The 71,592-nt window shown below is 42.2% G+C and overlaps 4 protein-coding genes across 5 annotated transcripts; 1 reads left to right on the top strand and 3 right to left on the bottom strand.

The window, feature by feature from the left end:
- The first annotated feature begins 20,873 nt into the window (after positions 1 to 20,873).
- Positions 20,874 to 24,651, top strand: ptger4b (prostaglandin E receptor 4 (subtype EP4) b). The gene is made up of 2 exons (XM_070989676.1): positions 20,874 to 21,925; positions 23,186 to 24,651. The coding sequence occupies exons 1-2, from the start codon at positions 21,146 to 21,148 to the stop codon at positions 23,747 to 23,749; spliced, it is 1,344 nt and encodes a 447-aa protein (XP_070845777.1). The 5' UTR covers positions 20,874 to 21,145; the 3' UTR covers positions 23,750 to 24,651.
- A 4,272-nt stretch (positions 24,652 to 28,923) lies between these two features.
- ttc33 (tetratricopeptide repeat domain 33) lies at positions 28,924 to 40,697 on the bottom strand. 2 transcript variants are annotated; one of them, XM_070989793.1, is made up of 5 exons: positions 40,601 to 40,697; positions 39,896 to 40,123; positions 36,244 to 36,325; positions 33,054 to 33,185; positions 28,924 to 30,065 (listed from the first exon to the last, which is right to left on the bottom strand). In XM_070989793.1, exons 2-5 carry the CDS (start codon positions 40,120 to 40,122, stop codon positions 29,691 to 29,693), a joined length of 816 nt encoding a protein of 271 aa, XP_070845894.1. In that variant the 5' UTR covers position 40,123; positions 40,601 to 40,697; the 3' UTR covers positions 28,924 to 29,690. The 2 variants fall into 2 exon arrangements, with proteins under 2 accessions (XP_070845894.1, XP_070845893.1); XM_070989792.1 differs by having other exon boundaries at positions 39,896 to 40,683.
- Positions 40,698 to 41,285: 588 nt separating this feature from the next.
- prkaa1 (protein kinase, AMP-activated, alpha 1 catalytic subunit) lies at positions 41,286 to 53,413 on the bottom strand. The gene is made up of 9 exons (XM_070988528.1): positions 53,226 to 53,413; positions 50,839 to 50,980; positions 48,679 to 48,772; positions 48,231 to 48,375; positions 46,951 to 47,038; positions 46,582 to 46,806; positions 45,950 to 46,469; positions 45,663 to 45,789; positions 41,286 to 44,230 (listed from the first exon to the last, which is right to left on the bottom strand). Exons 1-9 carry the CDS (start codon positions 53,320 to 53,322, stop codon positions 43,947 to 43,949), a joined length of 1,722 nt encoding a protein of 573 aa, XP_070844629.1. The 5' UTR covers positions 53,323 to 53,413; the 3' UTR covers positions 41,286 to 43,946.
- A 3,491-nt stretch (positions 53,414 to 56,904) lies between these two features.
- aif1l (allograft inflammatory factor 1-like) lies at positions 56,905 to 68,467 on the bottom strand. Its single transcript, XM_070988532.1, has 6 exons — positions 68,296 to 68,467; positions 68,049 to 68,110; positions 65,929 to 65,995; positions 62,543 to 62,584; positions 61,622 to 61,784; positions 56,905 to 58,923 (listed from the first exon to the last, which is right to left on the bottom strand). The coding sequence occupies exons 1-6, from the start codon at positions 68,318 to 68,320 to the stop codon at positions 58,836 to 58,838; spliced, it is 447 nt and encodes a 148-aa protein (XP_070844633.1). The 5' UTR covers positions 68,321 to 68,467; the 3' UTR covers positions 56,905 to 58,835.
- Positions 68,468 to 71,592: the final 3,125 nt, after the last annotated feature.

The raw sequence follows: 71,592 nt of genomic DNA, 5'->3' as shown, positions 1-71,592 counted from the left end.
TTATTGTCATCTGCCAACAGGGATGCCAGCTTGTTGCTCCACTGATCTTCCCTCCAAGCCCACAGCGTTTTTGGCAGTGTTTACGAAACCAAGTAAGGCCAGCTTTGAAAAGGCCAAGGGACAGGCATCCTTGGGAATGTTTTAGAAATGTTTTCTCTTTTTCGTCAGGGCGAAATCGAACACGCACATTATGGTCACATGGGAGCGAGTGGCAGCTAAGTACAATTTGTCAAGTTGATCCTCAAAGAGAGCCACCAAATCACCTAATCTTACATCTCATCTAGTTTCCCTGTGTCTCTAAGCGGAGCCACAAAGAGAATTACTGGTAATCTCTTCAGGTCTTATAATAAACAAAGGTTTATCTGTGGTAACATGAAGAAAATGCTCGACACAGCCATTATTCCTTGGGTGAAAACTTTTCCAAAACCCAGATGCACATTTGGATGGAGACCAACTATGAAAGTATGTCCTAACCTCCACATCGCTGCACCACATGTTTTTTGTACATTCATCCAAGCGACATGAGCTGTTTAGCATCAAGAGATGAGGCCATTGATGATGGTGCGCCAATGCAGATCTCTGGAGGTTTTAAAACACCACGGTCTGCACTTCCCAAACGTATTAAACAAAACAGTCAGAGGCTGTTAAGAAAATAATGGTTTAGTGTTTTCGTTGTGTAGAGACAGCATATGGTGCACAGTATGAAAGTGCTGGTGCGACGGTACAGCTGTCTCCTGATCCTTCATTCCTACAGCATGACACATACATTTCCACACTTTCACAGCTCTTGACAACTGCAGAGATGGAATAAAATGCTCACTTAACAATCTCAAGAAGTGATCCCACACTGATTTTCACTCCTCGGACACAAAATAGGACATCGGCGCAAATGAAGCAGTGAAAACCCAAATTTGGACATCGAGAAGTCACACGTGTCTACAAAACATGTTCACCCCAGTGGACTTAAGAAGCATCAAATGGCCTCACAGAATCTGGGAAAACATTTATCTTTCACAGATCACACGGTTAATTGTTTGGCCTGGAGTCCAAGATCAGGAGGGGACAGCAGAGTCCGCATCCTGATCACGGACATCGTCCAGCCGGGGTCATTCAAAGTGCCGTGTGGCTCCTTTCCCACGGAAACGAGGACCAGCAGCTCAGGAGATGGCAGACGCAAACTACTGTGAGATTTTGCTTTGCTTTAATGTATGGCTGGTCTGCCTTCTTTAGAGTTTACAAAACATGTATATAATGTCACCAAAATATCTAGTCCTGCTGAGGTCCTGTCAGTCAATTAGCTGAGCTTAGCATAAAGACTGAAAACAGGTAGAAACAGCAAACCTGTCTCTGGGCAAAAGTATGAAAATGCACCTTTCAGCACCTCTAAAGCTCACTAATTAGCATGTTACACATTTGTTTCATCTGAACATAAAATAAAGCCTGAAAACAACACTTTTACAGGGAGTTATGTGGCACAGCAAATTCATTTGAAGAGCAGATTTTATATCCAAAGTGCTGAGCAGAGTGCACAGGCAAAAGAACAAGAAACACATGAGAAAACACAAAAAGCAAGCAAGAGAATAAAACCAACAAGCGAACATATTTGATTTAAAAGAAAGTGCATTCAAAGTAATAGTAAACAGGTAAGTCTTCAGATTGGATTTGAAAGGAGTTGTGCAGCAAAAACTCCACGAAGTCACTGCTTCCAGTCCAAGAAATGATGCTGCACATAACCTCCCAGATGCCGTTACCCAACAATAAAAAAGGCTTCCTTCAGCAGGGCTGTCACCCGTGTCCTAACCTGCTGTTAATGTCGTGATTCTACTTTGGCTTCTTTTCCTCCACCTGTAAATGCTTTGAGCAGGGCCTCTGCTGCCTCCACACTCCAGAGAAATTATACTAAAAGAGTTATCGACATGGTAATGCTGTAACAAGCAGCCTTAAATTGTGTACCAGACATTTTTTTCCTCAGATTTTTTGGACAAGAACAAATCTGCTGCATGTTTCGGCTACTTTTCAACCATTTTTCAACCTTAATTTTCCAATGCATCTTAAAGCTATTACGCAAACTTTCGAAGAGGGAGCATGGGAACACGGGTCAAGTTAAAATCTGAGAGTGCTAAAATGAACCATGTGAAAGATGAAACCTGAGCTCAAAAGCACAAAAATATCTCCCTCGAAATTTCCGTGACAGCCATCACAAATAGATGGCTCGATTTTCTGCCCGGTTAATGATTAAATGTGTCAGCCTGTGAGTCATTCCACACAGGATCTGCACCTTAAATCATCATGTGTAGCACACAGGAAGAGATAACGTTGCAGGGATGTGGCTCGTATAAACATAAACTCCAAAAAAAGGGAAGGAGTGCTTCAACAAGCAGAAATGACTTTTTCTCCTTTTTTTCGCGAGAAGTGGTTTTATCTGTTTTATCTGAAGTGTCTGCAGTACATTCCACTCTGTCCATCATCTCCGCAGCATGGCTTCCTCCTCCTACACGCCGTCACTATGTCACATAAATCCAGGGCATACATTCCCTTTCTTGTCTCGACTGGTTGTTGTGGCAAATGGCGTTTGTGGGTTTGTGTCCTGTTCTATCAGCGGGGATCCGTATTGGTAAAGACTGGAGTGCATTAAAAATAATGGTCAAACAACATGGAGGCAGTCATGCAGAAGATATGAAGCCAACCATTTCTTGTTTCCCGTGAAGGTAAACAAGAACGTTTCCAGATGAATGTGATGTGATGTGGGTGATTTCCTGAGGTTCCTGAATTAAAAGTGCTATTTTCTGCTAAATAAACTGGCTCAGGCTCTCTGCTGAGTTTATCCAATACGCTATGACTTTCCCTCAGGCTAATGATCCATGTGTTCATTTCTGCTCCTTCTCCGGTATTTGTACATATCTTCATATCTCTTCCTGAACTTCCTGTCATTTCATCCTGCTTGTTAATACAAGTTGCAGCCGTTGAAGTGTTTTTTCAAATCAGCGGCTGGAACTTGTCAGTGCTTTAGTGATTCTAAGGGATATGGCTCAAATTTAAAAGCGCTCTTGGTGATAAGGTCAATCCGAGTAATTACCACTTGTGTTGGAGAGCGTCTAAAGTGATATTCAGCAGATGCAGCCACCATGAAATTAAGTTTACCATGAAATGAAAAGAAATGAAAGACATTTATGACCCAAAGAGGATGAATCTGGCTGACTGGTGACCCCGACTTTTCCTCATGGACCACCATGTTGACATGTAAATTACTCTTTAATTTCACTAATGCTTTTGTTTATGACCAAATACCTGCAAAACTAATGACATATTATCCTCAGCTGTAGTTCATGTTTAGTGATAATTAGCGATTATAGCATGCGAACATACTCTATTAAGATGGTAGACATGGTAGATATTACACCTGCTGATGTTAGCATTTAGCTAAAAATGACTGTTAGCCTTTTTTTCATCTCCTTTAACTTGTCAGATTTGCATTTAAAGCGATATTTCAGCGATATTTCATACTCATTTGAGCATGAAATATATTTTCTTCTTTATTCATGTTAGTTGTGATACAGTCAACCTTCAGTACGTCAGTGAATACAACACACAGCGGCTTCAAAGTGTGGAAATACCCAACAGAGATCAAAAATATTCAGGCCTGCATCCATCACTGCCCAAGGCATGAGTCTCACAAATAATATGCAAACAAACCATTATCATATTATCATGTTTGTAGCATTTCTAAAGCCCGTTTTATCAATTAATCTGCTTAAAGCCCTATTGGGGAGCAATTCTTTCCGTTCGACTCTTGCTAATAAACATGCACATTCCTTAAAATAATTCACTCCAAGGGACAGCAGTGGGTGGTCGTATGGCAGTATGAGCCGGATCGCCAGGGAAATTCTCGGTGGCTTGGCAGCTGATTGGCCCTGAGTGTGGCTGTCCAGTCTGGCCCTGATTAGCAGTGCAGATCAGGAGCATAGAAGCTGCAATGTAGGTTCAGATTTTGGTTCAAGTGGTCTACGGAGCAGCAGTAGGAATCATGGGTCATGGGCTCTGGGATTTAATCAATACTGAGATAACACAAAGGTTGAGAATCTTAAGAATCTGGAGAGGAATGCTGTTACGTATCGTATCTCCGAAAAGCGGGATATCAGCTCTGGCTTGGCACAAACTCAGTGACGTGCATGAAGGTCTAGACGGAGACGCTGGGCTCAGTTGCACAGACCCCTGTGTACAAAAAAATGCCATTATGCTATTAATCAGTTTAAGAAATCTGGTCAAAGGCATTTCCCAAGCCAAACAAGAATTTCCCAGGAATATACCTCATCTCCACGCTGCCAGGAAAGGACAATCGTGCCAGGGTCGGCAGTCTCTCTCGTAGGATTTACTGGTGATGAAGAAAGTCGGGCATGGGAACGTTTGCAAGGTTGCAATAATTCAGAAAAGGGAAAACGAGCTGAGCTGTCATTTTTGTGTAATCTTTGACAGTATAGAGGAAACAATGAAGACATCTTGTGTTGTTGATCAGGTGTCTGAGGGGTTCAAGTGAGTTTGAAACAAATCTCTCGCAACAAGCAGTCATTCCTGTTCTCAAAGGTTTACGTCTGCAACTGTAGACGAATTACAAAATGACATTACATAAAGTATCCAATGATGTTTCAGTTTCCTTCCACATGCTTATTCTAGACCAGTCAGGTTAAATGACGTAAATTGACCCATTTAGATTAATCCACACTGTTGATTTAGCCTTTAACGTGTCACTGTGACGGTCTCACACAGGGAGAATAAAGACAAAACAGTATTCATAAGAAGCGATGTGGACAGCAGAAGGTAGATAATGACTTCTTGTTTAATTTAATCACAAGCTGATCTCACAGCAAACAAACCTTTGTGGAATAAGACAACACAGAGGATTAAGATGAGAGCAGAGCAAATAACATCGAGAATAATCAGGAAAGCAAACTTCAAAGACGGGCAGGAAGTAGCTGGAAAAAATGCATTTTTCACTGACATCTTCTCTTCGAAATCTCAAGAAGGGGTCTGATATTTATATTGAACTTCTATTTCCTCACTCCTTACACAGTCAGAACAGCTGTAAATCAATTCAAGTCTAATTACTTTCATAGTTTTGGTGTCGATTACAGCAACTTTAAGTGCCGTTTCTGAGATAAAATGTCTTAATTTCCTCATTTTGTGATGGACAGTCTAACCAGTTTGGAGCTTGTTAAACACGAGCTGGGCAGACATCAGATGTCAGAACAAACTGGAACCAAACATCCCATTCAAACCCTTTTCCTCTATTTTCTTTCACTTGCGGTATCGAGCTAATTTGTTCCCAGCTTTCTAATCAGGTGTTAATGTTCAGTTTGATGTCAAAACACAGAATAAAGTGGAAGATAACTGACAAGCGCCTGACACAACAGCAGCAGCAACAGCAGTGAACAAAGGACGGCGTTTAAAGGTTTGCTGCCAGTGGCTCTGATCAACCACATGATTAGATTCACCTGTGCTGATTGAGGAGCTGTGGGTGAAAGGACGAGATTATAATATTAAAACATGGAGGAAAAAAAAGAGGTTGTTTATCTCAATTCATTCCTAATTGTTGGTGATGCTGTTAGGCGTCTGTCTTTAACTGCAGTTTCCTTTGTTGTGGTTGTATCCGACTGACATTTGCCACAGACACAAAGGGAATTTCCAAAATTATAAGAAATATTTTCCTGCATTCGTTACTCCAGAGTAAGTTCAGCACATATTTTTTATGCTGGTGAGTGTGTTTAAAGGGCTCGTTTGGGGTTAAACATTTGAAAAAGTGATAGACGTGATGTCATGTCTCACTGCTGAATTCCACCCACATGGGAACCTTTAATCCCACAAGTTTTTAACGGCCGTTGCCTCAAGATTCACACAGGTTGAAACATTTTTACCTACACCTGCCGTTTGTTCCAAGAGTTCGTGCAACAGGAGTAAAGGATGAGCTTTAGGCCTTGATCACGTGTACATTTAGACATATTGCCCTCGTTCACGAGCAAACTCCATCTTAAGTTATCTTTTTTAAAGCGCCTTCTGAAGTGGAGATTTTTTAAATACTTTTTTGGGAAACATCACCTCAGCTCACTCATGCCAGTTGTTGCATGGTGTCATGCATCGGAAACAACAACAATGGCGGACTGCTGGTTTGATTACGCTTGGTAAACATAAGCAAGAAAATAAAGAAATGGCTTCTATTGTTTGTGTTTTTAAGTTACCACTGCCAGAGGAAATTAAGCTCATCTCACCTACTCTTCAGTGTTGTTCTCTGGTTTTTAACATATTGTTGATGTAGACTTCATCGCCACCTACTGGCCTGGCATGCTTGTTCGAGCATTTGGAATCATTTTTGTGTTCAATGTGTGCAGAGATATTTTATAAAATGAAGGTCGTTTTTTCTAACAGAGGGAGGAAAATAGCTGTTTTAAAAACTGAAAAGCCGTCTCTGATCAGTCTGCTGATTAGTATCACATATGCTTATTAACAAATGTACAGGACAATTAGAAACTGACACATTTTGCCAGGGTTTTTTCTTCAGAATAAAATCATGCACATTGCTTTGTGTTTCTATGAGCCTGTGTTACTAAAAGGCCCTTTTCGCTTTAAGTAAGTCCATACTCAAGCTGCAAACCAGGACGTTGATCCACCACTGAATTCCACCCACGCAGGACCTTTTTTTTAATCTCACGTAAACATATTTGCCCACAGCCTTAAAATTACACTTGTGTGAACATGACCTAAATTACTTTTGACCTTTCCTTAACTTTTGTTCTGAGCTTTTGTGCATTTCCTGTGGTGTTTGGGGTTTGGTGATGCTACTCGTGATGTAACTGAGCAGATACAGTACAGACCTTTGATGCTGCGGCTTGTAGCAGGAAAAGCAGTTATTAGTTACACCTGTGTTTGAAAATGACAAATCTCAAAGTACTTTCATGTAGTAGTAAGTAGAGCTATCATAAATCTACTTTTATTGCAATACTGTATTATTCCCTTCAGTAAATACTGCCAGCACATGGTGAGTGTGGTAACTTTAAACACGTCTGTCTTACAGTCTCAGGCTGTTTGATTTAACTGCAACAGACCGAGCGTGAGAACGAGCAGGTGGGCTCTGTAGACATTCAGTCCAACATGTGACGGCTGGAAGTCAGCCAAGTCAGCCGTTTCTTTGTCTGTGAGGTCAGACGTCATTGGCCACATGAGCTGCAGGTACAGCTGTGACAGTGCAATTTGCATAAACCATAATGTTGTAATCATATCCAAGAAAGGGAGAGCCGTGTTTTAAACTCAGGGGCTCTTGATGGGCCGTGAAGGCTCAGCCGCCAGCCCCGAACACACATGAATGCTCGTCTAACCGCCTGCTTCGCTGAGGCAGAACCGGACTGTATTTGTGTTTTCGCGAACCCACGGCTTGTTTTTGTTAACAGTGTGTCTCAGCTCCGTGATGAAGATGGATGACGCCCTGTGCGGCCTTTCCCTTCGTCTTGCGTTCTTGTCAGGTTTCGAGCACAACCTGGCCTGACGCTCAGGAAGCCGCCTGTGCAAACTGCCTGCTTTGAACAGGAAGTGCTTTGTTTTTCTCTGCAAATATTTCATCACTCTGTCTGCAGGCCCCAACGGCCCCCTGCTCTTCTGAAAGGGACACATGAAAATAGACACACACATCTGCCTTATATAATGTAAGGTGTATCGTTCACACTCTGTGGGTGTTCTGCACCACTCCTCTTCATTCACTCTGGTTTGCTGCAGCAGTTTTGTTCTGATAATCTGAAAGATTCAGTAAGTTGCAGCTAACTGCAGCTCAACTCTTTAACACCATCAAAAATAATTTCCTTTCAATGACGAACATGGCTGTCCTGTACTGAGCGGCAGCTTATCTACATAGCTGATATAAGGAAAGTTGCAGTATTCATGAAAAAAGACGTATTTGAATCCTCTCCTGTCAGTTTCATCTTTCATTAAACCTTAAAGACTCACTTTAAGGAGATTCACTTCACTGTGTTAAGACATGAGCAGTGAGAGTTGTGGGTAAAGATGATTAAGAAGCTGACAACTAACATGACTCGTGATTCTTAGGAAACGCTGAAGATCTGCTGATGTGGTGTTCGTGACTTCTTGACACCTTTTCTCCCTCTTTCAAGCTAAAGAAAAAAGATGATTAAGTCAAGCGTTCAGTGCTCATTGTTAGGGCATCGAGAATATCTTCATTTTAACTTATCAGGCTTATAGATTTTAAAACATGATAGATGTCGACTGAGTTGTGAAGGAAGAGGTTTTTATTTATTTTTGTGTTAATGTGTTCAAACAATGGCCACCTTTCAATTCAGACTTTCACAAATAAGAGTTTCTTAGTATTATTATTATTATTATTAATATGAAGTACCACAGCAGGAATGAGACAACAGGCCTTTTCCTGACTTCACTCCTTCCTGTGTGGGGGACATCAACGCTTCTTGAGCAATGCTTAAGTAAATCATTTTGCTGTCTTTTCCTGCAAAGCTCAGTTAAATTCAGACAAATGTAAGCAGAGTGTGATTCATCTTTTGCTTTCCCGCATTTTCACCCCGACTTCTCCATCCATCTCCTCCTCCCGCGCTCTCTTCCCTCTGACTTTTCACTGATAATGGCCACAGGTTTGATGGACTGCACAATAAAGCTGAAGAATGAAACATGGATCCCTGTTTAGCTGCATACGCTCATCGTATTTCATGTGCAAAAAGCTGTTATTTTTAACGCAATATTTTCATGTGACTGAACTTTTAAGCAAGTGAATCACTGACTGTTGGTGAGCTTCAGTTCTGTGTGTTTCATACCCTGCCTTTGAAATGTGTTGTCAGGTGCATTCAAGCTGAAATACAATACATACAGTGTAAATATAATTGGTACGGTCCCCAGAAACAGCCCACATAACGTACTGCCCCCCACCTTTTACCTGTATCCTTTTCCCTTATTTTAATGTGGTGTCAGAGATGAATGTCTGTTATGAGCAGATGGGCAGGAATCATACCTGCACGTCAGGATGTGAGGTCGGATGGTCGCAATGAGCACAAATTTCTACAACCAGGCAGGGCAAAACTCACTTTACAGACATATCCTGTCTTTAGACACACACACACACACGCACGCACGCACGCACGCACGCACGCACGCACGCACACACACACACACACACACACACACACACACACACACACACACACACACACACACACAACAATGAGTGGAATGAGATTTGAAGGGATTTCATGTGATTCCAACAACTTAAATGACTTGAAATGCACCCATCTGTCAAATGAACCATAAGAACAGATTGTAATCTTTGTACTGAGTCTAATTTGGGATTTAAACCACCTTTAAGGTTGCAGGTTGTTAGAGGAAATCTTTATTGTTTTTAAATTATCGCTAAAATTTGTCCTGTGTGACAGAAAATCCACGTTTAATAACTTGAACCAACTATGATTACAGCTATGTTTCCTACAGTGCAAAGCGTCAAATCTTTCTCTTCATCAGCAGTTTGGTTTCTAACGAGGTATTAGAAAACTAATCTCCATGAAATTAAATGAAATCTGAGCAACTAGAAATGCAAACATTGGAAACATAAACAACATAAAGTCCAATCTTTGACCCTGGCTCAAAGTGCCAAAAAAAAAAAAAAACTATAGCAAATATTTGTTTGCTTTCATTGTAAGTTAAGTATTTTAACAGTGACTTGGTAATCAAAAGGTATCTACGAGAGTTTAAACGTGTTCCCCCTGTCGGCATCAAGGAAGAAAATCTAGTTTGTGGACTCAAGCACTCAAGCGGAACGATGACTCTGTTTTCAAGAAGTTCTGGTTCATCATTAATCTGCAGATTTACTCGAGTACATTTTCTTACTGGAGAGAAACAGACGAATAAAGTGGCTGGATTGATGTTCATGCAGCTCGTTTGCCGATAAAAGACTCTTATTTTTATTTGCTAGTTAATGAATGTGTGAAAAGAAAAGTGCCTGAGGAAACTCAGGGCAAGAATCTGAAATTAAAGTGATTATTTTGCAAGCTATAGCTGGCATGCAGATAAGTCTGAGCGCCAGTTTATTTAGACAAAGGTTCCTTGTAGGTAGCAGCGGCTGTTATATTTTGTTTTGAAACCTGCAGGATGCCTGAGGGATGAAATGGTGGAACGCACTAATAAGAAAACATTACAACAGTAGTCTGACTCAGAGCAAGAGAGAGACACATGAAGTGTGCAAACACACTAACCCACATGCATGCATGCATGCATGTTTCTAAACCGTCTAACTGACATGTAAAGCAGAGTTTTGTAGAACAACCGTCCTCATCAGGGCACATTTTTTGTGAGAGAGTGCTGAAGAGGACAGGTGTGGCACTGTGGTATCGTAACAGATGCCAGGCCTGCTGCTGAAAACTGAAAATTGTCCCATTAAACTCTGACATGACACACAAATCTTTAAGATTCAGACACAACATCTGTTGCTGAGTTTAGAGGTGAATACAGCCAGAAATACGGTTTGCTGTTCAAATAATTTTGCCCAACAAAGTCAATATCAAACCTACAGTAAGCTGACTTGAAGTGACGTCGACAGGTGATACTTTTTGATATTTTAATTTGGATGTCGGACTTCCAGAAAATAATCTGAGAAAAGCCAAGATGGTGCTGTCATCATGTCTTGCCATCCAGCTGTTTGTGCCACCATCACTAAGTGGAGCGTATAAGCTCTTTTCTATGGGCAGGGCACAAATGAAACCACGCCTTCGATCGTTTGGGGCGGTATGAAGGTGCCTGTGAAGATTCTTGGTCATCCAGGTCGTGGTTATCTAAGGAGGTTTGGATCTGGAGCAGCTGGACTTTAAACTTTAAAAGGTTTCCCCGCTCTAACAGACTGGTGGGAAGTCCCTGGTGTTAGTGCTCCTGGCTACGCAACAGCAGCCATTTGAGTTGTTGAAGTCACCTGAGGCCGAGTGCAGATGTCAGTCATTGGAGTTGTCATGAAGCCAGAGGTGAATGGTTGTTAAATCTCCTGGGAGGGGATGAAAAGACAGCATTGTATGTGGAGGATAAATGGTATCTTAGACCTGCTCTTCTGTCACATACAGACCCCTTGCTGTCTTTTTTTAGGGCACTGGGTCCCGTTTAGCATCATCACGGGCAGTCTGACTGTTGATATGGCATTAAATACAGAAGTACACAGGAAATAGTAATAAGTTACGTATGTAGTTACTTCTGCTGTTGAGTAAAGTAACGTAGGCTACTTGCTAATTACTTTCCATAACCTTTCCAGTTTTGAAACTGAGGGATGGTATTCACACTATCACTGTCACTTGCAATAAAAGAAGTAAAAATGCCACATTTAAGTATCTTTTAAAGTTTCAGTCACAGTCATGGATCCTTGGTTTGGTCCTTTGTCCTTTGGGGAAAAACCCTTCCCCAGATGTGCCTTTAACTTGCCCATCATTCTTTCATAACCTGGGTGGGGTCATGTTTGGGGTGGCACTTGGAGCAGCCAATCCCCACCACCAGCGTGATCATCACCGGTTTCTCTGCTGCTCAGCTTAAGGAAGCGACAACAAATATAACATTTAAATTCTATCTGAGGGTTTAAATGCTCAAAGCAACGTTTCATCGCTCACGCAGCACGCCATGAACAATGATGCCCACGCCTCAGCAGTGTAAACAGCCAGGATCAGACAAGGTCAGCTGCTGGTGTCTGCCAAGGCCTGCTGGAATCTGGGTGACTCTAGGTGAAGTACAGGCGTATAACTCGTAGCTGTATAGGATGAAAGCTTTTAGCAAGGGTCTTAATTTGGTAATTATACAACGCATCTCCCCGTCTCTGCCTCTCACTCAGCCTCACACATACACAAGTGCTGTGAAAGCTGTGTAGACGTGAACTACTTGATGTTTGCTCTTCAAGCTGCCAGAGGGAAATAGTTTGCAACTGTCGAGACATGTTCCTCTAAAGCTTATGTTAAAACCGCACCTGAGTGTCGAGCTGATGAGCATAATTATAGCCATAAGTGTCTGAGGTTCTTTATGAATGCACTGATTGAGAGGAAAGACTTAAAAACAACGTCTAAAAGCAAGCAGGGGTCGAAAAACATGCACACAGATGGAGACGCAAGGGAAAGCTCAGCGCTGGTCACATTACTTCATCCAGGAAGTCAGGAAGGAGGCAAGTGACGGGTCAGACGGGCGACCGTCTGGCCTGCCTCCTGCAGGACTGCTGGGTTTTATCTTCAAACACACCCTCACACACACTCTCCATACAGCAGCAGGCAAAGATAAAACTCTTTAAGCATGTGTTGTCAAGATAGTGCAGGACAGGCGGTATATTCCATCTATGGAGACAGTTGAGCGATGAGTCACGACTCAACAACGTTACTGTTCGAGGGAGGGAGTAACTAATTACATTTCTTCCTGTTTGTGTAGTGTACATTGAGGACAGCAAGCTGGTCGTCTTACTTGTAGGTTTTTAGAGTTGTCAGCTCTGTAACGCAGCAAAATGCATTTGTGATCATGGCTGCTTGATCAAAGTTGTTTTTTTTTTTTTTAACATGAGTCCAGCTTTGGGAGGACGCTCTGCTGTTTCATGGTTAAACATTGATATCACAGTTTGTGCAGGTTGTTCCGGTAATTTGACGCACGACCAGCATTAGTTGCACAATAAAAACCTGGATGTGGGTTTTCATTTGTTATCAGACTTCTACGGTCAACCATTAACCTTTAAAAAACCCACATATGTGCTTCTGGAAAGGCAGCACAGCAATCATGAGAAGTCACCTCACAAGACCACGCTCCAAAAAAGTGTCGTGACCAGATGCAGCTGAGACGGATTTAAAAGCGTTTTGCGCTGGCGTGTCGTCCATAGACGCTGAATTTATGATTTCCTGGATGGTGACAGAGACATATAAATCTATATATAAAGCCTGCAAACTGAGCGAGGACTGCCACGTCGCCATATGGCATCCGATCAATCAGTTTATCAGTCAAAATAACGAATAGCTAAACCATCACCAAAGAAGTAAAGCTGATAGCAAAGACAGTGGACTGGGTTTCACCACACGATCACTACATTGTCATGATTGTTTGGACTATTTAAAATGCATCCATGTCCACGTGTTCTACTGCTTAAATCCCTTTGCAACAGCCTCAGATTGAAAGTTACTGTGTGCATATTTAATGTATATTCAATACTTTGTTTCACTGCATGAAACTACAGAGCAGTCAAAACCTGAAGGGGACTGTCGGAAGACACCAAGGAAGTTAAATATAGGAAAAGATGAGCTCATGGTTAAAACCCCCTTGGCACTGTGTATTTATTTATCGTTCGACATGTCCCTGTGGGCCCTCATAGTTGCCCTTGGATGCCATCTGCGTCTCCAGTGACCTTGGAATCAGACTGAATATGCAAAAGATTCTGTTGGCTGAACAGAAACTGGGCAGCTCGTCTTGTTAATGCCGCATCTGTGGTGGTCTTCAATGCTTCGTCATCACTGTGTCTCACTTTGATGACATCGCTGACATGTGACATGTGAAGCGCGCATCAGCTGTCTACGCAGTCTCGGATGCATTGAAGACACTTTTGATTTCACACCGCTTGTGTTTTGAAGTGGTCACATGTTGCCCTGATCACTTCAAAACAGAATGTAATCAGTCTGATCTGATTGTGTCTTCTCTACGCTTTGTGTGCAGCCAGCAAACAGGTTTCAGCAACCAGGCTTCACTCAGCCTCCACCCACGCTCCACCTCTTTGTCCACTTCTGTGGCGTTTGGTGGAGTCAGGCACTGCCAAGACGCCGACGGCTGGAGCCACTGAGCTTCACAGTGGATCTTCAGAGACCTATGGGTGCTTTTATAGAGTCTATGTTGTGAATGAATACATTAATAATCACTGATATCTGCATACAACTACATTACAGTGTGTTCTAAATGTTAATTTAAGGTTTAAACACTAATAATTAACTACTAATAGGAGGCACGGTTTCCATGTGTAGACATTTTTGTACTCAGCTGAGCAGCTTCCACTTGCTGCCATCATTTGTCTCTGATTGTTTATAGATTCTCTTTTAACCTCTTTACAACTGATCCCACAGCTGATACAGTTTTTCAAATGTTTATTGGAGTTAAATCCAGCATACAGCATCCGTGGAGGGTTTACTCCCCACTAACGACATGGGAAGTTTATGTGGGATGCCTGATTAGCTGGACTTTCTCTGGAACGAGCGCCCAAACATGGACACAGCCATATTTGGCAGCCATTACTGGCAGTTTTTCCCTTTTTTTTTGAATCAGTAATATTGAATTTGATTGAAGGAATGCAAGAATTGACAGACGAGTACGGACAAATCAGGACATGCCATGCAATGATCTGTTCCCTTATTTAGAACAAAGAGGATCTTTAAGCTTTAATAAGGCTCTGCGAGTGTTGGCGCTCAACGCCGTGAGAGAGCAAAACATGCATAGTCATAAACCGCAACAGTAAAATAAACAACAAAATGCAGATCTGCACTTGTAGGAGAGAAAAGAATGTGATACTCGCTGGCACATTCACACTGAAAAACACGCTGATTATTGAATTTCTCTTTAATCCCCGAACACGTTAATAAATGCTGCTCAGGGAAATGTGTGTGCGCGCTCTCACGGGGTTGAGGTGCAAGTGCACTTCAGCAGCCAGTAAATTTCTTCATGGCGTTTTCATGAGTTCCCAGGGGAAGAACAGGGACTCTGGGGTTCTGTCACATGACCTGAATCATGCATGACCCTACTCCACAAAGTGGACCTGAGTTGAGGTGGGGTGGGGGGGTGGTGGTGAGCGGTAGGCTTGGTGCTTATGCCTCCCTGAGGAACTGAAAAATGTCTTTGGTTTTCCCAGGCTGGGACAGGACTTCTTTCCATTTTTTTTTTTTTTGGGAGAATCAGCATTTCTTCTCTACATACACAAACTCAGTTCATGCTCAGCAATTACAGGATGAGCTCCAGATGTTCAAATGTTCTTCAGACCAACACATACTTTCAGAGACAGGTGTCAGCGCCGCGCTTCCCCAAATTCTGAGGAAAAGATAAACGCAATTCCACCTTTCAACTGAAACTTTCAGATGAAATTTTCTTAAAGTCATTATCTCAACAGATGGAGGTCTTTAGGTCTCACTTCACTTCTGGGAACAGAGAAAAATGTATCATGAAATCGGAATGCACCAGCAGCATCGCACTGGGAATCCCTCCACTGCAGGGTGATCTCCACTTATGGGAAATGGATAAAAGATGAGTCACATGAGTCTCCCTGTTTTTCAATGTTTAGAGATTGTGTTTTGTTCTCCTGGGGCCGTTTCATCTGCAAAAGGCAGGAGAGGAATTCAGATTTTCACATGACAACACGCTGTATGCCCATATGGAAAAATAAATAACCATTCCTGAGTCCCTCTCAATTGCTCCAGTGAATTTGTGCATTTTTTCAGAGGTTAACTGGTTCAGTAAATCCATTGTTGGGATTGTGAGGCTGCAGGTGCTGTGTGGCGTCCTGTAAATACACCGATCTGCATTGTTTTGTGTTCTATAATCAGAGCACGCTTCCTTCCTCTCAGCTTGTGCTGCATGATGACCTTTCTCTTCTCTCATCTTTCCAGCTATCTGATTGCATATTGCTGCATGCACAGGTCATGCTGAAGCCCCCTGTGCCGGCACATCATCAGCATGCAGACCGAACACTGGAAAGCAGTTGAGCAGGAGAGGTTTGCTTTCTGAAGGCTTGTTCCAGTCATCCATAAGTGTAACTGAACTTGCCTACAGCATGTAAAGATTTAACCCCACCTAAAACATTTGACTAATTTGTGAAAGAGCCGCAGCAGACATGTCCCTGAGCTTACATCATTATTCTTGTTTTGGACTACTGTTTTGCACCCTTGGGTGTTTATTTCAATCTGCTGCCAGTCATCGTGCCTCAACAGTTAGACGTTGTGTTGCCACTGCCTATCATTGTGCCAAAGCCACATCAAGAGTGAAGCAGACTGCACTACCTGCTTGGCCATTTTGTTTGGGGAGGAAGGTAGCGACTGCCCTGCGGGGAAAACAAGTACACCCTAAGAGAGTGCTATTATCAAGCAGAGGTTAAACCTTTAAAAATAGCCCTGTGCATAATGAAAAACACGATAAGAGTATTGTATAACTAGTCCTAACCATGTATGGGCATGTTTTTATGTCAGTCATCCATGGGAATGGCTTGAAATCGACTCTGTTTACTTCCATGCAGTTTAAAAGATGCCTTTCCTAACTCTGATCTAACTTCAGGAGTCCTTGTCAGCCAATTTAAAGTGTGACAAATGTCTCATAAAGTGACTTTAAGGGTAGGTTGAAAAACAATACTCCCATGCGCATGTGTGGGGCATTTTGTCCCCCTTCGCTTGCACTGGAGTTGCGTTCTCTGCAGAACAATTACATCGACCACAAACTGCTTCAGTGTACATGTGAGCATGAATATGAGAGCGTTGTTTCAGGTCAGAGTAAAACACGGCTGTGAAGAAAGACATTATACTGCATCGAGAGGTTTTAAATTAGAGGCAATTGCATGCAAATATTAAAGCAGAAATGAAGATTCGATTTCACTTCCTGTTATCTTTTGAACAACATGTCCTAAACAAACTGAGTCAGTCTTGAGTCTATATTCATGCTAATAATAAAACGACATATTTTCTACCTATTTAAGATTAATGAAGAGGCTCAGGTGCTGGCACTCTGCACGCTCTGTAAGATACTTGCCTGTTCCCAATACTGACCATACTGATACGAACCTCTCGATCTACAGGTGTGCAGCAGCTTGGCTCTTTTGCTGTTGCCGATACTGAAAGTAAGTGACATAAGTGTTTATTCTGATTATCCAGAATCTAATTGGAGCTACTATTTGAGGTTTGAATGAAGCTGTGTGAACAACAGCTGCAAATTCCACCTTCTGTGCTCTCTGCTAATAGCAGCATTAAAGCAGGGCTTAAAAATGCACTGAGCATAGTGTTTACTGTACATCTGCAAATGCAACTTTGATGTTGGTGCTTGTCGAAGGATTTATATCAGAGTCAAATAAGGGGTTTGTATGGCTTTAAAGAGGTCTATGAAACCCATTGATGAAAATCACATGAAGAGCACAGACAAGGTCTGAGCAGATGACAACTATAATTGGAATCACATCTCTCAGTGCCAACTTATTTGAACCGGGCAGTGAACGCCACCGCCGCCGTCTATACACGCAGCCAATGACACGGTGAGCAGTGAAGCTACAGGATCAATGATCTGATGAAGCTCTTCTGTTGACAGGCGATAAAAAGTGTGACTTTTCCATACTGGAAAAAAAAGAGGAAAAGCAAGAAGAAGAAGAAGAAGAAGTGGAACTTTAATGTTTCAACACTGCGTCCAAAACATTATGTCATTACGGCCATCACCTCTCCCTCGTAGATTCACATGGTGTGATCTGATTTGGAAGAAACATGCAAAAATGCACATATTGTTGCAGAAAATGTTGACCTTAAAGCTGCACTAGGTGATTTTAGGACACACTGAGCATCCTGAGAAAAACACCTGGCTCTTTAGCTGCCACATGTTCCACTTTCCTCACCAGCTAGATGCTAACTGTCTGTTTTTTGGTATTTGGTGCTGTTTGGGTGATGTACAGTGGCTTTAATGGAGCTGTTTTTTTCCCAGGAAGTAGCTGAAAACAAAGCTGACCACAGCGCTGGGACTGAACCATGCAGCCAAAACAAAACAAGGAACTAAAAGAAGCTCAAGAAATGTAGAGCTGCAGAGTTTGATGAGAATTTGATGTTGATTCTCACGTTTTTTCAAACATCAAGTAGTTATATAATGGACTCGATTCATTGTGAGGGAGCAAAGTTTGACACGAAAGAATCAGTGGTTGCATGAGCTCAGTCATATTTCATATTCAAATGAAATGTTTTGGCAGACCTGTGGCTGCAGGTCGGCAGTGGGCCAAATCATACCAGGCAAACCACACAAGGCACACGAGGTGCTAGAATTAGCACCTGTGCTGATGATGGACGCATTGTTTTGCATCTCTAATTAGCGCAGGCGCTTTGCCACAACAATCCATTTTACCAGCGAACAGCGACAGACAACAGTGGTTATATTTTAATGTTTCTATCAAAATTATTTCTGGGGACAGTTCAGTCGTTGGTGGATCTTGCCCGCCAGTATATGAGACGAATATTAGACTACTTTTATTTTAACTGGTGTGACGAAACATTTGTAAGGCTGACTAACCACACACTGAGTGAACTCACTAGCTTAGCGACACTGAGGCTACAAACAACCCATGATGCAACACTCTCTGTGAGGAGACACTTTTCCCATTCAAAATGAGTATTAGATTTTTGTGAATGGGATTCAAATCAAATATAATGCAGCCGCCTCTTATTCAAATGTATTTCTAGAGAAAAAAATATTGTGGTATGTTCAGGCAAATATGGCATTTTGAGCGCCGTCTTGTCTGTCCTCATGCATGTGCGTTCTGATCTCTGATAATCAACTTCTCGTATTCATCCCCACTGTTCACATTACACACAGGTATTTAATTTAATATTAATATAAAATGTCATACTTGATGCAGGTTTAATTATTGTACAGGGTTCAAAGTAAAATTTCCCACATGAGAAGACATGCATTGCATATCGTGTAAGACATTAGTTGCTTAATAACCAGATTAAATTATGCTTATTGGTCATAGCAGGAGGGAATGCTCTATTAGTGCAGTTTTTCTAATTACACCAAAGCCTCCTTTACTCATTAAAAATACGATTCACTGCTCACTACGAGCATGATATTTAGAGCAAAGTTGCCCAGGACTGAGAGCGTTTCAGGGCTGTGAAAGACATCCGTTCCCTTCCCTTCTTTTTCGAGAGAGAAACCTCACGCTGGGGTCACAGGAAGTGGTACCTCTGTCAAGGTTTCGTCAGTGTTGTTGGTTGTTGGTACATGACACACTTTCAGAACACACCACGACGCCGCTTTGTAACGGTGTACAAACACTAACATCCTGCTCTAAAACATTTTGTTTACGCACCATGAATAACACAATCGGTTCTCTCTCCGTTTGATTCAGTGAACACACTATCAACTTCCTGATGAGCATCCTAACAAACATTTAGATATTTATCTGCTTGCAGCTGCTTTTGGTCAACACAATCCGATGGCGTCCAAACAAAACAATGTAGACAAAAAAAAAAGGTGCAATATGGCACCAAAAATAATGGCAGGCATACGCTGAAAACAAAGTTGTGTTTATGCCTTTGAAGTTGTTTTCACGAGCTCAGGACGTTTCTTCAATAAATGTTTTTTGTCCGGATTATTTGGTTTGCTTAAGATGCATTGAGGTTTTGCTCAGCGACTTCTTGACGTCTTGATCTGACTCAGTGGAACGTTTACAAGATGGGAAACAGCGGTTAAAAGGTGCTGTTGCCACAAGTCAAAAGTACATCTGCATTGACGCAGCTGTGCGTTCACGTGCTTCTGGCTGTGTGAGTGTCACCAACTAAATTAATCAAGAATGAACACACAGCAGGTTGCTTCATTTGTTGTCACTTGCATCCTCTCTGAAACTCCAGAAGTACATTTGCAGCTATTTATATATTAAGGACCACACCTGTTATTATCATGGCGGGTCTGACTCACTAATTTATTTATTTTTTCTCAGCAATTTATGAGAAATACAGCTTTGATCTCTATGTCACAATGCTGCTTTTAGAGAGTTTTATATTATTCCTAAGTAGGTCTGCAGGTCTGTTCATTAAGTGCTACACACTGTTAATATTGCTATGCTAATATTGTAGATGCATCAGTGTGTAAGCAGCATTTTAATGCTGTGGACGAGGTGGAGCTAGTTTGATCTACTTTGTGTCAAGGTCAGTCAAGACAATACTACAGGTATAAGATAATTCTTTATTGATCACCCAGAGGGGACAGTCAGGTGTTACAGCAGCACAAATACAAATAAACAGTGAACAGATAATGAAAAATATGAAACACAAAATATAATAAGAAACTATACAGGACAATTAAACAAAACTTACAGAAGCAATTAGGTAACAGCAGTACACATACAGTATCCACAACTGGTGTTGCACTTGAACTAACAGTGCAGTACCATCTAAGTGTGAGTATTTTGGCCTGTTTCTGATTCAAATGAACCCACAGAACCTTCACTGCATCTTCGCTGGAATGAAGAAACATGAGACTGGACTGGAAAATTCAGAAACCAGGCAGAGACACTCTTATCTTGTGAAAACATAAGGAGCTGGAACTCCATTTAAGGCAGAACTATAGACTTAAACTTTAGAATAAAGTGAATTTTGCAGGCATCAAATGCATTGTGATTTAAGACATGTGGTAATTAGTAAAGTATATTGTAACTATGGTTGTTAATCAATGCATTAGAGTAAAATGTACTTTAGTATCAAATGGAAATATACAAGTACCTCTAAATTTCACAGCACATCTAAAAAGTACTTTAAGTGCTTCATATTTTAACTCTTGCATATGTCTTGCATGGTCATTCTGACTTGTTTTTGCATGCAGACTTCTTCAAAACCTCATTGATCTTGTTCAAACCAGTAGTCGGTTGTGACTTTGCTCATGTCAAGTGAGAGGTGATGATGACGGATAGTTTCACGTCGCCAGAGCTGTGCGCAATGCGTTATGGGGACTCACGCGGCGATAACGAACAACCGAAACTAGGACTGGAACCTCGTGTACAATTGCGGTGTCTGTTTAACATGTGGTGCTCTGCGGCAGTGTCTCAAGCACCTCACTGGCCAAATGAGATCCAGAGGAGGAGCTGCTTAAGAGAGCCAAGAAGAAACTTCCCTGACAGTTGTGAGTGTGACAACAACGTGAAGCTCAGCTCGCCGTCTCAGGGCATCGTTTGCAAACCACCACCAGAGTAAACATCTTCATCCTTCATCAAGAACTCTGGCGGATTATGGAGTTTTAAATCCGTGCGTAAAAGACACTTTTGGAAACAATGGATTTGCTCCTTGTTGTGGGCACCTGGAGAATGCGCATTAATGGAAAGTGTCACTATTTCGGAAGTTAGAGGAGAATCTTTGTTCAGTGTGAAACAGTGAAAGAAGTCCCTGCAGGTATGAACTCCACGGCAGCAACGGAGAGATTTCAAGCGCCCACCATCCCTGCGATAATGTTCATTTTTGGGGTGGTGGGGAATGTCGTGGCCATTGTAGTTCTGCGAATATCACGAAAAGAGCAAAAGGAGACGACTTTTTACACACTTGTGTGCGGCCTGGCAGTGACAGACCTCCTGGGGACCCTGCTGGCCAGCCCGGTCACCATCGCCACCTACATGAAGGGCTCGTGGCCGGGAGGCGAGCCGCTGTGCCAGTACTCCGGCTTCATCCTGCTCTTCTTCTTCTTGGCCCAGCTCAGCATTGTGTTCGCGATGTCAGTGGAGAGATACTTGGCGATAAACCATGCGTATTTCTACAACGAGTACGTCAACCAAAAGCTCGCTGCGCTGACTCTTTTTGTCATTTACATTTCCAACATGGGGTTTTGCGCGCTGCCCGGCATGGGGTTCGGCCAGGTGAAGCGGCAGAACCCGGGGACCTGGTGTTTCATCGACTGGCAGACCAACCACACATCAGTCGCGACTTTTAACCTGATGTACGCAGGTGTGAATTCAGTCATCGTGCTGGTCACCGTCATATGTAACGTGATGGTGTGCGGGGCTCTGATCCTGATGCACAAGCGGTTCATCCGCCGGACCTCTTTGGGCACGGACCAGCGGCGCATCGCGGAGCTCCGGCGCAGACGGAGTTTCGGACGCTTAGCCGGAGCTGAGATCCAGATGGTGATCCTGCTTATAGCTACCTCCGCCGTGGTTCTCATCTGCTCCATACCTTTAGTGGTAAGTGTCGGAAGGACTGAAATCAGTCACATGTTTTTACGTACGCAAAGGTTGTTTTAATGAAAGAATGTCACAGGTTCAAAAACGGCCCAGTTGAATGGAACCTAATCAAAAATTAAATAAGATGATTGTGCGCCTTTATAGCAGGAAAACAATAAGAAGCTTACCCAATGAAATCAATGCTAAAAACAAACAGGCGGTGGTTAATCCTAATAATATGCTACCTGAACTTTGTCTTCCACTTTTAGATCTTTGCGGTTAGATGACGCATTTTTCTGATGCATTAGATCGTTCACACACCCTGTGCAATCATTCCAGCTGTTTACAGAGAAGAGCATTTACAGTTTCAGCATGAGAAACAGGATTCATTGTCAATCGTCGTGTTGTTTGCAGTCACTGAGAGTTTGCGCGTCCTGATGCTCCATCGCCAGACTTCAGCGCTCAGCCTGAGCCTGAACGAAGGAGCAGTGGAGACCGTGAGATTTCCCCATGTGTTTGCTCATGCGGTGTAGAGTGACAGGCACACATTCCTGGCTGTGTGGGCCAAAGCCAGCGGTCGTATTAAGGGAGAGGATCAAAACAATCACTCACAGAACAAGAGTCAGGCGCTCAAACAGATTTTGCCGCATTCCCTCAAAATTCAGTCTGTGTTAAAATACACTGAAGTGTGTATCCTCCAAAGCTGCCTTTTTAGTACAAAATTCAATTCAAAATGATAAAGTTCAGACAAACTTTGGAACTGACTTTTGCACAGGACAGGGACTGCTCTTTTGATCTGTCGCGCTAGAAGGATATTTTCATGATCAGCATGAACAAACCTGCTTTAAGTTTCAAGAATAAATGTGAATCCATCCTTTAAGGACTGCACTTCTATAATTGATGAGATGTCAAACATCAAGGCTTTTGTGAGTCTGTGATAAGATAGTATTAGACCCTGGGGAAGCCCAATGGCCAAAGGCTCTCTTGTGATGAATGATAGTGAGAAAAATAACTCTGTTTTTATTGGCCTCTTGCCATCTCTACTCTACTGTGGTTGCACAGAAGTTACATTCAGCCAAGTGCCTTTTTGGATTGGACCATTCTGTACCAACCATAGGAATCTGTAAAATAAACTTTTGTTTTGCTCTTGTAAATGTAGACAAGTTGAGGCTTGTAAAGAAACAAACTCAGATTTTCTCAGCATTTGAAATGTTGCTCCATCTTCCTTGTGGATGTTTGTTAAATTTATTTACTTTGCTGTTTTCTCTCCTGTGCCGTCAGTTGAGGATCTTTGTGAACCAGCTGTACAGAAACCAGAGAGAAGAGCCTTCGTGGTTGAATAAAGACCTGCTGGCCATCCGCATGGCCTCCGTCAACCCCATCTTAGACCCTTGGATCTACATCCTGCTCAGAAAGACAGTGGTCCTTAAGCTGATGGAGAAAATTAAATGTCTGTTCTGCAAAATGGGCGGGCGGGGGCGAAGGAACGGCGGGCAGTTCCGCTGTGCCGACGGCCGCCTCTCCTCCTCCATCATCTCCCGGGATTGTCCATCACTGGTGTCACGTGAGCTTCAGGAGATGGTGAGCAGCTCGCAGACCTTCCTGTACCCGTCCGAGGGAAACCCCAGGAGGTCATCTCAAGCAGGGGCACAGTGCAGCTCCAGTCCACCAGCGGTGCAGATGTTAACAGCGGCGGAGGGGCCTCAGAGGGGGCTTTCACAGACTGATTTAGAGGACACAGCGCCAGGCAGGCCTCTGAAAGACCTCCCAGTGTGCCCCAAGGACCCAGCTCTACATGTGACCTTCACAGACGAGACTGCTAACATACAGGAGAAGTGCATATGAGAGCTCTGCAAAGGCATGATGATGATGATGATGATGATGATGGGAAAGCATCTGGACACTGAACTGCCATCTGTTAATCTGCAGATACCTTGTGTTAATTCAAGCATGTTTGACAGATGTATCAATGAACTAAATAGCCATTATCAGAGCATCACTCAGCTATAATTTCAAACAGCATCAAGACGTTGTCGAGGAGCTCTTTTGTAGCTCTTTTTGAATTGTGAAACCACTGCAAGGCTGTTCGAAAATGTTTGTTTCTGAAAGCGTTTGGACAACCTGCACAGTGACCGTAAAGGGTTGATGTTAAAATGTGAACAGTGTTCAGTGATGTTAATTTATTCTAAGTATGAATTTGTACGTTATTGTCTTCTCTGTGAGAAGGTCCAGATACTTCAGAGCCATTTAAAATCGGTACAAGATGAATATGTTCATTGTTTTTTAGGTACATAGTAACATTTGCAAACAGTGTGGCCACATTGGTTGAAAGAGCAGCTCCAACATCAAAGCTGGAATCATACCATCCTCGGCATTTCCTGATAAAAGGCAGCTATACTGTGGCCGCCACAGTACAGACAGTGGAGGATGTTAGGAGGCCTCCTAATGTAATGTCTTACTAAAAAAAAGTGCAAGCTGACTCTTTTCAGTCCTTTACTTTTTAAGGATTAATCCAATTTCATCTTATTTCACCTTAATGTGAAGACATTACGCTTCCTGTCCGATAAGTGTAAAGGTTTGGCCTTTTCTTCCAGTGGATTTCCTGCTGTGACACATCATTTAACTGTTGCTCTAAAGACTGACATACATATCATGTTCATATTTCAACCGTTGCGTTTTTACTGCAGCAACAGCCGGTGTCAAATCTACCACAAAAGGTTGACTCTTGTCAAAAATGTTGTACCAACCTCATAAACTCAAAATAAAAGTTGATAAATATTTATACAAATTCAGAATTTGTGTCACTCCTTTGCAAACTGAAACAGCTGATCACAAGGTTTTATATGACAGTGATGTATGTATTATAATCTCTGTATCAGTGATGCTTTGCTAAATATGTACAGTGTGCTGTGAAGGAAGAGAAGGACGTTGCCAGGCATACATTTAGAGCTCCATCAGTCCATTAGGCAATTAACAGATGAACAGAAAATGAACCTGCAACAATTTTGATAACTGATGAATCATTTGAGCTATTTTTTTGCAGCATAATTGCCCAAAAATCCACTTTTTCTTTTTCTTAACTGTGAGGATTTGCTGCTTTTTTATTATTGTAAATAGAGTTATTTTGGGGGGGGGGGGGGGGATTTTGGACTAAATAAATTTCAGACTCAATGATTAATTAATTGAAACCCATCGTCAGTTGCAGTCCTCTCTGCTGGTCAGGAAAACCTGTTCAGCTTCTACTTGCGACCACCTCTACGAAGCTGAAAGCAAAACTGATCAGTCTTCAATAGGACGAGTTTGATTCGGATGACTTGAGGTTAATGGATCGACGTCACGTCTTTATCAGAGTCACGTGGCAGGAAATTTAACAGTTTGTGTAAAAACTTGTCGATCCAGAGATGGCTCAGACAGACTGAAATTCAAACCTTTAAGTAACTGCTCTGCTTTAACATTTACTTTGCTAGCATGTCGCTGTCATATCCCCTTCATCTCTTTCTACTTCTAACCAGTCTGAGGTGGCATGGCACTGCTCACCTGCAGACAGATGGTTTCTTCACCCCAGAAGACTTCCAGGTCCAACGTGGCCGATGTCCAGAGTCTTCCCAGAGCAGTAAAAACCTCCCTCTGAGAACAATATCCCATTAAAGACAGCTGTGACCTCAGCCTGAGAAATCTGTTAAAGCTGTCACGTCACTCATGAGGGCAGGAAATAATGATTGACTAAACAGTTGTGACAGGATTTTAACAGAGTGAAAAGAAAAATGACTCTTCTTGGAAACTTGTCCCCTCTTTCCCCGCCTCATCAGCTAACACACTACAGTATATTTGACGGGCTGTTTTAGACATTTAAAGCCCTGCCACAAGGAGTCTGTGAATGCAATCAGCTATTGGAAAATGCCACTCAACAAGACGAGAGTGTTCATGATGAGGCCTTTTAGCACAGGAATGGAGTTAAGAGCAATGAGGAAGTCCAGGAAATGATTGACGCCAGGATGATAACAGTGTGAACAATCGTATCTGGGCTCAAGGTTCATTTTAGGGTTAGGGCGCATGAGGATTTAAGATAAGATTTACGGGAGGATGAGCTTCAATAAATAAGATTTAATGGCTGGAACTTCATATTTTCTGGCACACTAAACATCATGCATGCGTGTGTGTGTGCGTGTGATTCTTTATCTTTTAGCTTTCTCATACCTTTAAGGTTTACCACCACAGTGCTTCTGACTAATCTAGACGTTGAGCAGTGTCTATTTTTAAAATTTCACTCTGCAGCATTCTTGCAGAATTTTGTTTTAGATTCAAGTGAAGATTTACAAAGAACCCAAATATATCAAGCTGAAGTTCGGGGAAATGCGGATAAAATGATGCACAAAACATCAGGAATATTTCCAAATAATGGAGCTGTGCAGCCATAAACAGAAGTAAGAGGTTCCAGTTATGCTAGCAGCTACGTGAGTCTGCACAACGGCACAGCAGTGCTTTGAGCTAAACGGCAACATCAGCATGCTAACAATGCTAGCACGCTAACATCAGCGTGAGATCAGACCTGGCTGTGGCACTCGATGGCAATCAGAGCATCACAATTTCAGAATTTGTCCTCTGGGAACCATGAATGTCTCTATTAAAGCTCAAGTAATCCATCAATTAGCTGTTGAGATACTTCAGTCTGGACCAAACCGACCAACTGACCTTTGACCTACACTTCCGTCCCTGGAGCCACACTGCTGTCATAGCTAAGAATACTGAGTGCTCAGTCTGAATACTTCAGTGTTAACATCAAATAACTTCACTGAAGAGTTGGAGCAAGCCAATACAGAATATCCACCTGATTCTGTCAGACAGTGTGGATTAAGATGATTTTAACAACTTTAAAGCTGCTGAAACTAATGTATTAGCTTGTATGTTCAGGGCTAACATTAGTACTAAACGGGCGTATGCTCTCAGGCCGAACATACAAGCAGCAGTGAGGTAGATGGAGTCGGATTGGTTGAGCAGAAGCCAATAAACAAACAATTGAATGAGTTTCTTTATTCCTTTGAATTTTCAATTAACTTGTTTTATTTCTCATCAGAAACTGACGAAGCAGCAGTTGCCCCCTGCAGATACACGTGCATTTCACCTAAATCACTTGGCACGCCCTGATTACACACAGGTGACCTCCATTCATCTCATTATGCAATGTACCAAACACAACAGCTGCACCAGCGATCAGGCGTGTCAGGCGAAGCTGCATGACTTATGTAATCATGTTTTCTTGTTTTTTATTTGTATTTAATTTAAATGAATTAGTCGAGATTTGTTGCCTTTTTCTCTACCATAAAGACCTGGTTTTAAAATTAAGGCTAGACTTGCATCGCATCAGCACGCAGCAGCCCTGTCAGGCGTTTTTCTGTGTACCATGTTTGCTGTATTGACTTTATGCAGTCGTCTGCTCATCTAATTGCATTTTGTAGCGTTCAGGAGAGGATGCGGTCTTGATGTGTCCTGAACAGGAGCCCTGACCATTGTTGCATGTCTACGTTACCTGCCAGTGGTCCCGACTAACCATAGAAATATATACTGTGCATGCTCAGATCCAATTTTGAGAGTCGGTCACACAGAACCTGCATTATCTCGGGACGTCCAGTGGCCCCTTTATAGAAACTCAATTATCTCTATATATGCGCTGCCCTGCAAAGCTCAGGAGCACCAACCGCATGAGGATGGAGATTGAAAATGACCTTTTTTTGTGCTCGTTTCCACTGACATGAATAATATCCCCTACGTTTGGCCTTTGGAGCACACGCAGAAACCCTGGGTGCTGCTGCAGTGCACCTTTAGATTAATGACTGATGGAAAATACAGAAGCTACGACAAATAAATAGACACAGTTTATTTTCCCCGCAGGTCAGTTCTGTTGCATAGAACATAAAATCATGAAACAGACTGACAGGAAAATTTCACCCAAATAAGGAGAAATATACTGCAAATGCTACATTATTAAATCCATCATCTTCTGCACATTGTTTTTGGCTCGTTTCAGTTTTATGGCTCAAAAGTTCACAAATTTCCAACAGAACAGCAGATGTTTGTCAAAGTCTGGTTCATCATTTTTTAATCTACTTATTTCCAGTAAGAGCTGTTTCTCCCAATTTAACTTAACCTGACTGATCAACTAATAATGCTGATGTTTTTACTTGGGCTGTTTTGGTAATTACGAGGAATTTTTGCAGAATTGATATGAAAACAGTGACTTGGCAGCTTGTGTGTTTCTGTGTTTCATTTCACATCCTTTGTGTTCTTTGCCGCCACCGCATGTTACACAGAAGTGTGAACAAATGTGCGTCCTCACAGGGTTTCAGTGAGCAGCAGCATTTCATAGCTGAACTCAGAACGTTTAAATTATTTCATTTTGCTATTTGGCCTCCAATATTGTTCTGCATATTAAAGTTGACTTACTGATTCATCCAAGACACCACAAAAATGTTAAGCGTCAGAGCTGGAAATCACATACTTGTGCAATGTGGCGCACACCTTCATGTACTTTATTAGATATGTATGTATTAGTCTTGTTTTGACTTGACTGTATTTGGTATCTATATAAACTCTTCTGATGCTAGCTGTGTGGCTTTGCAGATGGCAGTGTCGGCCATTTCACAAATTTGGTCCAAATTGAAGTATCTCAACAACTATTGGACCGATGGACACAAAATGTATGTTCATGGTGCCCAGAGGACGAATCGCAACGACACTGGTGACTTTTCCTCTTCCACCATCCAGAGGTCGACATTTTTTTATTTAATTTCCCGTCCCGCAGCCTCGCACGATAGTTCAAGATTACAGTTTAAGATTCTGAGTCAGCTTCGCATGAAATCATTTTGAATTGGCTCCTCGTCCATAGAGACGGCAGCTGAGTCATCCACCAAACTGATGGGAATTTTTTTTTCAGAAACTCCTTTCTTATTAATCATTATTCATGGAGATATTTGATTCAACCTTTGAACAACTTCCACTGCAGATAACAAAGAGAACTAACACACATTTTGATTCAGCTTTATTACTCGCTGAGCAGGGGTCGTCTTTTTCAGTAACATCCTGTTTCACAAACACAGACACACGGAAACCTCACAGGGGTCATTAACATTCCTCTATCAGACCTGATGGCCTTGTTTGATCACGTTGGACATTATTATTTTTCTGGATAAGACAGGGGAACTACTTTATTCTGTTAAATCTCTAGCAGCTGTAGAGGCAAACAGCTTCAATACAAAAGTTTGATTCTGTTTCTTCATTAGCGTGTCAGCAGCGTTTCACTGCTTCATCCGTTTTAATTAGAGCGCAATTGGAGCTTTTGTTCTTTTCAATTTCATTAAAACCTACAGACTCTATCAAGTGGAAGTCAATTCTAATGTAACCACAGAGTTCATTAGCTATTAGCTACAAGGGTTGTTGTGCTATTCAGAGGCGACATAAGGGGGACATTAAATAAATGTTCACATTACAATGAAACAGAACTACAAGTTTAGAGCTCCAACATCTTGGCTGTCTGGAACCGAATGTGACTTACAGTAAACAGCCTGAACAGATACCAAAAAAATATCTTTAATCTTCGCGTGTGCATGTAAAAACTTCACAGGCACATTTAACGCAATTAACATAAAAGGGATGGAAAAAGTGAAACAGCAGAACTGGATTGTCTTTTACTCTGTTGCAAGTAAACCGTCACTAGAGTTATTCAGTTAGTCAGGACACCATCCAGTCCTAAAAAATGCAATGGGGACAATCAATTCATGCTGTGGCCGGTTCAAAGTCCTCTTGCTTTGACAAACTGCTCCTTTGACGGTATCGCCGTGTCCTCTGATCCTCCTTCTCCAGTGACGACATTTTTAACGTTTCCCTCTGCGTCTATGATCACGGTGGTCCTCTTCAGCTGCTCGTAGCGCATCTGCCGCTCAGCAACGGCCTCGCAGGCGGCCAGCACCTCATCAGACTCGAAATCGTAGTCCTGCTCGAGCTCGGGGGCATGAAGGATCTGTTTCTTGGTCTCCTCCTCTTCCTGGGTTTTCTTCTCGCTCGCTAAGTGCTGCTTCTGTAGCTTGCGTGCCCACGCCAGGTCTTCCTGCCACAGGGCGCTCTCTGATGGCCACAGGTGGATAGCGACCTGGAAGGACCGCACAGCCTGCAGGGACAGTACGGCATGAGATCAGGACTCAAACACAAGCTCTGAGGTATGGCCATGAAAGATAGGAGGCGTTGCTCAATCTGCCAATGAAGACGAGCTTATGGTCTGAATTCTCTCAGGCCTGTTTGCGTGTGTGACACTGTGCAGCTGAATCAGCAGGTGGGTGCATCATCAGCACAAGCAAGACCCTAACACTCCTCATGCTGCGCAGCATCCGGATTTATGGCTGCATTAAGAAGACATCAATATCTCTTAGCTGGCTGTGCAGCTGTAGATCGATGAGAGGATAATAGTCCTACCGAGCTGAAATACAAACGGCGTCCCATCGTTTATGGGACCTGATTTCAGCCTTTAGCTGTGACGATTTGCTGCCTGGTGCAATCGATCCATCCCTACATGCTATCGGAGGTGACCGATGAGCTCATAAATGGATTCTGACTGACGTTTGAAATCTGTCTGGTATGAAAAAAAGAGTTGAAATTGGAAATTAGCCATAGCCAAATAGATTTAAAGGGACAGTACGCCCCAAAATCAAAAATACATGTTGTTCCTCTCGCCTGTGGTGGTATTTATCCATTGAGATCATTTTGGTATCTGCCTTCACTCGAATTTAAGGGAACTAGATGCACTTGGCTTGCTCAAAGCACCAAAAAAAAGAACTGATGTGTTGTGAGCAGTTTCATGTAGGAACTATTTTCTTTCTACCGAACCACACCCGCACACCGACGGAAGTGTGCATCAACCAACACTCATTGCTAGCTTGTGGAGATTAGCTTATAGCTAACCAATATGGCTAACGTTACAGCTCAGCCAAGGAGGACGCCGTTCATGTTTACATCCAACGCTGTCACGAGCACGAGTCTCTCGTCCTAGAGGAGATGCATGGGCTTCCTTCCCCTCACAAAAATTTCTGTGGCAGCTGTAGGTTTCTGCTTGTTCCAGTATTTCTCCAAATGTTCATTTCACCGCTGCCAGTGTTTGAGTCGAGTGCAGCCAAGTTACAGCTGATATGCTCCCGCCGGCAACGTTTGTCATTTCTTTAGTGAATGTTTAGTGAGTGTGCACTGCCCTTTGCTTCAGAGAAATGAGAGATTTAAGAGAGCTTTGTGTAACTTTCAGAATCGGTGTATTTGGCTGACCTGGATGTCAGAAATCACAGGTGCATCCAGTTCATTTTTGACTGTGGAGCCTGTCTGCAGTAAAGGCTCTAACACCAGTCTGTGTGGAACTGTGCAACACAACAAGCACCACGTATGGATAAGACACATCTCTGACAGGTTCACATCTTAATGAGGGAATCTCGGCTTTTCAGTAGCACCTGTTGGCAGAGAGCCACACCTTTTATGATTCTATGAAATCTAATCCAACCAGGTTGACCTGTGGTCAATGTCAGGCCGAGGAAGTGTCATTGGTGCACTGAATATCAAGCATTGCTGCTACGCTGCAAAAATATCATTTTCACTCGGTAATTTAGTCTATTTGCAGTTACTTTCAAGGAATTTCTTCATTAATGTACAAATTGACTGGTATGAAGTTAATACTTCACTGGATTCTATCATCATTTTATCTCATCAATCTCTTAATGGGAATCTCACGTCAAGGCAACATCGCTTACAACTTCGTGTGAAACAGTCCCCTCCTGAACATCAATAACCTGCACTGTCAAGATCATCTGATAAAATGTCCGAGACAGTTAGATGGAATATATTTTAGACAAATGAAACAGAACAGAATATCAAGTTTCATCTTGAACAGAGCAGATTCTTATCAGATCTTTATTCATATAATAATCCACCAACAGACAAAATGTCACAATGGGCAGATAAACCGGCTTTTCTGAGGAAACTTAATGATCTTAATGACGAGGTGAACGGTGACAGACCTGCCACGCCAGTGCCAATTTTCAAGTGACAAACAGCTGAATTAGAAGCTGTATGTTTGTTTTCCTCGAATGAGACAGAGAGGAGTGGAAATTAAAGAAGGGAAGGAAGAGAGCAGGCTTGTGAAAGAGAAAATGGGGAATCACTGCTCTCGTGTTTGCAGTAGGCACTACTCAAACATGTTGATGCACACAAAGCCCTACAACGCGACTGAACAAGCCTCGCTAAAAATAGATGAGCGATTTTTCTTTCCCCTTCCTTCCCAATCGCTTCATTATCCCAGGAGGTGTGTCTATATTTGGTTTAGTTTAAGCTCAACTAACTTTCAACACTTCCCATTGTTGTTTATGGTGCCGTAGGACAGGTCTCTCGCTCAAGGAGCGACTCAGTGCCATTACCTGGAGGCCCTCTGAGCTCAGCCCTGTTTGCTTGGCTCTCAATGGGGCGAACGGCGTAACTGTGATCAGCAGCTTTCATACACCCACAGGTCCCGGCGTGTTCTGGGGCAATTTAAGCAATCGTCCAAGCCTCAGGCACCTGGGTGTGATTTGAAAGAGGGACTTCTTCTCAGAGGCAAGGAGTTTTCAAATGCAGTAAACAGAAATAACTGACGTATCGTAAGAGCTCTTCAAAAACGAGGACACGACTGACTTCGAGTCAGCTGGAAAAACAGGGTTAGGGTTGCAAAATCGAACATTGGAGAATGAAACGGGAACATTGTGATCAAGCTCATTAGTGACTGACTGAGCATGAGGCCTTCGACTGTTATGCAACACTACTGAGAGCTGGTATTGTCTCTAAGTGCCGGCTTGACATTTGGTGCGTTTGCACCTGCAAAATGGTTTCTTTTTGGCTGCAATGAGGCAGTGCATTTGGATTTAATCACCACAGTGAGAACACTCATTGGCAATTACTCAACAATGTTATGACTTTTTTTTTTACGGGTTCTGTTGTTTCCTCATTTCATATCTCCTCCCACTGTGACTCATAAACGCCTCCATCCAGCACTTGTTGGTACATTTGTTCAATAGCAGTTTGGCAGCTTTTGTGAACAAGCCGTACTTTAATTTGTTTTCATTGGGAGTGCACTGCCAGCCATACTCACCAAGTCCACCTCTCCCATGTTCAGCTGGGCACGGCCCAAAGTCTGCCAGCCCTCCCACCAAAGGGGGCGGAACTTCACCGCCATCTCGGCTGCCGTCACAGCGGGGAACACTTCCTGCAGAATGGTCAGTACCTGTGGAGGAAAATTACGCCGTTCAAGACTTTAAATCTGTGGATGGTCAGGACTGAGTAGCCTTCACAAAGGAGAAGAGCGTGATTCCTGTGCAATCCCGTCACCTGAGCCGTTCACCGTATGAACACGCCGCACAGCGTAGAACAACAGTCACCAGATTACTCTGTAATTTACTTATCTATGCTCGCAGCAGGCTTTAACAGGGCTGCACTGACCTCATTAACCTTCTCAACCTTGCAAGACCCAGCAGAGGCTTATGAGACCTCTTTTATTCAGACACTAAGCAGATAAATGCAGGAAGTTTCAAAGGGATACTTTTTTACGTTCCTGCCATGTCGGAAACAAGCTGTCATGTACCGTTGTGCATGCATTTGCATAACAATCCGTGAAAAACTACTTTGAGACACAAAGTTATTCAAGAGGAAAATGGAGGTTTGGTAGTGCTGGAGGGTTTTTGTTATCCGCTGTAAGTGTAGCCGTCTGTCTGTGACTGTATTGCTGCTGTAGGACATGCACTTTAGCTGAGCTGCTATTCACTAGAGTAAAAACAAGACATGATTGATTTGATGATTAGTAATCTGTCAGCTCACATTCTCATACTTTAAACTTTTAACCAAAGAAACCACAGCGCTAAAATGAGCGACGAGCGGCGCCTCTCAAGTGTTCAGCGTCTTTCTCTGGTGCACTTTGACAGGAAATTAAGATGAAAGAGCAGCACTGCTGCATGATGAAATTAAACTCGTAGGGGTACACTGGCCCCAAACCACATCTTCGTAGGAGTGTCTGTAGTATGAGAAGAACACTGAAAACTAGAGTTTGGTGATGTCTGCAAAGTGAGCATAAGTTACATACTTTCTTTTCTATTTTTTTCATATGTTTGCATGTTGAATATTAATTATTCTTTCCATGTTTAGCACATTTGAGCCCATTTACAGCCTCACCAACTCTTCCCTTACTTCCCTCCCTTTTGCCTGTGCGTAAGCTAGTGAATAAATATGTAAAAATGTAGCTTCCTCTGCAGGGACATTTAATCCTCAGTTTTTTGCGACACACATTAAGACTCACCCCCTGACTACCTACAGCAGGCACGAACCAGGTAGATCTGAGAACTGTTTTTATGTTTGCACCTGAATGAAGAAATGCTTTCACTGGGCGGTAAATAGTGTGATGAAGAAAGATGGTTTTCCTTTAGCAAATCAGGCGCAGGGGCAATTATAATAATTAGAATAAAAACCCATCCTTCATTTTTGCGCTCTCTGACTGACAGTCCTTAAAAAAATACATATTCATCAGTTAAAAGTGGCTATTTAGTCACAAAGCTTGGGGTTGAGGGAAAGGGTTGATGACTGTCAGCCGTTGGTGATGGAAAGTGTTTTTGCTTCATACTGATGGAAGAATTTAAACACACAAATCACAATGAGTGATGTTAAATGGAAAAGCCCAATTCACCTCATAACCTTACAAAACAGTCTTAACCTCTTGCTATCAGCAGGACGATCATGTGATGAGTTTTAAAAATGGGACCAATTTGCTTACCGGAGTCAGCTGTGCCAGACATACAGGGGACGCATTAGGCTCAACGGTGATTGAGTTAAAGAGGAAGAAAGTGATGAGGGGAATTCGATGACCAGCATTGGTGTAACCATCCTCGTCATCAGGGGCCAGTAATGGGAGCACGATGAGGTCTAGCCTATGTTTAGCTCAGTGAATGTGAATAACATCAACAGTGATAGTGGACACTAAGAGATTAGATGTGCAGTCCAGCACTTTGGTGCTGAATCTAAGCAAAAACTAAAGTCTGTTCTGGTTTGAGTGAGTCATAGCAAGGTGTGGTGGAGGGTCCTTTGTGTGGTGATGTTTTCCAGGCCTCGTCCTCTAATGATTTCCTTCTATCCTATAATGGATAAGATTACATTAGATTTACAATAGTTCATGTGATGTGAACGGTTATGGCTATAGGAGAGATTTTATTGTGTTAGTTGTGGTAAATGAATAAGAAATAATGGACAGAGCTCTGTCTGCCTGTCTGCTTCCTCTTGCTGCACCACTTTCCACAATGTATGGGAACTACTGCTTTCAAAGATGCATGCGTTAGAAGAAAGGAAGAAGTGGTAGCTGAGGAATGATAGCAGGGTGAGGGACAAAAAAAAGACTCAAAGACACAATGGCATTAACCCAGAGGAAGAGGAAGCGAAAGGAACAAGAGAAAGGAACGAAGAAATGCAGCTACAAAGACAAACCATTAAAGCTGTTGGAAACATGCTGCAGACTTTCAGCGGTGTCATCAACGTGCTGATATCAGCCGTCGAGCTTAAAAGCATACCGAAGTGGCAGCTGAGAGGTGGTCTATGTGGCCACGATAGACAATAAACAATCACACACACAGTACACAAGCAGGGATTTGCAGAAGTGCACACACAGCATGCTGGCGGTCAGTAGCATTCCCAGACCAAAGCGTATGAACGGAGTATGCGTTAAAAGGGACTTCTTCAGGGCCAGGACAGAGAGGAGGAAGAGGAAAACGATTTCAATGCACATATGGGAGTTTGATTATTGTTTTAAACCAGAACCTTCTGATGTTACACATCAAAGCCTGTTTACAGGGCTTGAGGAGTACGACAGCACATGTGAAGAAAGCTGTATAAAGCAGCTCCAGAGAGAGCAGCACGAACCTGATAAATTGTCTCAAGAGATGTCACTAACTAAAAGTCTGAAAAATCTAAACTTTAGGGGTGCAGATTTAGAAAAGAGCTTGCCAAACCTATAGCCTGCTCCTCATCTCTGCTTGACGCTAGTGGCTACAAGCATAAAAAACATCTAAATCTCCATCACAACCCTCCATGGTTCAGCTGCATTATGGGCAATATAAGCCCCATGTTTTGACAAGGAAGAAGGATGTGAGGATTTTTTTGGTGCAATGCTAAATCTATGGAGAACTCGTTTAAGACAGACTTGAAGAATGTGATGCTAACCTTTAGAGGTGGTGTGTGTTGGATTTATCCACACTGGACCTTTAAAGATGAAGAGGAGTGGATATGATCATGGGTTCATATCATACCTGAGACTTCATCTCATACAGGACTGGGTTCTCAGGAGTCAGCTGAATGGCCTCGTCCCACTTCTTAATGGCCTCCCAGTGCCTAAAGAAAACACACACTGTGATTCACACACGCCTGGCAGGAGTTTCTTCATTGCATCATAAACCATTACCTGGCTGCTACTGGTGCACTGTATACTGGGGGAGCTCTGCAGCTGTGACACGCTGCTAAACAGCATCTGAATCATTAATAATGCATAAATGTTTGTCAGCAGTGATTTAAAGTTAGCCAAGATGCTCTACTCAGACATGTCACACGTTTTAGTTATTCCTTACTTTTTCTCAGATACAAAGTTTTAAATAGAATCGTTTGATCTTTGTTGTTTTAACTTATAAATAGAGCGAAAAGGGAGAAACAGCTCCCAGAACAGTATGCCACAAGGGCGTCTTCACAACACCCGTCCACCTGTCTGACGGAACGGCAGAGCGTATCAGGCTGCAGCAAGCTAAGTACACCCACACAGGTCAACTGAGGAGGACACCGTATATGGGTCACAAATCAAACTCCTCCCAGGAAAACCAGTGATGGAGTTTCTTATCATGCTCAGTCTCACCACCCTCTCCTCCTCGAGTCAATATTGACTCAAGAATCACTTCAACAACTCGGAAAGATTATGAGATGAAATACTGGGTTTGACAACACAATGTGTCAGTGGAGGAGGATATCCTGAAAACTTCATGACCAATTAAAACCACACAATGAGACCATCAACACTGATCAGTTATAAAACTCGGATTGGGGCCAGAAGCAGGATTAAGCGTGAGAGAGCGCTGTTATTAAACAGTCCGATTGAGGAGTGAGGAAACGGAAGCAGAGCAGTGTGGAAATCTAACCGCCAGATGAGGCAAAACGCTGCAAAATCATGGGAGGAAATTATGCAACAAGTAATTCAACACATGTCTGAAAGCTAAAAATGGCAACTCTGCAGTTATCACAACTCTGTACATCAGTCAAAGGAAGGGCGGAGCAGGAGATGAAGAATAAAAGTAAGATAAACAGAAGCCTGCGATCACTGCAACGGTGTTAAGTGCACCCTCATATGTAGTTAGAAGAAGGGAACAAATAGAAAGAAAAATTAGATACTTGCTGCATGTTCTTATTCACACACACACAAACAGGCCTTTGGAGGATATTACATCAGAGTACATCTATTCCAAGATGAGCTTTATTCTGAAAGAACTGACTCAGCACGGCAAGCTGGAAGCCGAACAAATCGGCAAACTATGCAGAGCATTCGGCCGACGGTGCTGCCTCACACATCCAAACACCTGTTTAAACTAGCTGCTGAAGGATTCTCAGCATTGTGCAACTGCATGGTCTATTTTTTCACCTCAGTGTTTTGAAGAATTTGGATGAGGTTTCCAAACCAGCTGCTGTGTTTTTTTTATTTTCAGTTTGGACAAGTTCGAGCTGATGTCTGGGTGAAGGACTGTCAATCACCTTTTTGCACGACCTATTTGAGCTGATGGTCTCAAGCAGACACCTGCTGAGCCTTGCTGAGTCTTTGCAGGGTTATTGCTAATGTTCAGAAGCCTAAAGGCTCAGCTTTGGTCAAGTTCAATGGTGAGCAATAAGCTACATTTACAGATGAATGTGTGATCAGCGTCATCTAATATTCTTTTTGATTGTTTGCTGTTTTTGTTTGTTCAAGCACTCATTTATCAGTCAGTCAGACAAGGTGTGTTTTTTATTTTCCTTTTCATTTGTGCAGCTCATGAATAAAAGTGACACACAGCTCATTCATATACGACAGAGCAGTCAGCTATCCTTATTAAGATTCTACTCTGCACGGCGGCTGATATTACAGAAAATGTTTCTGTGCCGTGTGAAGATGACGATGTCTGCAGAGATTTTACAATGTTCATCGGTGCTGTTCAAGAGGCAAAATCTCACACACGGTTGAAACAAACACTGCCCAATCTATCTTAATACTGACTGTGGTTGGTAAAGTCCTTGTAATTGTGAGAGTAAATCAAATTGGGCCTAATTGTAACTTGTGACCTGAGTAAATTTATATAAAACCAAACGTGTTGACCTTAAAAATTTAGAAAAACAGCTCAAAGCTGCACATAACATTCACAGGCCCACTTCTGCACGCAGCGTGACTCAAGGGGAGATTCAGTTCACAAATGGGCACTAGAGGAGCTCTCCAATTACATCGGGAACGTCGAAACCTTGGTAATGACAGACTGACATCAGAGGTCAAGACGGTAAGAGGGGAAAAATCCTCGCTGACATCCCGGACCAGACACCATCTCAAACCTCTGAACAGCCATTACTGAGCACCATGAAAGACATAATTTCCTGGCAAAATCCACTTTCTCCCTACAAATGCGATTACAGGCAGACACCAAGGACAAAGACATTACATGTACTGGACTGGGGTTGTGGGGGGGGGGGCTCATGAAGTGATTGTAATTTGGCTATAAAGGTCAATCGTCATGTATCAGATAACACTTCCTGATGGAGGTCTATTGTGTTTTCGTCTTGCAAAGGCAGCTGAGCGGGTTTGTTGCTCACAATATGAGGGCAAAGGTAGCACAAGCAGAAACATCACTTAATAATACTGGTCACCAATCTTCAGCCGAGCACAAATTATCTATACGAGCATACTTCAGGAGGTGCGATCATAGATTGTAGGAGCTATTTGAAGGTGTTTTTTTTTTTTTTAAATCACTTCCTGTTTGAAAAGCTTTCAATAAATTGCTGCATGTTTTTATTTCCCCCCTAATATTACATATAGACTGACAGGCCTGAACACCAGCCTCCAGCAAAATATTAATTATTGTTTTAATCCATTTGTGGATCTCATTCTGGGAGGAATGCAGCTCTTTGGCTTTTAAAATCTATACAAGAACATATGATTACAGACCCCAACACACATTTTGCTTTCACAAAAAATCCATTTCATAAAATATGGGGAAACACTCGAGCTTGGGTGGCATGATGTCGACTGCGCCTTTGAAATACAGTAGTGAACGTTTATTTGCAAGTCAGCAGAGAGCTTTTAGCTGTCTTTGGTGGGTCTGTGTGCTCTGTGCAATGCTGCCCTCCCTTGGAGAACTTCTAACATCACATGTGCATAGTTATTAGCAAAGCCGAGCTCCTTTAAGTTATTCTAGCTGGTAGTGTTGTTGTTCTCCCTCTTCTCTGACAGAAAAATTCCTAATTGATTGCTTTTAGCATCAAAGCTGTGATGAAGCTCCTATGCAATGCAGAGTCCACATGAAGAATCCACACACACACACACACACACACACACACACACACACACACACACACACACACACACACACAGAGGAAGCCCTCCATATCACAGAATAAATTGTAATCCTGCTTACTATAAAACTGGCAGTTACAGAAAACCTCTTTCAGTGGGAATAATAGCATAAGCGTGAAGCTTGTTCCTTCAGCACTTGTCATTTTTATCAAAGCAACAGGTGAGAAAATATCCAATGCCAATGATTTTTCTAACGAGGAGTTTGCAAAAGCTGCAAAACTGACTAAATAGTGTGATGTTCGTACGTCTGTATGTTATTTTTAAAGCTGACACTGACATGATCTGCACACAGCGAGCGCAGAAACCAGCCAGCTTCAACCAACATCCCTCACCTGCCATGCTCGGCCAGCTCTGCACCTTCACCCTTCAGCCTCTCGCTCTTGGTTGTACAGTCGTCCAGCAGGATCTCCCTCCGTCGTTTGATGGCCTGCTGCCAGTCCACCCCCTCATCCTGACCCGCTCCAACACCCTCAGCCTTCTCTGCTTCAGCCTCAAACTGCTGCACCGCTGACTTTGAAACCTTCTCACCAACTTTCCTCTTCCAGCCAAATGAAGCCATCCTGGAGGTAAAGTGGGAGATAGTGGGTGGTGAGGGAATCACACGTTGCATGCCCAGTAGTCGCACCTCATCTGAAAAATATGTAGTCTACGCTGGAAAATCCATATCGTCAGACTTTTATTTTGAAAGATCAGCAAGCTAGCTGCATTTCTTAGCATCGTTTCACCATTATGTTCTCATCTAACTTACGGTAAATTTTAGCATGTCTGCTACTTTTAGGCGTATCTCTTATTTAAGTCCAGGGGATATAGCTAGCTAGTTATCGAACAACTACACTCTACAAGGCTAGTTAATAAACAAAAACAAACGTGTCACAATAACGCTATCTAATGTTAGCTGTGGCATCTTAGCTAACATTTTCTAAAACTCTTGACACCTCAGTATATTTGTTCACACAAAAGTCATTTAGACATAACAACATATTTCATATCGTTGTTTCAAGACAGCAAAGTATGCTCAGGAGGGGAGGTATACGCACGGACTTCTATAGCTTCCCGTGGGCTAAACTGGACAAGCTAACGGCTATTAATGGTTCGCCATATTTGGTGACCCTTCAGATTTAAGACCCGGAAGCTGTGGAAATGTTTACATCGTCTCTTAAAGACACACGAACCGCATTTTTTTTTTTTTTTTTAAGATACTACCATATTAACGGCACGATCGCTAAAAAAAATATTTTCTTTTACTTGAATAATAAAAATAAAAAAAATCCTAATTTTCGGCAATTGTTACTAAAATTTAATATCTTGGACTAATGCTCAATTTTTCCCACTAGATGGCACCACAGACATGACATTTTGTGTGTCATACAAGATATCATCTTTAATAAACATCACAGATTATCCTGTAATTATCATTGCTGTCCATTGCACTAATGCCATATTACACAGCAATGTACAAAGACTGTTATGAAATGACCTGAATAAAATGACAGATTGCAGAATAAGACTGAGGATTTTAACTTCCCTGTGAATTAAAGTGTATAAATCTTTCTCTGTAGTTTTAGATTATTTCATTTTCTATATTGCATAAATGCAATGAAATTATGTAATTTTTTATATTCTTTGCACTGGTTATTGTACAACTGCGATGTTAAACTGGCACCATATTTCAAGTTAATATAAGACGACAAACATACAGAGAAAATCCAGCAGAATTGTGTGCAATTTAGCAGTTTATTAGGCAGTTGTGTATACAAACGATTTCAACACTGTCCATTCAGATTTACACTGGTCCATCTGTTAGGGTCCCTTTACACATCAAACAAAAATAGAACAATATTTCTTTGAAGCAGTTCAGATAAACAGAATAGACAGAATTTATCTGCTGACAGTCCACCAGGACACTACTCCATAAGCTTCAAAAAGATCATGGTTTCACACATTCATCCTTTCTACAAAACCTGAAACATGAACTCCATGAAAAGTTTTGTAATCAGTACTTGCAACTGCCCTAAAACAGTTTAGTTTTACAATATCTTTCCAAAACCACAGTGTGTGTTTCTTTACCATGGTCGCTCTATTTTATAAACTCTAGTTTAAAACGGAGACATAATGGTCAAATGTCAACTAAATATTTCAGTCCAAACCTGCCCCGCAAGACAGCAAGAAGAACAAGATGATCATAATTATTGTCACTCTTGGCAATTTTTGTTGAATTATATCTCTGAAATGTAAAATCGTTTATACAAACAAGATAGTTTACATTTTTAAAGCCGTGGAGAGCTAAACACTGGAAACAAAGACTTTAGCAACTGCTAGCACCCCTTAATAAAAATAAAACTAAGTGTCTGATATCACAATGAGAACATGCAACGTTCTTTAAAACCTGGTTTGACTGACTGAAGACAAAAATGAAGATGATCAAATGAGAAACCAGTTTGCTTTGTTTTTTCCTGTTGCATTGATTAAAAGGTGGTAGCAGTTACTGACAGTTTGGCAACAACAGAATCAGATGTATATTTTAAGTTTTGCAATTAAGAGTTGTCTTTTTTTCTTTTTGTAATGCCAACACTTAAGAATAATCTGTAAAGTTCAAAGAAACAGTAACTGTGAATAAACACTGACAAAATAATTTCTGGACTTTTAACTCTTCAAATTGCAAAAGGTGCCAATAATTCTGACCAGCACAGAATTCAATCTTTTACGGACATAAAAACTTAACAGTACTGATAATGATAAGGCAGCCAAACAACAGACACCACTTAAAACGTTAAGACTGTTGACAGGAAATGGAGGGAGACGCGTCATTCTCGCGATTAAAGACATATCCCAGACTTTGTGAGCTTGAAAGTATCAGGTTCTGTCTGACATGTTTTATCAAATATAAATCAGCGACACATTTATGATCTTAAAGCATGAGAGATGTTTTTACTTCAGAATCAGAACTGCAATCTACCCAGCAGGATTTTCCAATACCAAGCTCACAAGTCTGATTCAGGTTTAAATATGCGAACATAAAACTTCTTTCAAGGTCGACCTTCAAGGGAATGCATGGGCAATCAAACCATGAACATATGCAAAAATGGCGACATTTTGGATGTATTCACCTGCCAGTACACATTGTCCATGCACTGCATGTAATTGCTACTACTCAATTTCCAACTGAGCCCCGAGGCCTATACACTTGTGATGGATTGGCATTTACAAATTGAATGTAGGCAAAAGGCATTTCACTCAGCAATCGTAATCAAATCCTAATTCTTAATCTAAAAAAAAACAAGAAAGAGAAAATACAACAAAAAAAAGTCAAAATCAGCTTGTCATTTTAATATGCGACACTCAAAATGATATATTCCGAGATTTTGACTTTCATGGCAAAATACCTCTTAAATGGTAAAAGCAGGCTATGTTTATCAATCAAGTATCAGAATAAGTGTGATTGAAGGAAACAAAACTGTGATATTGATTAAAAAACCAGACAGTAACAAAGGAAAATATATACCATCCAGCAATAGATCTTAATGCAATAAAGAAAAAAACAATTCCATTTCCAATAGAACCAACACTGCGTCCATTTAACGCACTGATAAATATATTCACGTCTTTATATATAAAAATGTAGGGGACAGACATATTCAAACAAATTTTTACAACAAGGACAAAACCATGACAATTTAGTCTCTCACAACTCAGATTCTCCAAAAAAAAAAAAAGAAGAAAAAAACAAACATGAATGGTGTGAAGCATTCTTTTGTCCCTGACACAAGACAGAAATACGAGGGTCATTGCACTTCTTCAGAGTCCAATGAATGTGATGGGCATGACCACCCTAGTTATAGCCAGTGCAGCGCCCCGAGACATCTGCACCACTTCTCTGGTCCCCACTGAGAGAAATACAAGAGCAGCAGGAAATAAAAGATACTTGTGCAAAAGTGCTTCCTGCATCCTATACGACTGCCACCCAAATACCAAACCCTCATCGCGTGGCTTCCTTCTCTGCAGGCAAAAACTTGATCTTGCTCTCTGTACTGGAAAGCAGTGCTCACTGGCTACAGTACAGAAAATTCAGTGTAATCACTTGCGCGTATATGTATAGGTGGGATGCGGACATTTGCTATGAAATTGATCGGAAAATTGTAAAACCTCCTAAATGTTGTTCTGTCCCAGCTATTAAGTAGCTTGTCATTCATCGTTCCCAGTAACCCCGTCCATTCCCTGCCAGCTCAGTATACATCTCTTCCGCTTAAGGAACACTAACCTGCATCAGTGCCATGGAACAATCACTTCATCCGCAGCCGGGATGAACTGAGCCATGAATCAGTTGCATGCTTATTGCTATAAAGACACTCGGAGAGGAAAAAAGGCTAGCGATTGTTTTGCAAGCTATCGTGCAAGTAGTTTAATAAGATTTGCACACATCTCAAAGAACTCGATGGTGTGGCTTCCTGGTCGAGGGACAGACGCGTTGTCTCCGCCTCCCGTCGAGTCGATGGATGAGGTCAAGGATGAAGCTAAGGAGCCTTCTGCCGCCTTGGTGGAGTGCACAAGGCTGGACGCAGCCGGAGCGTCTGCCCCTTCTACATCGTTCTTAATAGTGGTGCGGTAGTTGCCCACAGACCCGGAGCGGAGAGGGGTAGCAGTTCCAGATTTTGTCTCCAGCATATCATCTGAATAACACAAGACACAAAGTGGTTGCAGGTCATGTGACTTGATTAATTATATTACTAGAAATTACTGTAGGGACACCTTGATGAACATTTTTTGGCCCCAGTCCCAATCCTTTAATATTTGGTGTGTCTATATTGACTTAGATCAGATACCTTTATTTACTTAAATGTTGATTAAATATGTATATGTGCATGCTATTTCCTTAAGATACTGAAGATCCTGCTTCAAAAATATCACATTTATAATTTTAAATTTCAGATATGATATGAATGAAAGACAGAACTGACAGACAGAGCCTCAGGAAATGAATCCTCCCTCACAAATCATCGTTGGCTGAGCTAAGACGCCAGCTGCAGAGAGAGCACTTTAACCAGACAACAGACAAGTTTCGTTTTGGTCTGCCATCAAGTCACACAGAATTAACATGAATTTAGCAGCTGATACGGTCTGTTGCTGGCAACCATGCAGAGAACACAAACTAAAAAGGAGAAGCTGCTACCTGAATGTTTTGTACGCTGCTCTTTGCTAATGATAATTAGTGCCGTAGTTTGAACATTAATTAGCGCTGCAGAGCCCGGCTGTGGTTAAAGGAGAGCCGCACTGCAACACTCTAAGGCTGATACTCACAATAAAGAAAGGACTGGAATTATGATCAGCTGTATTTTAGCTGATATTGATCTACTGAAATATGCCCGGATTGGCTCAGATACTAATCCTTGTAATCAGCGCGTGACGTCTCTAAATGACTGTCTATACCTCCAGGAAGTACCAATAATTTCATGTACTTAATAAATAGTTTTAGGCCTTATTGTCTGTACCGATTTTCTGTTCTGAAAAAGGCGTCTTAAAGTTAATTAGATGACAATGATTCTGCATTTCTGAGAAGTCAGATTTAAAATTTTAAGGTCAAATTTAATCAGCCTTCCACTCCTCAAAGACATCAGTTACAACTGCATCTGAACACAAACACTGTGGCTGACTTTGTCGTAGCTTGAGGTCAAAATTTGGTCTTGTAACCTTTACACAGCATGCCTGTGCCCGTGTTAGTGACCTATAACAACACTCTTATCTCATATTTTCCTTTGAGTTACTGCTGCGCACCTATACAGACTGTGTAAAAGCCAAAGCCCTCAACCCTGAGTCAATCATTTATGAGGTCTGCACTGAAGTACTGCAGGACAGAATCCAGGTAAACACTACCCAGATAGAGGGAGCTGAATTGAGGCCTTGTCTGAATATCTTGTCAATGTTAACAGAGTAAACTTTACAGAACTGTTAGTGAGTACACTTTCCTTTTTTATCTTGAGTTTACTGAACATCACGAACCTTTTTAACTGTATGGTTTTGATTAATTTTGTCGATATGAAATCAAAAGCCTTGATTTTCAGTGTTTTGCTCAGGCGCATGCAGGAAGGTGGAGTTAAAACTTACCGTCTATGCTACGGAAGTCAAGGAGGTAGGTTCTACTGTCCACCTGGTAGAGTTGAAGGCTCATCTTGGTTTGCATCCCAGTAATCGGATTCTTCCTTCTCACACGTAGATAATAAGGATTCACAACCTGCAAGAGTTACAAAGGGTGAAGACACACTGACTCTTTAAAAGGTACTTTGAACTTATGACTCAGTTTCATTTCAGTGCATTTTAACAACAAATGAAGCAACCGAGCGTCTGAGACCTATTTCCTCCAGCATGCCCCTCTCATAGAGTTTCTTCCTTACCTTCCACTCATAATCCAGCTGTTTCATGGCACGGCACACTTCTGACATGATATCGTTGGGTCTACTCTGACTGCGGATGCCCAGGTGCCACTTGGCCCTTCTAACACCCTGGTGCTTGGACTTCTGGGGGTTCAATTCATCTAGTGTGTGACGAGGCCTGGGGAGCGTCTCCGCCACGAGGAAGGGTACGCGCTCAGGGTGGGGCTTGATGATGCTGGTCATCGCTGCACCGGACGAGGTCAGGTGCTGGTCGTCTAGAAAAGAGTCGGGGGGGCTGGACGCCAGGTAGAAATCCTTGGCTTCATTCATGATGCGACGATTGTCAATGATGAGGTGGTAGGCGACGGCCAGGGGATCCTGATGGTTGCGACTATATATGCAGGCCAGGACCTCCTCCTCTGGGCACTCAAACTTCTCGCATACCTCCTTCAGGGCCTCATCGTCAATCATGTTGTTGCTGTAGGAGGGGTCCTCGGGGAACAAGTACTTGGGTAGGTCCTGTTGGAACCACTCGTCCTCTCTGTGGGAGGAGAAATTATTTTTGTAGCAAGACAAACAACATACCATGAATGTAACCGCGTCAGTAGACTACTCTTACATATTTACTTGTCAAAAAAAACAAACAAGCTCACCGGATCTCTTTGATGGTGGCTCTTTTCATGGGGTCCACTTGCAGCATGTGTTTCAGGAGGCTTATTACTGAAGGGTTCAGATACTGCGGAGTGAAAAAGATCCCATCGCAGATCTTCTTAAAGAGTGTTGGCACGTGGTCGTCATCAAAGGGAAGTGTCCCACACAACAAGGCATAGAGAATGACCCCACTGCTCCAGATATCCACCTCTGGACCAGCATATAACCTGAGGACGAGTGAAACAAACAATCCTTTATTGACGAAAGCAACATTTCACTAGATTTTGCTTTATCAGCAACATCACTGGCAAATGCTTAAAGTCCTGTGTCAATGTCAGCTTCCAACGCTGGCAAAAAATACAAAACACTACCTTCCTGAGATGACCTCAGGAGCAGCATAGTTTGGAGAACCGCAGCTTGTTCGCAGGAACTCTCCATCTGACATCATGTTTGATAAACCTGCACAGAATTTTACACCATTACACAGCATACACATGTGTTTCAAACACACTTCAAACCCAGCAGTTACTGATTTTGTTGGCCATTTGGCGGCAGCATGAAGAAGTTGTAAATGTAACAATGACATATGATCACCTTGTAAGTTGATATGGCAAACAGTTACTTATTTACACATCCTCCAGTTATGGAGCGACATTATCAGTCACCTGGAGTCATGTTTCTGACCACCTGATGAATGTAAGTCCAATATTCACTCTCTTTTAGCTCTGTGTTTGGTCTCTACCAACTCCTGAAGGAAATAATCTGGCTCTTTAGCTGCTAGATGCATCATGTCAACATAAAAACTTTTGATATCTAGAGGAAGCATGCTCCACCTCATCCTGCCAATGTAAATCATCTTTGAGGAAGTGCGACATGGTGCTATGCAGGTAAAGCACTGATTTATTTAGCTCCTGTTCGCTAAATGTTTAAGTCAAATTAATCAATCCCATTGTGTCCTATTTATTTCATCTTATACAACTACTGTAGTCTCTCAGCAAAGAGCAAATGCCTTTTTATCTCTCAGCAAGAGTCAAAATGAGTCACAGAAAAATATCACACAGCAGTGACAATGTATAAATAAATGGATCCAATGGGGATACGAATATTCACTAATAATGATTCAAAAGAATTTGGAAAAAGCATGCTGAAGTGGACTGGTGTAAGACGGGACACAACAACGTGCAGCACTTTGTGTAAGAAAAACAAGGTGAAATTCTTTGAAAACAAGTTCTGCATATGTACTTAGCCAGACTTAGCTTGAGGGTAAAGCACAGTTATGTTTGCAGTCAGTGTTCCTTTCGAACCTCGAGTCACTGTGTGTATTTTAAGTGGCCTAACAAACGTGAATAAGTTTCCTTTTAATACAGTATTTGCTGATTTTTAAAAATATCTTCAAGCCTGGATTGTTTATATTCATATTCACTAGTTTTTACTTTTCTTCCTCCTTGCCTTTGCTGGCACATTAACACGTTTCTTTGACTAATCACATCCTTGTGTGCATGCATGCGATTAGGGATGCACCGATCAAACTTAAGATCTAAAGTCAGGCGACACCAATTCCCGATCTGAACCAAGTCCTGCACTACTGTGTTTTTTTATATCAAAATAATGTCTGTTAACACTCCTGAGTTTGAGCCTGAGACACACTTACCAAAGTCTGCAATCTTGGCATTCATGTGTGCATCAAGCAGCACATTTTCAGGCTTGAGGTCTCGGTGCACCACCATGTGCCTGTGGCAGTAGTCTACAGCTGAAATAATCTGCTGGAACAGCCGGCGACTCTCTTTTTCATCCAACTGTCAAAGCAAAAATGATCCATTAGGTGAGATCTTCACTCTGACTCAGTTAGCACATCACAGCTGACTAAGCAGCGCTTTGTGTTGTGCTTTTGCAGCCGCTGTCGGTTTTCTGGTTCGCGGATTACTGTATCTGCACCAAAGGCTGCCAATAACACCAAGCACATAATGCACTTCTGAGCTCTGGTCCACTCGCTGATAATAAAGCATGCAACATCTGCTACGACAAGATGGGAAGAGTGAAAGAGAATGTGGGACATCATTATAACAGACTATATGACATTTTCCAGTATCACAGTGTACCTTTCCGTTTTTGCAGATGTAGTCAAAGAGCTCGCCTCCTGAGACGTACTCCATCACCATGAAGATATCTGTAGGGGTGCTTATAACTTGATACCTGCAGACATCAACACAAAGTGGGGATCATGTGGGTAATCCACAATTAAAGGGTATTACACTGCTCAAACACTGACAGTTTTCATTTCATCATTTGTATGAAGACAAAATAGGAATGTGTACTCCTAAATCTCCTGGATTTGGTATCCAACTGTGGAATATTATAGAAACATCAAAAGCAGCCAGAGGAAATTGTTTGCGTTCTCCATGTCAACAACAAGCACAAAACCTGTCTAAGCTCATGGCATGTGTGTGCTCCATTTCCAGTAAAATGGAAGGGCAACAATGTGACTAAAACATAAATCCACGTTTCATAAAGGCACCATGTGACATACTTTCCAAAGCTGTGTTTCATTGCACCACATTACGCATGCCCTCTACCTTGCCCCAATTGTTGTTGAGGAGTAAATAAATGTTCATAAATTCTGTTTAAGGCAGTGTCCAACCCACTTTCGACCCAGGCCAGGAGGAGGGTCACAAACCCAGAATAGCCTTTGTGTGCATCACTGTGCCAGTTAGAAGGGAACATAACACTTTTTGCAACTGTTCATTCAACTTGGTGCATTTTTAAAAAGGTCAACGCCATTACAAAACACTTGAACGATCCCTTAGATTTCGCCCTTATCCATATCCATCAATGCTTCCAAGCAACAAAAGCATATTTGTCAACAACAAATACCAGAGTTTACTTCATCAATGTCTGTGGTTGGATTCATTTTGCACGGCTCATGACTCAAAGTCCGCAAGTTTTAAAGAACTAAGAAGCAGTAGCAAAGTAATGACAATGTGACAGTAGACAGATATCGTAGTTACATTGTGTCTACCTTATCTTCAATTCACCATCTTTAGTCCATCCATCACAAAATTGCCATGTTTATCTAAAAATCAATGCAATAATGAGTGTAGTAAAGTCTATAGAAACAAATGCATGTCAGTTAAAATTCCCTCAGTAACAGCAGATGTTGACTAACGGCTTGTCTCATGTGTCATGATTGCTGCAAACATCCTGTGCACCAAGTGAAGCAGTGTTATAATGCTGCATTTGTCTTGACTAGACAGGCAATGCTACACACTCTGCCCGAGTGTTTGTGGACTCTGTCAAAGATGAGATCTCACCCTTTATATGTGTGTGTGTGTGTGTGTGTGTGTGTGTGTGTGTGTGTGTCTCTCTCTCTCTCTCTCTCTCTCTCTCTCTCTCTCTCTCTCTCTCTCTCTCTCTCTCTCTCTCTCTCTCTCTCACACACACACAACAGAGTTTACATTCTTGTGCATGCATGACATGTAGCTGGTATTTCAGACAATTAGCCACACCTCCTGGCGAGTCTAATGACCCTTCAATGCAGCAGCCTGCAGTCTGTGGACATTCACATACCAGGCAGGAAGTACCTCTGCAATTCTCAACTCTATTATTTAGATCAGTGACTCTCTCTTTCAGCAAACGTACAGCGTACCACCACAGCATTTTTATGTTGTCAAATAGAGCAGTGGTTACCATGAATGTGCAGACCTCAGATTGTTAGTCAGTTCAGATATGCAAAGCAAAACTGCAACTATTGGACCAAAAAATGTGTTGTTTTCATTCTAAATGATAATAACACTAATAATTGTGTAGTATTGTTGACCGTGATACTTTCTGAGATGGTAATCGTACCACAAAAATCTCATATGGTTGCAACACAAATCTGCATCAATACATGTAAATGTGTAAATCTGGATAAGAAGTGACATTTCCCTCCTGCTGTAGTCCATCTCCACTATACAGACTCGGAAATTCTGTGAATACACTTTCAATGATTACTGAATTTAAGATGAGGTCAAACAGCAAAGCGTCACAAAAGAAAGTGATAAAACACTTTTTTCATTACAATGAAAGGTCAGCAGGGGGATAACCAAAACAGGCAATAAAGCCGAGGAGTGAAGGGAGAGGATACTGGGTCAGACAGATATTGTTCTCAATGGATGTATTCTAAAACACACCATTAAAACCTGGAAATAGCTCAGTGGGTGGCATTAATGTGGCGGCAGGGGGATTATGGAGCAGCGAGCAGGGTGTAATCTAGGACTTACAGTTTAATTATGTGAGGATGCCTGAAAAGCTTGAGGTTCTGGATCTCCCTGCGGATCTTTCCCACCACGTCCAAACTGCGGATCTTCTGCCTGTTCAAGATCTTCACTGCCACTTGGTGCTTGGTCAGCTCATGTTGGCCCACTGTAGGATTACAAGAAAATGAGCTCATGTGAGTAATGCCAATAACAACCCAGGACAAAGAAAAGACAAAACACACAACAAAAGGAGGAAATATTATAGATTAATAATAATAATAATAAAACTACTGTCACGATGGGGTGAAAACCTTTTTTTCTGGAAATAAGGTTTAAGGCAGGTTTAAAACATTGATGTTTCTGTCCACCTGATGAATTTAAATCTAACACTGACTCTCTTTGTAGCTCTGGTCTGGTCTCCACCAAGTCCAAAGCTATTAAATGATCCACTACGTTCACCAGCTAGTTGTTAACTTTGTTTGTTTGCTGTTTAGTGCTGGGCAGGTAGTATTCAGTAGATTTCTCAAAGCTTTTTGCTGCAAACAGCTGCCTGTTTGGAAGAGATGTTGAGAAAACCAAACAGTGACATTGCAGACCAGAAAACCAAACAATTAGCTAAAATATGCTAAAATGCTCTTGGGAGTTGAGGGGAAAATGTAGTGGTCATCTGATTTATTGTTAATGGGAAAATACTAATTATAGCTGCTTGGTAAAAGCTATAAGTACATTTGCACAACACTAAAATATCTCTGCGTCTATAACCACAACACTTAATGCTCAAGACTGAAGACCAAGAAATACTATAATCCAAACAGCTTGTTTTTATCTTGATGACTGACTTCAGTGGTTTCTGAAGGGCGTTCCCAATCCAAAAAGCCTGAGATCTATCTAAACCTAACGCTGTAATCCTTCAGTCAGTGAAAACACGCAGAACTGATGTTGCGTGGATGCTACATGACAAAGAAAGAAAAGTATGCAAACATACCTGAAACATATCAGAACACATCTACCACGCAGGAAAAACAAACTGTAACACTTGAATGCATAGAGGCAACACGGCACACTTGCACATACTGAAGCCCTCTGCTCCTCTAGGAAGCCTACGCCTTTGACAAAAGTCTAACTACTCACCCAGGTGTGTGATTTGGTTTTCATTCACCAAAGTTTCTGCAACACACACTTAGAGGATCGGGGACTGCTTCCTCTGCCTCCTCACCTTTGACCTTACTGTTTTGGTTGAACCTGCCAGGGTATAAAACACTATCTGGCATAGCTCTCAGGGTCAATGTAGTACACAAGGCTCTATACCAGTCAACGCTGCAGTCCAGGAGAGACACATTTACACTTAGCAATTAGTAAACAGCTGCAATTGATTTACCAGTAGTGCTGGTGGTAAACAATTAACGAAGTCTCCAGTAATCAAGACCATAATCACAGAGCCAAAACTCCAGTGCACTGTGGTCCACTTCCTTGGAAAAAAATGAGAGCAGAGAGATGACTCACTGGGAATTAACTGACTGTAAACAAAGCTAGTGGTTGCCCTGACTGTTTTTTTGGAAAGCGCCTAGTTGGTTTTCTTCATTTTGGTACATCAGGGCTTAATCGTGTGTTCCTAGGAGACCACTACATGGTGAAACAGAAACCAGTCTGCAGGAGAGGTTTTAGCCTCTAACTACCACATCAGACGATGGCAGGAAACACATCTGAAAAGACAATGTGAGCTAATACAAATAGACGTTCACTGAAATCCAATAGGTATTTTAGCCCAATACCTGTTGGTACAAGCAAAACTGTATATTTACACACTAATCGTACCGCCTTTGAGACTGACAACACTGGGCGTACATTGGCTTGGTTTGCCCCACTCCCTCCCCTCACACATCTTGAAGCAGTACTGTCTCTTCAATAGGATGGCAAATACAACTCATAACGGGGGCAGAGTTGAGAGGAAACGAAGCGGCGAACTCTGCAACTTTCTTATATTACGTTAAGAAAGAGAGACGATTAAACGACAGAAATTTGGATAATCAAATGATCCTCGGAAATGTGTTACCAGCTAACGCTAACATCTAGAGGGTTTACTTCCCGGTGTCTCTTGACAAGCGACTTGTGGCTCTCTGGCTAGCTTACAACGCAACCGACGCTAAGTGAAATATAAGTGGCTAACAGATGCTAATGTCATGAAACTTTCATTGTGTGGCCGTCGTTGGAAACTGCAGCTGCGTCCCCAAAAACGTCATGTTTGCCAAAAACAAGTTGAGCCAACTAGCAGGACAACAAGTGTGTTACCTTCCTGGCGTTGCGACAAGTTAGCTTTCATAGCAGGCTAATTTAGCAGCTAAGCTAAAAGCTCCAACTGCCACCATCTTTCAGTTGGCAGGATGCACAAGCGTCAAGACAGTCAGACATACCTTTAACCTTTCCAAATGTCCCCACTCCGAGTGTGTCTCCGAGAATGTAATGTCCAATTTTAACTCTTCCTTCATGTTTCGTTTTTTCCGTCGCCATCTTCCCGCAGTGGCCTTGCTGCGGGGTTAGCTAGCTGCGGGCAGGGATGGACTGAACTCCGCTGTGTGCGTCTCTACTCTAGCGGCTCTGTTCCGTACGGAGGGAGGGAGGCGCCCCGGCTCCTGCGCGATTCGTCAAAGGCGTAGGCGACGTAGTATGTTGCCTTCAAATGCTCCCTGTAAACTACTAAATCGGGGTGTGATTATGAACTTTTTGGGTTTTTTTGCCCTGAAAACAATAAGTGTAACGTCATTTTGAAATCAGGGTCACAGAGTGAATAGAGGGAAAGTGTGCAGTAGACAATCAGGTGGTTAATGAGAACAAAAATAAGACAAAACGGTGGCATGACAATAAATAAATGGAGTACATGGCAGTAGCAAACTTGAACAAATGTAGCAAAATGTATCATTAATTATTTACAGAGAAAGCTTAACAGCACTGTGGGAACTGTGGATCAACTCAGCACTGCAGAGCCATGTATGGGCCATACTTCTTCATCAGACTCACCAACCTTATGCATTCTCTCATGACTTTTGCTTGTTCTGTCCTCAATTTGCTCTCACTAATCACGTCTTGACTTTTCCTTGATTTTTTTTTTAAAGCAATATGTGGATTTGCATGTGTGTTATGTGTGTGTTTGTTGACTAAATGTAATGTTCATTCTAAATTAATAAAGGATTATTATTTACATAGATAGGTGCTGTCCAACAATGTGTGCAGGTGGCTTGAGAGCAGAACAGTAGCTGTGAAGCAGGCAAAATCTACTAGAAAATGAAGCTAAGGGCAGAAAGGCATGCCAAAACTTAATCTGATTGAATGAGTCTTCATCTGTAAATCTCTTGTGTTGTTGTGTTGTGTTCATTGTGTTATGTAATTCCTTTCCTCCTATACTACTTGATTCTGCAATACATTTTGTCTTGTTATACTCTTCACCTCTATTTTAGGAAACTTTACAAGAGTTGGAAAGATGAACATTTGGTACGATTAAGAGCATTAAGGAGACTCATCTGTCTTCAGAGACTGAGATTTGCACCACTGTAATATTCATGAGGAACAGGATTCTACAAGAATTATGGTTATTAAAATTATTAAATGGAAATAAAAGATGGAATCAAAGTAACTATTTATGATAGTTTATGTAACCGATGGGATAAATTCCCTTGCTGGCATTTCACATGTAATCTAAATACATCACCTGTAATCTTCCATACTAAGTTTTTTTTTTTTTTTGTCAGTCTACTGTCTAATTTGTTGATTGGATGCTTTGCTGGGACACTATCTGACACACGTGAGACAGATATGAACTCCCTGTGGTTCTCCTGTGCTTGCTTGTAGATCTTACAGATCTGACTTGTCCACTGTTGGTCTGGGTTGATCTCCATCTCCAGAAGTAGTAAAAGAAAGGCAGCTGGACCTGGCTGTGTCGTCCCAGTGTTGTTTCTTGATTTTAAACGCAGTCACTTCTACTGTATCTCACAACCTGGAAGAATGAGAATCCTCACAGACACGTTGTGAATAGCAATCAGCTCGTCAGGATGTGAGGAGCTGCTAAGTGACAGTAACTGATGACCAAACACCTCCAAAGCATCTCATGTCCTACCCCAAAGCACACAGAGGTGCAACATAATGTACTGCAATGGATATCCAAAATAACGGCCAAATCTTTATTTTTTTCCAAACCCAAAGTATAACAGAAAGTACAAGCTGAACAAATACAGGTTTCACTCTGTCAGTGAATGATTATTAGAGAAAGAATGGCCTGGTGAACAGTTACCATGACTCCCGAGAGAGGGCTGGTGGGAATTAACAGTTACTACCAAAAGTCCTCCGCGGTGACAGTTGGTGTACATTTGTGTGTGTGTGTGTGTGTGTGTGTGTGTGTGTGTGTGTGTGTGTGTGTGTGTGTGTGCCGTGCTCTCTGTATGTGCTTTGAGATGAAAGGAAACTGATAAAATGGAAAAAATGGATACATAAGGGCACAAGAAGTCCTTGAGAAGTTTAACATTGGGTGCAGGTACGCAGGTATGATTACTTCTGTTTCTGCTTTTATCCCTCACGTGGAAAGTTGAGGTAAATGTCAGTTAAGGTCTGCCCATTCATTTGTTTCGATTTCTTCACATTCACACACTTTCACAGCCCTGATCGAACCAGAAACTTACATTTGATCACCCAAAGTCCTCTCAGTGGCGACACCTTGTGGTTGTTTGTCAGTCCTGCCAGTGTCAGCTGAGTTTCTGGGTTTGAGTGAACTGAAGGTTTGTATATCTAAAGAGATCCCGTAAAGTGTCCTTGAACAGGGCTTTTTGCAGTTACTTTAGGAAGCAGGTCAAAGGTTAAATAGGGTGTTACAGTTAAATTTTCTGAACAACTTTTTACAATGAATCAATGCATGTTTGCAAGTCTTGTGTAAAAAGTGTGAAGTTGAACTACAGCAGCACGATGCAACTCAGTGATGTCTTTCATTAGACCTGCACTGCCTCTTACTTGAGAAAATCAGTGGCGTGTCCCTTTAAAATGTGATGCTTTAGACTGTGATGTTCTCTTACACACTCTTTGACAATGAACATGTCCATACTTCCCGACGGGCATGTTTTATCTGAGCCACAGACTGTGCACTTTTATCTGCAGTTTGCAAAAAGGCTCCAATTACACTTGACATTTGCTGCTGTGTGTATTTGACATTCTAATTGTATTATAACTGCCTGCTGATAATGATCTTAATGAAGCCTCACAGCTCAAGTTGGGTTTTTTTAAACACTTATTAGCTTTCATATCACCACTGGTCCATGAAAGATGGAGTATCATACTTTCCTATTAAAATGTACTTATTAAATTTGCATTGTCTGTGCCACTGATGAAGACAATGTGGTCCCTCATTTTTCAGTGAATCCATTTAAGGCAGTACTTTACCCCCGGTCACTTTCTTATTACCAGTGAAACATCTCAATATCTCAAAACCCTAACTATGAGCAACCAGTAGATGGCAGCGTTGATGCAAGAGAGCAGGTACTGAGGAGGACCCCATCCTGCCCTGGGACACACTGCAGCGTTGCATTCATTATTCCCATGTGGGCCATGGACCATTAATTACCATCACTGCAGAATGATACAGCTTTGAACACTGGTCCTGACTCAGGAATAAGCAGCAAGATAAATAGAACAAAAAAGGGTATTAGCTAAATCTCTTGAACACAGAGCTGAAGCAGAATGACGTACAGAGAATAAAAGTTTTTGACACACAACACAAAACGGTGCAAAATGAATTGGACATTGCTAACTGCAGGTGACAAAGCTGGAGCTAATGTGAGCCCTGGAGGTCAATTATTAACTGGATGCTTTACGTGAGAATCCCAGCACTGTCATACCCCTGTTATTTCTGTGCCTACATAAGCTCCTGGCGGTTTATTACATGCAACAGTGATTATCATTTTAATTAGAGGTGCTTATTATAATCCTGCTGGATCCGCCTGTTAGCACGCTTGTTAAAGTATTGCTTGCACTATTCAACGCCCAAGCACCTGCTCTCCAAATGAAATATGAGCGACCTTTACATACAGGAAATCAAACAAGTGTCAGCAGCTATTCATGAAAACATTTTATTGCTCAAGAGTATGTATGCATACAGCTGCACGTACACAAAGCAACATGGAAAAGTGGGTGAGAAAATATAAAATATGGAATGAAAGCAGTATTACAATGAAACATAACCACACACCATTTATATCTGCCTGTGAACAAACTGGAGGATGAAACTATCAGGCCCGAGATGTGCTGCAGAGGGACCCCTGGCTTGCTGGAAAGATTATATTTATGACTGTTCTTTATAAGCTCTGTCACCTTTCACTGTGTAAGACAAGGGGCTCCAGTAAATAGCATTACTGCATTTATGACTGCATCTCACCCAGCGTGCAACAGCTTTAAACATACATAATAGTGGAGATGTGTTCACGAATGAAACGAAAAGAAACATTTAACAAACTTGTTAAACTGGTCATTTTTCACCCAAACTCAAAATTAGTCACGAGATTAAAAGAGATCTCCATTACTGCAACGAACAATTGAAAACAGGCCAGTGTAAGAAGAATTTAATTCCTTTGGTGTCTGCAAACAATGTGCATTTTAACAACGTTAAAAAGGTGTAATGTACCTATCAGGCTGAAACAGAACTAACATCATGGTTTAGAACATGATCAGCGGGTTAAAAATAGTACAAGTACCAAATTCACAGTAACTAGTAAAATTTAAAGTGGAGAGACAAACACTGAGGCACAAAAAACAAGGATTCACAGGATGAAGCCAGTCGAACAGAGAGGGGTGACCGGCTGGTGAAAAAATATGGGGGGTGGGAACATGAATGCGAGACAGAGAAATTAATAACAAATAAATGAACTGCAAGACAAGTACAGGTTAGCCTAAACAGCTTTCAAAAATCACTGCTGCGATGTAAAAAAAATAATTTCAAGGGAAAACACAGAAACTACGTTTAAAAATTCACTCCCTCAGAATGTTCATGTGGATATAACTCAGCAAACATCATTAAACGTACCCGGCGACAAACGGCGTTATTTCGTCTTTTTCTGGGATTAGTGAGCGAAGAGGACTGCCTGTGTACACTTCCTCCTTCTTCAATCTGCGTGTTTGAGCTCTACAGTATCTGCATGTTGAGGCACTTGGAAAGAATATGATTGATTGTACTGTGTGAAGTATATTATGTACATTTGTGATGCCTGTGTGCCCGTAAATCACACTCCTTCCAAAACTAACGTGCTGCTCCTGAAGCCATCGTGCTGAAACTGAACATCCCATGGTCAACATGTTGTCTTATTCTTCTCTCAGCTAGTGTGAATGGATATTCAGAACGCATAGCAGTGCAGTACAGATACCAAAAAAATGTTTTTTCAGATCATGAGGTGGCCATGATTACCTACTTACTGATTCCAGATCAGTATTCCAGCTCCGAGGGCTGACGACTTTGACCCACAGGAAATGGGCTGGGCCTGTAAGCTCTGGCACCTGATCTGAAGCAAGAAGCTGACCAAGATTATCCTGGCAGGAATCCATCCAAGACCACTGAGGACAGTGCAAAAATGTGTTGGAAAACCTGCTTGTGCTTCTCCAAAAGCGTCCTACTCTCACATTAAAATGAACGTATCCCCGAAACAAGGAAGGAAAAACCACCTCTGGAGAGTCTTCCCTTAAAATATAACCATGAAACACTTACTACAAAATTTAATTTACCAAGCAGATTACACGTATCAACTATCAATGCTACATTTGAATTAAGGAGGGAAAAAAAGAAGATGAATGATAATATTCACAGTCAAACATCATTTAGTGGGTTGTGGGCTCAGTCTTCCAAATAACAGACGCACACACCGCATGTCACATGATAACACCCTCAACCACTGGTCCCACACTAATACAACACTCCACATGTTAAGAAAACGACTCAATTTCACGCAGCCACGGATGGTCCTCTGCTCTGCCAGCAGTCCGGAGGCTGACATCTACGCTTAAGGCAGGCTAGCGATGTCCCGCTTCGGAGGGGGTCCGTCTGGTTTGCAGGGAGAGCCGTTGGCTTTGTCCTCAAAGATCAAGACTCTGCGAAGAGAGAGGAGCCATGGAGCAGCAAAGAAGGTCAGTCAGTGCTTAAAAACCAAGAATACACTGGATTTTTGAGACAAATGTAAGCAAATCTTGATGCAGATCACTTAGACTGGGTCATTTTGGTATTTTTGCTTGAAAAATTACACACACGATTTTAACAATAGTTAGATTTTCTGTCAGTCGACTCATCAATTAATCTGTGAGTCTCTCCGACATGGCATTAACTTAAAGAAGACAGAGGCAGAGTCAGGGAAACTTTAATGGCTTCAGCACCATGGAGAGAGGCATAAACAAAGCCATATGTAAATGTACATCAGGAAGACAGAATAAAAGAGGTGAGCAAGAAAAGTAGAAACACTGCAAGTAGGATGTGCGAGCGAGGAGGGATAATCAGCTCCTGGACGGCACAAAAAGCCACAGTTACAGTCGAGCTGTGAACTGGCTGAGCAGCAAATGAAGGCAGAGGAATGAAGGGAACCCACAAAAGGACAGCAGGGAATAGCGGTTTAGATCGTACACAGCAGAGTGAGTGATCTGACAGGAGCTATTCAGAGCGAATGCCTGTCTTTAATTTCCTTTTTTGGAAAACTCTGCAAAGCTCCGCTAAGCCCATAAGGAGCAATGATCCCGACGACGAAACCGGCACTCAGCAATTCAAACTCTGGCACATCCCTCTGGCGACCGCTCGCGCCCCCCTCCTTTTTCTTCACACTCCCGATTCCTCCTCTGCTACAAAGAGTCTGCAAGAAGCCGGTCAGGTCAACGCTTAACAGCCAACTACTGATTCAATGATGAGTCCAGTAACACAAGTGAATTGCATTTTTGTGACTCTGTCTATCAAAACTGATAATCATCGTGTATTATCTCATCATATTGCTATGTTAGGCTAATCTGCTTTAGATAACGCATACTAGATAACGTGACTGGCTACCTTAATCCTGTTTTTGTGTACATACCGTAGACTGTGCGTGGCCGATAGCTGTTTAATCTGCACAAAGAGTTTCATGTTTTGTGAAAAGCCTAAACCAACAGTTTTGTTGGAGCAGATCCCCCACAGCTGTTGCTACTTGTTAAGCAATCGCTCGTATAAAACATAAGATCTGGAGGGCTCATCTGTCCATGTATGTCTGGATACGTCTGAAATGGATAAATTGTTACTGTAACGCAATTGTAACTAATAAAGTAACTAACAGAACTCCTTTCATAGCCACAGCCATCAATGTAGAATCTTTCTTTTACCAGCTGATCGTACTAACTTTGCATGTTTTGATCAGGATAACTAACTCAGGACAAACAAATATGGCGATGGGATTGTTTGCTTTCAAATAGCAAAAAATTGTTGGTTTACGTTAATGATTGTGGCAATGAAATACCAGATTATGTTAAAAAATAAACCATTTTTCAAGGAGTATGTGCAAATTCAAGCATATTCCTGACCATGAAAACATGACGGTTAACATCAAACATTTCCCAAACTTTCAAGACTGTCAATCATTTTCTCTATTTGCAACTAAATCAACTGCTGCCCTGCTACATGCTTTGAATAATGCTGTTCTAAAGCCGTTTTGTACCCCCAGGATCTCCCTCCCCTCCTCCTCTCTCCTCTCTCTGGAGACAAAAACAACAGCAAACAACAGAGGCGTTGTAGACCTTTGGAGCTATCAGGGAGTAGGGAGCAGTCGGCTGCCAGCTGGAGTTAAAAAGGCACAAATTGCCAAGAAACAGAAGGATACTCTGTGTAGGTAGATAAACCTCCCTGCTGCTTCCTTTTTTAACCAAAACAAGGAATATGTATATTACTTAAATAAGCATATTTAAAGTGAGCGCCTGTTAGCTTCATATAAAGAAGCTAACAGAAGCTCACTCAAATCAACTCTCCTTTCCTGTTTGTAAATGTGGCAACTCTGCAACGTCCTGCACAGCCGAGCTTAAGATTTCACAACAGGGAACAAATCCTTCATCACAACACTGATCCAGAGTAGTAAAACCAACCTGAGATTTCAACCCTTGTTTACTAGAATGCTACCAAGTGGACAAGTGTGGCTGGGAGGGAATGAGACACTTATAAATAGTGGCTGGGGGATTATGGGATATACTTTCGCAAAACGGTTGAGGGCAAAGGAGGAAAAGTTATGCGTTTTCTCTGCTCGGTGTTTTTGGGATTATGGGATTTGTCTACTAAAGGGTCCAGCTAGCTTAGTCCAGCCGAGCAGACATGCAGCAGCCAATACCCACTGCAAGGCTGCTTTAAAAGGCTTACGCTGCCGACGCTAACCCGTTTCAAAATAGCAGGAAATGTGTCACCTTATCCTGCAGGGGCAGTTGAATATAAAATTTAAAAGACATAATTTCTCTTCTAAAAGACAAACTATAAGAAATATGATGAGTCTTAATGTGTCGATCGGTCCTACTCGACAGTCAGTGGATAATCAGCCTATAGTCAGTTACCTAAGCACATGATCCCTGCTAAGGATAAGGATGGGCTGACTATGGATAGGCTACATATGCTGCGTGTGAGTAATGACATCATCGCTGGTCATCCCCCCTGCTGATGGATGAAACAATTGGCTGACACTGCACACGATTCATATCCTCCCTCTCAGACACGCAAGCGCACGGTGAACCAGCAGACGGATTAAAGCCACGACGAGCGCTGCATACACGTGAAACACACGCACAGAGGTTAACTTACAGTTTGAGCACGGCTGAGCGCTTGCCCAGCATCATCTTGACGAAGTCCCTGTAGTTGATAGCGTTGCTGCTGCCGCCTGTTACCTCCACAATCATTTTTTTCAACTCCAGGTGGGTCTTGGGCACCCCCAGCTTCTCCATCATCCGCTTCAGACCCATCAGATCTGAGAGAAGATAACAGCTGACAATCAGATTCATGCTTGGATGAGAGGAAGTGAATCAGCCTCTGTGAGGCTGTGGTTAGGCGCAGTGTTGCTTTGAGCTAACACTGTGCTAACATGCTAACATGCTTTTAATGACAATTCTGATCTTTAGCAGGTATAAGGTTTATCATATTGATGTATTAGCATGTGTGTTAGCATGCTAACATTTCCTATTAATACTAGAAGCACAAAGTCAAACTGAGGCTAACAGGCATGTCATTAGTCTTGAAGGTGTTTGGTTGAGGGCTGAATAATTAATTAAAAAATTACTAACATTGCAATATGGCCAACCTGGACCTCACTGGTATCCGTACCAAATTTCATGGCAATCATTTCATTATTTGTTGACATATTTCACAGCAACCGATACTCCCTAGAGCTACGCTGCTAACGTAACTCCAAAAACACAGCTTGTGATACGGGACAGTTAGCGGCGTCTTTCAGGACCTACGGACAGACAGACGCTGTGTCTGCCGTCTGACTCCCACAACAAGGTTTGCCTCACATCTGTTCAAGAGCGACAGACCTTTCACACGGGTGTACAGTACGCTCGCTTTACACACCGGACACAGACATGACACATGAGCCTGTTTAAGCAGGTCAGACAATCCACACACAAGCAGTATTAATTACTGTTCCCTCATGTCGACTCTGCACATGGGCCTGCTGACAGTTGCTTTCCGAGGTGCAGTTGGCGTTTCAGCGCTACTATTACTCACCGATCTCTCCTTGGTCGTTCAGGTCAAACTCAGCATATTTATCTGCAAAACAAATGAGCACAAGAGATCGTTACTGACAGTGGTAATTCAGCCTCAGCTCAGACACACATACGCTGGAGCGACATTTTGACTAACGCCAACCCCCAGCTGGCATTTCACACATCAGCAAGACTGTTAACACACACTGTGATCTCACTGTGTTCCACTCTGCTGACAGCTGACCCGGCAAAAGGAAAGACACAAGCAGCTGATAATGACAGGTGTGTGTGTGTGTGTGTGTGTGTGTGTGTGTGTGTGTGTGTGTGTGTGTGTGTGTGTGTGTGTGTGTGTGTGTGTGTGTGTGTGTGTGTGTGTGTGTGTGTGTGTGTGTGTTTTTTTTTTTCTGGATGTCTGTGAGTGGACAGCAGGCAAAGAGCTGCTGAGTGCGGGGTGACGTGTGAGACAGATTAGAGAGCGAGAGGGTCAGGAAGTTAAAAGAGACCCGAAAGTTCAAACACAGCAAATCAGGAAGGAAAACACAGATGACTGGGCTGAACGTGGGGAAGCTCGGATAGTTTTCCCTCACAGTCGCTCACTCAGGTTAAATACGATCCGTCTACGTGAGGACAAACCGCCGATGCTTCCCAAACAGATTCAGTCCGTTCTAAAAACAGTCAAATTTGATGCACGCATCAAACTCAAAAGGTTGTTTTAAGTTGCAAAGTGCAGCTCACAATGCATGCAGACAGTCCTTTAGTGCTTAGCTTAGCTTAGCATGAGGACTGGAAGCAGGGGGGCAACAGCTAGCCTGGCTGTTCCCCATGCATGAACATGACTTTTACATGAACCCCCACCACAAAAATGTTCCTTCACAGTTAGCTTTGTAGTTAAATATTAATGAGGCAGGGCTGCCATGTGATTATCCTGTGTTACACTGAGTACAATGATTAAAAAAAAGTATATAGAGCGCATAAAAGCTCATTATTAGTGCGCTACTGAAGTGGCTGCTGCTATGAAATACCATAGGCAGACATTTTCCTGCTTCTCCATAAATTTTACCATCCTCTTTTCTCCAAAAGACCACTTTAGTCAGATTACACTTGCTATTTCTGTCCCACACTGGCAGCTCTGTGTGTGTGTTGGGAGGGAGAGAAAGAGCTGTGTTAACTGTGTGAACCCAGGGGGGAGTGGGACAGGACAATGCTAACCCTGTTCGTAAGCTCTGAGGAGTGGGCCTCCACACACACACACGCATGCACATGCGCACACACACACTGCTGTTTTTGAGTGGGCCACTTGCCGTACAGCAGCCTGTTGATCATCTGCAGCCACAGAAAGTGGTTCAGCTAAACAAAACGGAAGTCTTCAGAGGATCCTCCTGACCCACATTCCCTCAACAAAACGACGGCGCCGTCAGCTTACGAGCCGCCAGCCATTTTCTGCCTCGACCCTTTTTGATGTTCTCAAGGGCGTCCGTGATTTAAGTTTGATTTGAGTCGTCTGATGGTGAGCTTCCACTTCGGGAGCTGTCCTTTGAAGAGGTTGTCCATTGCAGCAAAAGGACCTTGCAGATAAAATAACTCAAACGGATGGATTCCTCTGCCACTTGGCCAGCAGGCAAAGTATTTTCCCACACTTCTAAAAGACCCAAAGGGCAGACGAATGCTTCAGCGCAGGCTTCTGTGGACTCTAAAAACAACCTGATTTCCGCTCTTTTGGCTGGCTAATAAAAACAAATCTGTGTCGTGAAGCAACATCAGAAAAGTCATAAAGCACCCGAGAAATGGTCGTACTGAATGACAATACGGCACAGATCGAGTAAGCTGTGGTCATTTGGCACATTTGGCAGCCACACCTGTCCCAGGGCTAAACACACACACATACACACACACACACACACACACACACACACACACACACACACACACACACACACAGAGGCACAGAACAAACCAGTTTTAATCTTTTCCAGCCATTAAAGTATGCTGTCAGCGCTGACTTAACATAACAGTAGGTGGTAAGAAGAGCCATTAATGATCAAGTCCAGCCTGAGAACATGAACTTTAAAGCGCTGCAGACTCTGTGTGACCAGCATCCACCTGGTGATTATCAGACTACCTTCAGACTGCTGCAGCGGTGAGTTTTTCTCAAACATCAGCATCTGTTCGCGACCGGTTTGGCTGGTTTTCTCTACTTCTACCAACTAGTGACAATGCAGCATTCCCTGAATTTGTGAGGTGCTGCTGATTAAAGACAACGTGGTTGCAAAGCCACCACCGCTGACAGTCTAAAATCTAACATTAACACAGATACGATCAGGCGCTATAGTGTAAATAGGTGCTATTTATCACCCTGCCCATTCTGTCTGAATGCACCTTTAATTAGCATTGCATTCTACATAATATTTCACAAATTTGCACCTTATGGATAGTTTGTATTTGCACTCTTTGTCACTTTGTACTGCAATTTCTTTAACAATTTCTCACAGGATGAATAAAGTTCTGCCTTATTTTGTATTAAAGATGGTGAAATACCAGCTAACACAAGACCAGACATTCTGACTTTATTAATCAAATTAACCAAACATGAACCGAACACTTGCTGCAGCCTTCATGTAAACACTACAGCAGGGTATGTTTAAGCATATTTTGGTCATGAGTTGCATAGATGTGATTTGTTTGCTGGTTCAGAGCTCAGGGTTTAGATACTGACCTCTGGGTCACTGAGACAGTATGAAAAATGAAGGGAAAAGACAGAAAGAAAAAAAAACTGCAGCCCTCTCAGGACCTGGGTGTCGGGCCTCCTTTCTGTTTATACATTACTGCTCCATTTCCTGCGGCAAGATCCAGCAGAGATCCTAAGTAGGACACTGGAGCATGTTTCTCGTTTCAAGACATATGCCCCCGATCAGAATAATCAGCCTTGTGTTTTTCTGTGCGGAAGATTCCAGATAAAAAAACTCATTGACAGAAAAGGAAAACACGCACCCAGAGCGCACATGTGTACCATCGGAGCAACGGGGTGGAGCGCTCTGATAAATCATGCAGTTTTGTTTAGTAATTAGCTCCTATTTGCCGCGTTTTTCTACTCCCAGGAGCTCCGAGTTTACCCGACGAAGTTCTGAATACTGTAACAACAAGCTGAGGAACGCCCCAGCACATTCCTCCAAGGCCACTGAGGACTCGGCCTCGCAAACCTCTTAGAAATCACAGCAGCCTGTCTTTCCCACAGAGAAAAACAAAATGCTGAAGACTTATTTGTGTGCGTGAGTGTGTGCACAGACTGCCAACAAACAAACAAATACCGAGGCTGAGACAAAGAGCCAGGAAGAGGGAACACGCCCTCGCAGAGATGACCACATGTTTGCAGATACCCAAACCACCCAGGGGAGGAGTGGACTTGCTTACTTTTGAGACCTTCCAATTTTTCAGCCAGGTCTTCTTCATCCCTGTATTTCTGGTCCTCCAGGTATTCCTGAGGAGGAGGAGGAAGAGGGGTGAACAAACAGGGTGATCAGAAAAAACTGGTTTTACAAGTCTGACTAAAAGTGAAACCTCTTAAATCAGCTTTTGGCTCATTCTTTCCTCATTGGTAACAGGTGAGAGGGTCATGATTGGGTACGAAAGGTGCATCCTCGAAAGGCTCAGGTGACCATGAGCGAGGTTTAAGGCCAAAATTAACAATTACTTCCACTGTCGGTGATTTTCTCGATTAGTTGATGAGTTAAAAAATGTCCAAAAATGGTGAAAAATGTCAATCGGTGCTTCCCAAAAGCCCAAGAAGACGTCCTCAAATGTCTTGATTTGTCCACAATGCAAACATATTCAGTTTCCTGTCACAGAGGGATAAGTTATAACAAAATATTCACATTTAAGAAGCTGGATTTGACCTTTTGTATTACTCAAATTATTATTAAAAGAGTTGACAACTAATTGATTAATGGATTGCAGCTGTAACATTTTCAGCACTGTGTGAAACACATGATTGCGTAAAGGATGTGACCACATGGGCTGCAGAACACTTTGCAAATAACTGCATTTTATTTACGTTTCATGCAGCGTCCCAACTTTTTTGGAAGCTGGGTCGCGCAATGCACGACCAGCAAGGAAAGAAGCCCACGCACACATCAGAGCATTAAGCACATTAATCTGATTGTCTTCTGTCAAACGTGTCAAAAGCTTCTAAGTTGAGGATGATGACTCACTATCTTAAGATGCTCTTCCTCGCCTGGACTGTCATCACTGATCACTGTGCTCATTAAGTGGAACACCTCACAAGGGTGTAGAGGAAAAGAGCCCAAAGGGAGCTGTTCTAATGAAATGATAATGACGCAGTCTGTCATGTGGGAGTCGGCTTCTATCCACACAGAGGGAAGAGAGAAACAGGCTGTCCTCTGCATCGACCTGATTAAGGATGAGGAGGACAAACGCCACAACTGGATGTTTATCACCGACGCCTGAGTCAGCCGTGCTGAATCACTACCGCCGCCCCGGACGCACAGGAATGTCCTCCTGCAGTCACGGTGTTATCTTACCAGCATATTACAGGGCAGGAAATATGCAGTAGATTGTTTCACAATGCACAGGTGAAATGCATTAAATACTGTGCAAAACTTAGAGAGGCTACACAGGTGAACATTGGAGCTTAACTGTCTGTCACTCAGTGAATCAGTTATTGGATTGGATGCATGAATAACCAGCCTGGATACACAACAAGGGCAGGATTTGAAGTTTCATCCCCACTTTAATATGCACCCATGTTAATATAACGGAGTGGACGTCAGTGTATGAAAACCCTGGGTTTAATCATAGCACTACATTTATTTTTAGCCGCTTAGCCATTTCTCTAATGAGCAAATGAAGGGGTTTAAAAGCTGGATGAATCTCTATGAAGGGGCGCTGAGTGTTTGCGCACAGAAAGGTCACCGGCGCTCGCGGCCGCCCTCCTGTCGTGACCTGGTTTTCCGTGTGGGAGCTGATGACAGGCGGCCGGCCAAAATGAGGGAGGGAAACAGAGATTATACGGTCATCTGGTTAATCTGTGGGAACTGCTGCGGAGTTATCTGCCGAGGCGAGGCCTGATGTTGGAGACAAAGAGCTCATTCAGACACCTGTTCTCAGGCGCGGAGGGGGGAAACGCCGGCGGAGCGGCCACAAAACACGCTTTAAAAACGCGATTTAACAAATGATATGCAGATCAATATGATCGGGTCAGGGGGGAATGCTCGATAGAGATGTGTGACAGCGTGCAGCCATTCAACAAGTGCCACGAGACCGCAGAGACCGATCGATAAAACGCATCAACAGCATCGCTATGGTCAACTCCAATAAATGTGTGCGGCATCTCGAGGGGGGGATTAATAATTCACGGCGCTACTGAGGCAGTTTGACCTGAATGCCTTGAATCGTGGCCGCACGTTGGAAAAAACAAGGCCAATGCCAAGTCAAGTGTGCGCGAGCTCGTGAGATGCAAACCCCCGCGAGGTGCAGTTAGAGACGCTGACGGCAAACAGCGGACAACAGCGTACCTGGTTTATCTCCTCCAGTTTTTGCCTTTGCTGCTCCTTCAACAGACCGAAGGCTTTCCCTCCTGCAAAAGGAAAATCACGTTATTTTCAGGACAAGCTCGTTAATATCGAAGGAGGCTTAGCTTGGACGGTAGCCGGTCGGCCTCCTGATGCTCTATTGTAAAGAGTCTAAGCTTTAGCTAGCGACAGTCATTAGCAGATGCCCGGGAAAGTAGATAACGCAGTGAGTTATTGTGTTATTTATTACCTTGGATATTTTTATTTGAAGGCATCCCGGAATTTATCTGTGGTGTGTAAATCCAGAGAGTGAGAAATATCCGAGCCAGAAGGCTACCGCGACTGTCCGCCGGGGCGATACTCCTGTTCTCCGTTAGAGATTGGGCTCAGTGGGCCACTCGGGCAAGGCGGCGGCAATTAGCGAAGGAACATCCGGTGAAACCTTTCAAAATAAACTATTGACCCCTTTACACAAATAAGATCCAAGCAAAACAGGATGCGCCTGTGTGAATCCCCAGAGAGAAAATTCAAGTGCTGTGGCAGCACAAGAATATGAATAAGTACAAATAAATAGAAAAAGCTATAAAATTCTTACAATTATAGTTAAGAAATTCAAAATTACAATGTAAGCAGTACGCATACAGTACCCACAACAAGCAAAGAGACACAGTGAATTGTGTGGTTAGCAGCAGCAAAGTCAGAAAAGTACACTAGGTCAGCAAAGGGCTTGTATGTAGAATAACGATATATATAATGATATGTCATCTGTCACAGTCTACTCACTGTGGATCATTAAATGTGAAGTTGACAAAAATTGGGCTGTAACTGATCATTATTTTCTGAGTGTGAGGAGAGGTCTTTACAGTCAAAAACCAGGGATATTCAATTTACAGTGACAGAAAACAAAAAAAGAAGAACAGACAAGTGGTAGAAATTGTAGTTTTGGTTCTGAGATTCTATTGTTCACTGTTATGACACATGTTTTAGGTCTTTTTGTGTCTGGAATGGTGTGTATTGTAGCTCCATGAATAAATAAATCACATCAAATTAAAAATGGATTACATTTCCAGCTGAGCGGAATCCCACCATCACATCTGATGGAAATCTAGACTGGGATGTGGATGCCACTTTCTCTTCAATAGTCTTATATGAAGTAAGTATATGACCTATTGTTTTTTATTGCTGGATTTATCCTAATGAATGGCCTTTAACTTCTGGTTGATCAGTTATTATTTGCAGTTTTGAGCACAGCTGCACCAGGAATATTTTGTATCTCTCTGGTAGACCTTTACATTGTCACGTATAGTCACATCAATAAGTCCATGCACATTAGTGATGACATGTGGCTGCCACAATGAACACAAACAATTAATTTGTGCCCTTTTTTTAATGGTTGAAACAAAAGCATGCTCTTATTTTGAAGGCCAAAACATCCTAATTCCGGTATCCTCTTCAGCGACTGATGCTCCTGGAGTAAATTGGGACGCTTCTAACTCGCGTTTACCATCACGTGGCCTGTGGGGAAACTGCACACAATGAGGCTGCTGATCCAGACAATACCGGCACAAATGGATAAATACACGCAATCAACCCTGAACAGAAGCTAATGTCAACGAATTAAAACCATTTCAGTGTGCAGACATACATTTCCAAACAGTTAAGGTAAGGCAGCCATACATATCACAACATCCCTCCAACAAAATGTGACGATCCATGATTAAAATCGTTCTTTTTCCAAGCACTTATTGTCTTGTGAACACTGTAAACTGAAGTTGATCATCACACCACATGCCGATAATTGCAGATGAATCATAATCTCTTAGTCCAAGACCTTCATTCTAATGATTATTCCTCTATCTGCTTTTTATTGGGTCTGAAATCACTCTGTCCTTTATTGCCTCTGATGAGTTTTTGTGCCTCTTAATGTGATGCAGTCATGCCATTTCAGCCTCGTGAAGACCCACTTGGCTCATGCAACAAAACAGTTTGAGGGGCTGATTTTATTTACTGTGTGGAGGAGATTTCCAAATCAGACTGTGGAGCCGATAAAATCCACCTGCCTGTTCACAACAGACTCGCCTTAAGTGTTTACAACCCTGCAGTGTGAACAAAAGACACCCAAAAATTCTCTAATATCCACCTTCAACAGTGATAAAAAAACAACAACAGTCTTTTAATATAACTTTTGTTCTCACCATGCTTAGCCGATAGCAGTTAAACATTGTGTCCCACAAATAATTAAATCTTATTTACCTCCGCAAAAATAAAGATTACAAGACAAAATGGAAAATGCATTATCTCACACAGAGGTATCTTGCAAAGAGGATTTTCCAAATCTTTCATTTTCATTCCCTGTGTTCAAAGAGCTAAATCATTTAAGCTTTGAAGATCATTCTATTTGTAACGAAATACGATAAATTGAATTGGATTTTTTTCAAGACCATCTTTACAACTCATATAATTTCAAAACGTGTTTAAAATGATGGTCTTAAATTTGCTGCTTATCTCCCATCTATTATTGTTTGTGTTTGACATGTTTTGTCACAGCATATGACGATGATGAGGTCATAAATGGCTGAATGAACGTGTCATACCAATTAACACATTGTGTGCCTGACTGAGTTCATGAATAAATGATGCAGAGCAGTCACTAAAGATGAAGGCGCATGCATAGATATCATAAATCATTTTTCCAAACGTCAGAAATGATTTCACAGAATGGTTAATTCAATTAAAGCCTCATCCTCAACAACATAAACCAATCAGCTTTCTCACTGCTCACCCAGGATTCAGCTGTGCTGCTGGAGCTTTTACCTGCAGGGGTGTAGCGCCGTGTTGGTCTCATTTAGGGTAGTTTGTCGCCCCCTTGTGGTCAGTTATTGTAAAAGCCTCCATTTTCATTGCATCCAGTCATGGGAGGGCGCGCGGCTCACATCCTCTCCTCCTGTAGTGAAATGTGTTAAAATATCTGCTTTGTAATACAGATGTAATGATAATTACAGTACATTTGTTTTGTTTTTCTTTGTAGGGATGCTGAATTCTCTCCTGTATCCCACAAATTAAGCTACCGAGGAGCTAACAGGTTGTTTAAAATTGGACATCAGCCGCAGTGATGCTCACAGAGATGTAGTAAATGTACTTAGTTACAGTCCACAGCTGAAAATTAAATATGAGATGTAACTTTGAGCTTCTTCCAATGCTACTGAGCCAGCACTGCACACTCGATGGGTCTGGAAGTGGATCTCTGTGCAAGCCCCCCCCCCCCCCCCCCCCCCCCTTTTTTTGAGGTTTATTGGATTCTTTTCCAAATAGGGCTCTTAGCCGCAGTGTCTTTAGGGGTGTCACATTTGTTAATTGTTTAATAATGTAGGAATTGTGAAAGCCTTTTCAAGTGTAACTGAGGGCTATTTTGTTCTATTAGTTTTTTCCATTAAGCTTGACTTCCAATTCACAGTTTTGGGGTATATATGTTACGTTTTAGCATTGTGGAGTGGCAAAGTCTGACCCGATTAATTAGATGTCAGTAATTTACATATGTTAATTCAAG

Source organism: Chaetodon trifascialis, chromosome 20 (genome assembly GCF_039877785.1).
Source record: "Chaetodon trifascialis isolate fChaTrf1 chromosome 20, fChaTrf1.hap1, whole genome shotgun sequence".
Classification (NCBI taxonomy): Eukaryota; Metazoa; Chordata; class Actinopteri; order Chaetodontiformes; family Chaetodontidae; genus Chaetodon; species Chaetodon trifascialis.
The sequence above is the reverse complement of the archived record's forward strand: the minus strand, read 5'-3'. Positions and strand labels throughout refer to the sequence as shown.

Bases quoted from the DNA above. Each gene is read 5' to 3' on its own strand.
- prkaa1 (XM_070988528.1), bottom strand. From the start codon at position 53,322: ATGGCGACGGAAAAAACGAAACATGAAGGAAGAGTTAAAATTGGACAT. The intron at 48,773-50,838 runs GTAAGTCCTAGA...TGATGTCTGCAG, and splicing joins CATCCTCACATAATTAAACT to GTATCAAGTTATAAGCACCC. The intron at 46,470-46,581 runs GTGAGCTTGTTT...CTCCTCCCACAG, and splicing joins GCCACCATCAAAGAGATCCG to AGAGGACGAGTGGTTCCAAC.
- ptger4b (XM_070989676.1), top strand. From the start codon at position 21,146: ATGAACTCCACGGCAGCAACGGAGAGATTTCAAGCGCCCACCATCCCT. The intron at 21,926-23,185 runs GTAAGTGTCGGA...CTGTGCCGTCAG, and splicing joins TCTGCTCCATACCTTTAGTG to TTGAGGATCTTTGTGAACCA.
- aif1l (XM_070988532.1), bottom strand. From the start codon at position 68,320: ATGCCTTCAAATAAAAATATCCAAG. The intron at 65,996-68,048 runs GTACGCTGTTGT...CCTCCTCCTCAG, and splicing joins AACTGGAGGAGATAAACCAG to GAATACCTGGAGGACCAGAA. The intron at 61,785-62,542 runs GTGAGTAATAGT...ATCTTCTCTCAG, and splicing joins GAACGACCAAGGAGAGATCG to ATCTGATGGGTCTGAAGCGG.
- ttc33 (XM_070989792.1), bottom strand. From the start codon at position 40,173: ATGCAACGTGTGATTCCCTCACCACCCACTATCTCCCACTTTACCTCC. The intron at 36,326-39,895 runs GTGAGGGATGTT...TGTTTTCTTTAG, and splicing joins GAGCTGGCCGAGCATGGCAG to GCACTGGGAGGCCATTAAGA. The intron at 33,186-36,243 runs GTATGATATGAA...TTTCCTCCACAG, and splicing joins TGTATGAGATGAAGTCTCAG to GTACTGACCATTCTGCAGGA.